Source organism: Martes martes, assembly GCF_963455335.1.
Source record: "Martes martes genome assembly, chromosome: 1".
NCBI classification, from domain to species: domain Eukaryota; kingdom Metazoa; phylum Chordata; class Mammalia; order Carnivora; family Mustelidae; genus Martes; species Martes martes.
The window spans coordinates 13,825,169-13,897,257 of record NC_137888.1 but is presented as its reverse complement, the minus strand read 5'-3'; the positions used below and the strand labels follow the sequence as shown (position 1 = coordinate 13,897,257).

Below are 72,089 nucleotides of genomic sequence, written 5' to 3'. Positions count from 1 at the left end.
TGAGGCCAAAAAAGCCACTGCAGGAGACAAAATCCATAAAGAACACAGATTCCAATAACACAACAGAGTCCTGTCCTGCTTGGAAACAGTAAAAGACAGCAGGGCTTTGAGTATAACAGTGGAAAATTGTGTTATAATGTTGTGTAACAATCCCACTGTGAAGCTGTGAGGCTGGGTAAGAGCAGCGGCAGCTGTGTTGATACACGTTGAGTAAAAAGTGTGAAAAGAACTGCTGGACAGTCTCTCTCCCCTCATGGTTACACAGGATTACAGGTAAGACACCATGGTCAGGAGTTTTGCAAAGCACAGGGACACAGACAGCAAACATGAGCCTAAACTCACACTCAGTGCTTGTACATGTAGAACACCTCCCTATGATGGACGGAAGAGACACTATGACCATTTAAAATGGCAGGCAGGGTAAGTTTCATGTAAAGTGAATTTTCATGTATCTCCCATGCCCAGTTTGGAATGAGAGCTCTGCACAAAAAAATGTATACAAAAGGAGACTCATTACCTAAGTCTCTCCCTTCTCCCCCAAATTAGAATTGCAAATGCAGATGATTCTTAGCAGGTCGGTCTTAGCAAGATGAATATGAAATTTTATCACATTAACCTAGGTTTGGCTCCTCAATTACTTTACAGAAGAGGTGCACCAAGGAATGGAATGAAATATCTAGAAGGTAGAGTCAGCAAGAGGACTACGAGCTGGAAGTCCTTCATCACGTGTAAGACTGTGTGCAAGACTTCTCAGTAGCAGCCAGAGAACCAACATCTTTCATAACAACGTGGGTGGTAGCAGCCATATCCATAGCCTCCATAGCCAGCACCATAGTCACAACCATAGCCACAGCCATAGCCACAACCCAGGCCACCATAGTAATTGCTGTAGTAATAGCTCATGGCATCAAGAGTTGAGGAGTTAGGCAAGAGCAGAGCATCTGCTTATAGAATATGAACTTCTCTGTTTCCATGGGGTCCTTTTATATGCCTTCCATAGTGGGTGTGACAAACCACAAGTGATCATCCTGTGCACTTTATCTACTAATTTGTATGGAAACCATGCCATTAACATTGTGTTAATTTGGAGGAGAAGCCCTTACACCCATTAATTTCAGAATTCCTTTGCTGCAGCTTCCAAATTCTTTAAAGTGTGTAATATACATTTAATAATGAAAAAATTTTACTGCCTTATTTACTCTCTATACCAAGCTTCATGAGTTTGCATAGCTTGAAAACCACACGTAACAAAGAAGCTTGCCATGAAATAATAATGTCACCCCTCTTCAGTCTTAAAGCACAAATGCTTTATTAATGCACATAATCCCCAGGTAGCAATGAGCAAGATTTAGACCAACATCATCTGGATTTTTGTTTTGGGAAAGTCCTAATATCCAGAGAAATACTTGGGTTTTTTTTGTTTTGTTTTGTTTTACATTTTAGTTTTTTGACAAGGTTGATTTTGGTATTTGATCACAAATTATATTTTAGCTTAATTCATAGTACTGTAATTCTCACTGGTTTGTATGTTTTTATGTGGTTATATGGTGTTCAGTTTTATATGCATCAACATTTCTTAAGCATGACATATCGGGGCACGTGGGTGGCTCAGTCAGTTAAACATCAGACTTGATTTTGGCTCAGGTTTGGGAGATCAAACCTTGCGTTGAGCTCCATGCTGGGCATGGAACCTGCTTAAGATTTTCTCTCTCTCTTTCTCCCTTTCCCCTCCTTCCCTGTCCCTCTCCCCCCACCCTGGCCCATGCACACCCTCTCTCTCTCTTAAAAAAAAAAAAGTCTATGATTAAAAACAGTACTATTTTTCTATAGAACCAATTGTTTTTCATTTCACCTATGTCTATTTTTTCTAAACATAATCTCTCCTAAATTTATAGTTGTGTGATATCTAACACCAGTTGTGTGTTGTTGTTTTTTTTAGTTTGCTTATTTTTAATATTTTCCTTCCTTTTATTTCAAGCTGTCTTGTTTGGCTCACAGTTGACAATAGCTGTTATAACTTTATTAGCAATTCCACTCTTATCAATGTGTAATAATATATTTGGATTATGTGATGCTTCTTATTTATACTTCATTTCATAAAACTTTTGCTACACTTGCTTTCATTCTGTTTGGCCTTTTATATTTTTGGCTATCTTTTTATTTTTATTTTTTTATTTTTTTTAAAGTTTTTATTTAAATTCCAGTTAGTTAACATACAATGTAATATTAGTTTCAGGTGTATAATATAGTGATTCAACACTTAAAACACCCTGTGCATATCATAACAAGTGTACTCCTTAATCCCCATCAGCTACTTCTCCCATCCCCCTCCCACCTCTCCTCTGATAACTGTCAGTTTGCTGTCTAGAGTTAACAGTGTGTTCCTGCTTGCCTCTCATTCTCTTTTTTCCCTGATGTTTATGTTTGGTTTCTTAAATTCCCCATATGACTGAAATCCTGTCTGTCTTTCTCTGACTGACTTACTTTGCTTAGTATAATACTCTAGTTCCATCCACATCATTACACATGGTAAGATTTCATTTGTTTTATGGCTAAGTAATATTCCACCATGCACACATACATGTATATATACATATATGTACATATATACCACATCTTCATTTATTCATTCATTTATTCATTCAGTGGACGTTTGGGCTCTTTCTATAATTTGGCTGTTGTTGATAATGCTGCTATAAACATTGGGGTACATGTATCCCTTTGAGTCTGTATTTCTGTACACTTTGGGTAAACACCAGAAGTACAATTGCTGGGTTGTAAGGTGGTTCTATTTATAACTTTCTGAGGAACCTCCATACTCTTCTCCAGAGCTGCTGCAGCACCCGTTTGCATTCCCATCAACAGAGCAAGAGGGTTCCCCATTCTCCACATCCTCACCAGCATCTGTTGTCTCCTGTGTTGTTGATTTTAGCCATTCTGAAGTGTGAGGTGGCATCTCATTGTGGCTTTGATTTGTATTTCTCTGATGATAAATGATGTTGAGCATCTTTTCATGTGTTTGTTGGCCATCTGTATGTCTTCTTGGGAGAAATATGTCTATTCGTGTCTTCTGCCCATTTTTAAAATTGGATTGTTCATTTTTGGGGTGTTGAGTTTGATAAGTTCTTTATATATTTTGAATATTAACCCTTTATCAGATATGTCATTTGCATATGTCTTCTCCCATTCCATAGGTTAACTTTAAATTTTGGTGATTGTTTCCTGCACTGTGCAGAAGATTTTATCTTGATCAAGTCCCAGTAGCTTATTTTTTGCTCTTCTTTTTCTTGACTCAGAAGACATATCTTATAAGAAGTCATAATAGTCAGTGTCAAAGAGGTTACTGACTGTGTTCTCCTCTTTGATTTTGATGGTTTCCTGACTCTTATTTAGGTCTTTAATTCATTTTGAATTTATTTTTGTGCATGATGTAAGATAGTGGTCCAGTTTCATTCTTTTGCATATCGCCTTCCAGTTTTCCCAACACCATGTGTTGAAGAGACGGTCTTTTTTCCATTGGATATTCTATCCTGCTTTGTCAAAGATTAATTGACCACATAGTTGTGGGTTCCTTTCTAGATTTTCTACCCTGTTCTATTGATCTATGTGTCTATTTTTGTGCCAGTACCATACTGTTTTGATCACTCTAGTTTGTAATAGTACTTGAAGTGCAGAACTGTGATGCCTCCAGCTTTGCTTTTCTTTTTCAAGATTGCTTTGTCTATTTGGGTCTTTGTGGATCCATAAACATTTTAGGTTTGTTTTTTCTAGTTCTGTGAAAAATTGTACCTTGATAGGGATTAAATTAAAAATGTAGATTGCTTTGGGTAGTATAGATATTTTTGCAGTATTTGTTCTTCTGATCCATGAGTATGGAATATCTTCTCATTTCTTTGTGTCCTCTTCTATGTCTTTCATCAGTTTTCAGAGTACAGGTCTTTCACCTCTTTGGTTAGGTTCATTCCTAGGTATCTTATGATTTTTGGTGCAATTGTAAATTGGATTGATTCATTAATTTCCCTTTCTGCTGCTTCAGTATTGGTGTATAGACATGCAACAGATTTCTGTATATTGATTTTGTATCCTGGAAATTTACTGAATTTATGTATGAGTTCTAGCAATTTGGGGGGCATCTTCTGGGTTTTCCATACAGAGTATCATGCCATGGGTAAGTAGTGAAATTTTGAATTCTTCTTTGCCAATTTGGATGCCTTTTATTTCTTTTTGTTGTCCACTTGCTATAGCTAGGATTTCCAATATTGTGTTAATTAACTGTGGTGAGAATGGACATCCCTGTCTTGTTCTTGACTGTATTGAAAAGCTCTCATTTTTCCCCCCATCAAAGATGGTATTAGCTGTAGGTTTTTTGTATATGGTGCTTATTATGTTGAGGTATGTTCACTCTAATCTTACTTTTTTGAGGACTTTTATCATGAATGGATGTTGTACATTGTCAAATGCTTTTTCTGCATCTATTGAAAACATCGTATGGTTCTTACACTGTTATTAATGTGTATGCCATGTTGATTGATTTATAAATATTGAGCACTCTTGCAAACCAGGAATAGATCCTGTTTGATCATGGTGAATGACTCTGTTAATGTACTGTTGGGGATTCAGTTTGTTAGTATTTTATTTAGAAGTTTTACATTCATGGTTCATTAGAGATATTAACCTGTACTTCTCTTTTTTAATGGGATCTTTATCTGGTTTCAGTGTCAGGGTAATTCTGGCCTCATAGAATGAATTTGGAAGTTTTTCTTCTTCTACTTTTTGTAATAGTTTGAGAAGACTAGGTATTAGCTCTTCTATAAATGTTTGGTAGAATTCATTTGGCTATCTTTTTAAAATATATGTTCACCTTTTTTATGTTTGAAATTGATGACCACTACCAATACCTTGTGGCAATATACTCCAAATGTTTGAAGTGATTATATTTTTTGCTAGAATTATTACCTAATAGATAAATAGTACACTTGGAGCAATGAAGTAATGGTGTCTCAGGCAGTGTCACAAAGTCCTGAAGGTCATGTATCTTCAATATATCAAGTAATTGAAAACTGTGGATATCATTTTTACAAAGAAAAGTATACACAACATTTTAAATACGATCTAAAAAGGGGCATCTGGGGCACCTGGGTGGCTCAGTGCGTTAAGCCTCTGCTTTCGGCTCAGGTCATGCTCTTGGGGTCCTGGGATTGAGTCCCGCATTGGGCTCTCTGCTTGGCAGGGAGCCTGCTTCCTCCTCTCTCTCTCTCTCTGCCTGCCTCTCTGCCTACTTGTGATCATTGTCAAATAAATAAATAAATAAATCTTTAAAGAGGGGCATCTGGATGGTTCCATTGGTTAAGCATCTGCCCCTTACTTTCAGCTCAGGTCACGATCTCAGTCAGGGTCCTGAGATTAAGCCCTCTATAGGGTTCTGTGCTGAGTGGGATATCTGCTTCCTCTCTCTCTCCCTTTCTCTACCTTTCCCCCTGACTCATGCACCCTTTCCTTTTCCCAATAAATACGATCTGAAGAGATGTATGGGCAGCCAGTAGTTCAAGGCATATGAATTTAGATGATTTCATAAGCCCAGCACCTTGGATCCTAGTGCAGGGCACTCAAATTACTGAAGTTTTGAGATACTGCAGTATTTCTTTTTAAATGATAAAAAGCATTAATCTTGCTATTTCTAATTTCCCTTCACTCATAGACCTAGGAAGATAGTCATTCTCCTACATATTTGTTACAAATTTTTGAATTATGTAATTACTTTCAGAAAGGGCTAACAGATTAACCACTTGAAAACCAAAGTTAGGGTTTTAGAAGGGAAATTTATCTCATTTTTTGAAGAAGTTAGTCCTAGAGTCGTATTCTGGTAATAACTACAGTCAATGAGGAAAATGTTGACTGGAAACCAGGCATAGATTAGAAACAGTTCATCTAGCAGAGTCCAAGTACTCACTGAGAGAAGAGCTATCAAGGCTTTAGGGAGGTTCTTTGGGATGCTGGGTTGTGTTGAGGGAAGAATACAAGTATTCGTCAGGGCAAAAGTGACCTTAATATAAGACTTCAAGTACATCTAGTCACATGAGCATGATCAAATACATTGTGTAACAATTTTATTAAGTTATCCTAGTCTGATATCATTAAACATTCAGTTTATGTAACTCCTTATGTCCTAATCCTTGGCCCAGAGCACAACTTTTTGATTATTATCAGTCCTGCCATTCCTTTCGGGAAGAAAGTAAGCTGATTGTATTGGGTTTAAGCCTTTTGGCCATTCTGACAGCGATTTCTCAGGGTACATTAATAAATTGGCCTCTGATTATGATTTCATTCCCCAAATAAAATAAAGATGATATGGTGATAAAATGGTCTTTGAGTATTTCCATTTCCCTGTAACAGTAATTTGTCTCATAAATTAATAAAATGATCTGATTATAATTTGGATTTCCATGTAAGTTTGCTATAAGGAGAATTCGCAAATCAAGGAAACTAAAGTATTACAGTTCCTGCCACAATTATTTCTTATTGTATATTAATGAGTTGGCATTATGTTTTATAGATGATTCACTTGAACTTGTTAATGTTAGTCAGCCCCTGAGAAATGGATGTGTTCTCAGTGTACTCACTGAACCAAACCCTCTAACTGAGCCTAGAAGCTGAAGAGCTAGGTTTTAGAAAGGTATTAACTTATCAGGGCAATTACTGTTTTCCTAGGGACTTCTGAAGATTTGATTTTTTTCCCTTTCCTCAGGAGACTCTGGATTCTTCTTTCTGTCTTCTGTGAACTAAGAAGTAGGTATTGTGCAATGAAATTATTTTTGTCAACATGTAACTGGGGCTAAACCCTGTGCCCATTGTATTCCATGGTATATATTTACCTAACCCATTTCTTTAAAACATTTATTGAGTGATATTCTGGAATACCCTAGATGGACGAACACAAAGACATGATATGACCAGTTCCTGCCATGGCCCTTGTGCACGCCTCAGCGATGTGCTCAACCACTTGCCTTTCTATGACAACCATAGATTGCTTTATCTCCTGTTGTCACAGGTCTCTTCTTTGGTATATGAGTAGGTTAAATATTGTATTCCCTTTACATTAGATGTATTTGCTTAATTCACGAGTTCATTATATCTTCCTTTACCATTTTTTAACCCCATAAGTTAAGGTAGTCCTGATGGACTACCTGACCTTTTGTTTTATATGTTTGCAATTTCTCCTTTGTATTACTCAGATGCCTTTTACACTGTAAGACCATTACTCCTATGTCTGTATCTTAGCAGCCTAAACCTAACTGTTCAGCAAATACGGAAATGGTTCACATATAAACAATAATGTGAAGTAAAACACAAAATGCATCAACAATGGAGGGGGGGCAGTTGTTATTCTTGAGCTTCCTTTAACTCTGTCCTCTGAGACCAAAAAACAGATTGATGCAAATTCCTCAGTATTGTAGTATTACAAACATAATCCTCATATTCTTAAAACAAACAAACAAAACCAATGACAGACAGAGCGACCTTCATAAAATTCTAGTTAACATAGTTAATTGTTGAAGCACAAACTTCCCATTTAAGCACAATGTAGAATTTCTGAATCCCTGGTACTTCTCCAGAAATTTAACCTAGAATTTTGTGGGATGAGATAGTTGTCTGAACTCAGTGAGGCAAACAAAATTTATACAGGATTCTTAAATATTATGCTCACAATTTCTTATGCAGAGTTTTCTAAAATATACCCTAAGATAAATTCAAAGTAGCAGAGTTAAATATCTGGACGATGACATTTTTCTCTAGCCACAACAGGATTACATGTATCAATTTGTTCTTTGTAGTTATGCCATCTGTTATTGTTGAGCACTCTGATAAGAACAAGTTTTCTGAAGTTTATTCCTGTAATGACAAGAAAAATAAGACTTGACTTTAAGGAGTGTGGCTCCTCACACGACATTCTACCCACTATATAAATATAACATTCAACATTATGTAATATTAAGTATGAACACTCGTAGAAGTATGCTCTCTCAACTCTCGGGACCAGGCCTAGTATCATCTGAGAAGCCGATTTACTTTTATCCTGTGGACACTAAATCCTATAACTAATTTCTGTGATACCTACCCATATTTTCTGAGCTAAAGACAAGGATCATTCCTAGAAAATAAAAAAAAAAGACTTCAAAGTATACAACACATGTCATGATCATGATAATTCATCCTAAGGCTGACATGAAACAATGGTAAAACTACATGCACAAAGATGTCCATTTCAGCTTTTTACAATAATAGTTTTTATACTAAGAAGAACAGGGACACCTGGCTGTTTCAGTAGAGAATGTGACCCTTGATATTGGGGGCTATAAGACTGAGCCCCCTGTTGGGTGTAGAGACTACTGGAAAAGATAAAACAAAATCTTTAAACAACAACAACAAAAAGAACAAAAATGGGAGATAATCTACATGTACAAAAATAGAAGAATAGTAAAATTAAGTACATTGACAACATTGAATACTTTGTTATGATTAAAATCGTGGTTTATAAGGCATTTTAATACCATGGGAATTCCCTAGTGGTATAATGCTAATTAACAAAAGCCGGACACAAAAATCACTACATGGTTTTAATGATCTGAGTTACATAAAATCTCAAATAAGAATATGGGGACGTGGTTAATGATGTAACTTGCAGGACTGTTGTGAAAACAAAAAGAATATGAGAGTAGAGAAGTTTGTATGGTAGTTCTTACAACATAAGCACTCATTAAGTGTTGGCTTTTATTATTGTACAAAATGTAAACAAATGCTCTTCCTAAAACATATAGAACACAGACATCATCAGTAAGGTAGGTGCATATAGAGAACATTTTACCTAAAAGTCTTAATTGACAGAGGGAAAAAAAAAAAAAAGCACTCATTTACCAGAGTCAGCATAATGTTCTCCAGGATAATCCTCTCAGCGGGATGCATATGCAGTGTGAGAGGATGCTACTTAAGCAGCTGGCAAGAGGAGTTGAGACGGAACATTTACTTAAAAGAATTCAAAAATAGATTGAGGGCACATAACTGAAGACAGAAACTACCAGCATTCTGGGTTACCAGGAAACATAACTGAGCAGACCAGGGAGTTGCAGCAGACATGAAGGTGTCAAAATTCTTCTGAGGAGACCCTGAAGTCAACTCTCCAACATGAAATAAACAAAATTAGTAAGTCATGATAGCTTTAAATTCATTCATTCTCGTGTTTATTCACTCAAAAAATATATGTTGTACACGTATTGTAAGCTCTTTTTTGAAGCTTTGGAGATACTCTAATGGGAAAAAAAAAATCAAAAGACAAAAGCCCCAGTCTTTATGAGGTACACATTCTTCTAGGTGAGAATAAATGTATCAGATGGTGTTCAATTATATGGAGGAAAACAGGGTACAGAAGGGAGTTAGGAAGTGCAACAAAGGAGTTGACATTCTCAGCAGAGTGGTCACGGAAGGCTCACAGAGATGGACATTTTGAGACAATTGTTGGAGAAAATGGGGGAGGACACTGTGCTGATGTTTGGAAGAAAGGCACTAGATCAAAGGGGCTTTGAGCACTAGGGCGCTGATGGGGAGAGTGTGCCTGGCATATTCAGAGAGCATCACAGTGGGGGAAGACACTGTAGGGCAGGGAGAGGTGATTTTAGAGGATTCTGGCTTTTATTCCGAATGGGGTGAGCAGCCAGTGGAGTATTTAGAAAGAAATACCATGTTCTTACATGATTTATATCCCTTCCTCCATGTTTCATTTCTCAAGTCTGCCTGTAGGCATAAGAAGAGTGCATAACTTTCCAGGCAGGTCCAGCTCTCCCTGAGGGAAGGCAGCAGTAGGTTCCCGCAGCCTCTAACAAAATGACTGTGGAGAGGTTGAAGCAATCGAGGAGGCATTGCGCACAGCAAATGGCAAAGGGATCCAGGGAGACATGTGCAGAACACTAGAAGCATCCACTCTGTATAGCTTGGACAATGACTCTGGTTATAGCGATGGAGGTGGCCAGAAATGGTTGGATCCTGGAAAGGTTATAAAGTAGCATTGATATAACTTTTTGAGAGATTCTATGTAGACTTCAAGAGAAAGAGAGCAATCAGGGAACTCCAAAACGTTTGGTCTGAAAATATGAATATGTCATTAACATATATGGGAAAGTTACATCAAATTTTCTTTGGAGTGAAGGAAGATGAAAACTCTGTTTTTAGACATGCTCAACTTAAGATAACTGTGAGATATGTAAAATTTATATAAATAGTCAGCGGTATGAGTCTGGTTTTTAAGTGAGGGATCTGGGCTGGAAAGAAAGAAAGATGTCATGGCCATGTAGACGATGTTTAGCTCTCTTAAGGTCAATGAGATCATTGCAATAGGGTGCTTTGAAAAATCAGTGAGATGATTCAGATTAATAAATTCCCCAAAGAAGAGGAAGTGAATTCTGTTTGACGAGATTAAGGAAAAGTTGTTCTGATTGGTTTACGAAAATTAAAAGAAAGTCCTAACTCCTGCTTTTCCTCTCATACCTGCTTTTGCTCAGGCTCCTGGGAACATTTACCTAATAACTTCTCTGTAATGGCAGAGAAGAATTCTTTCCAATTCTATTCCTTCAACTTAGTAAAGAATTATAAATCTTGTAGGTCTCCAGGATTTGGTGAAGAAAGAGAGGGAGGAATTTCTAGCTAACTTGTCATTGAAAACCACCTTTCTCACTAATAACCTTTTGATTTATTGCATTGGTTTCCTTGTGTCTATTTATCAATCAATAAATAATTTATATTTGACGTTCTGAGGTGAGTGACAATTACATGCCCCAAGATCCCCAGTAAAGAACGATTAAACTATTTACAGTAAAAACCAAGTTTTATTTTTGCAAAAGAAAACAACAACAACATCATTTAAACTACCTTCTTTGGGATGCCTGAGTGTCTCAGTTGGTTAAGACTTGGACTCTTGGTTTCTGCTCATGTCATGATCTCAGGGTTGTAAGATCAAGCCCCACATTGTCAGGCTCCCTACTCAGCAGAGAATCTGATTGAAAGATTTTCTCCCGTTGCCCCTCTCCTCACATGTGCTCTATATCTCTCTTTCAAATAAATAAATCAATCTTTTAAAAAAAAATAAACCGTCTTCTTTGTGTATATCTCTTACTATTAAGAGAAAACTTTCACTCACATAATCACAAAACCACAGATGTAAATAAATATCAATGAGATTAATAAACAAAAGTAAAGTCTTATCTTGATGCCCAAACCAGATGACACTTAATGAAATATAAGACTAAAATTTTTCTAAATTAGATATTAAAATACAATTATTTCAATGTATGACAGTTACATAAGAGTAAAAAGTGAAATTCTAAATAAAATGGAAGCTACCTATTTTTCCAATTTTCAAAAAGTAATTTGCTCAATCTAAGGGATGAAGTTGAAATCCTAAAGTTTTTTGTGTTTAGGTGAGGATTTATTGCCAAAATGGACATAAATCAGAAGGCACAAAACAACGTAGGAGTAAAATCATAGGTTCAGAGATAAATGAATCCAGAGGTTTATGTTACGCTAAAAGATTTTAAGTAGAAACCACAGGACCAGTATGGTCCAAATAGCATGGATGTCAGCAGGTGCTCCTATACCCACCACAGCTGAAGTCACATCTACATCCAGAGGCACACCTCAGGCCACCATAGAAGCATATGTGTCCCCCGAGAACCACCTACACAAGTCCTCTTATAGTCACTCAGTAGAGGGGATATAAAGCAAGCACTCTTCACAGTCTAGAGACTAATTTTGTGAGGGATGGAAATGTCATTAATATATTTCTTCAGACAAAATAAGGCTTGCATGCTCATTAGAATCAAGGTTACTTTGCTCTCATATAAGATACTTTCATTTGAAAAATGATTACGTTGTTGCAAAGCTTTCACTTTCTCCCTACCCCAGTTCATAACAAGACACCTCTCATTCATCAATACCAAATATATAACCCTTCTTCATGTGCCAGACACTGTGCTAAGTATTAGGGCAAGGGAGATGCAAGATAGAGTTCCTGACAAGTAGTCTTCAAATCCACTTACCTCATGTATATAATAAAAGCTGTACCCTGCCTAGCTATGTCCTGAAAATAGTAGTTTGCATCTCACTGGGAGATTCAAAGACAGAAGAACATCAAAAATAGAGTCAACTCTTGGCTGACCCAAATTATTTCAGTGTAGGTTACTTTAATAACATTTTTTTATCACTACCCTCACTTGACCCCCAAAATAACTACATGTGACATAGTCTGGATGTATTTAAATGTTTGTTTGAACTTGGTTCCTCTTAAATCTTTTGTCGTATTGTTCTTGTTTTATCGTGGGTTTGCTATGAGACTCCCTTGTATCTAAAATTTCACAGAAAGTCTTTGAAACAGAACTGTAAAACTATTTCTAGTTTTAATCCTCTGGGAAACTGTGAATCTTTGTGACCCCAGATTATTTTACTCTTTTTCTCACTTCCACATATTACCTTCTATTTCCTCCTTCACCTGTATAATTCCCAAGGGCAACACAATGTACAGTGGCTGGAGTGGCGGGCATAAAACATTATATAATGCTTATTATTTGACCCTATGCACAACAAAACTTAAGGCTGTTAACATTAAAACTTCAATCACTTTTACAAAATAGCTAAAATCATTGTAATCAAAGCAACCTACTTCCTGACAAATTTACTGAGTATGAGGTAGAGCTTTGATAACTGTTGACTGGTTATGAGGGTAATATGCTTCATTTTTGCTTCTGCTCATAATCCAAGGTCAAAAAACAAAAACAACCTCATTTACCATTGATGGCACCATTGGAAGTTTCATAGAAGAAACAGTCATTGGTGACCTCTAACATTACCGCTGCCTAAATCCTCTCCTGTACTCCTCCTGTATTCCAGAAGCTGATATATTACACAAATAGATAAATAATATGAAAGACAAAATCAACATCTGTTACATAGGAAATACAAGGACACAAAAATGCTTTCTTACAAGCTCCCAGGTAATAAAATACCTTAACACCAGGAAATCTTAAAATGACTTCAACTTTCTTTGTCTAAGCTACCAAGAACTTTGTATATTCTGGGGCTATGTTTTCTATAACCAATCTCATAGTCAGATGTTATAGAAGGTCCCATGCAACAATGATCTATACATCTAAAAAGAGGTCAAGCTTTTCCTGAAATAGAAGTGTTATAAAAGAAAAAAATACATTCCATTTAGAGTTTGCAGAAAACAAGTGTCTAAAAACAATATGTGGCCATTAGCTTGGAATATGGAGCTAGTATTAATGACAAATGCTAATATATCTTGAGCACTTACTACATTCCAGGCACTGCTAGGTCTTTTAGACACATAATTGCATTTAATTCTCAAAACAAAACTCAGGATGTGTATCTTTTTCATTTTATGGAAGATGATAGTAATTTTCCCCAATGTGCACAAGTAGTTGTATTAGAGCATATGAAGCTTAACATCCTGGTTCTGGATTCCCTCTCCATCCCTCCACTCTATCACCTACTAGGACAAAGAGAAATCAATCCAATAAAGAGGCACTGACTCTAACAATGACATACCATTATTACAATCTTTATTTCTTTACCCTGTTAAACTGTGTTGCTTGACATTCCAGTAGTTTTAATTTTGTAAATCTCCTGTGACTGAATTTCATTCTACTAAAACTCATATGTGTATGATTAAATCAGTAAATTCTATGACAGAAACAGGAGATGAGGCTGGAAAAATCAAACAAAAGGAAAAGGATGGGTGAGTTTGTATGCCCTGCTGGGGCATTTAAGCAATGTCCTACCAGTAAATCTTTCTTGTACACACTGAAGAGTTCATTCATTGTGTCTGGATTACCCTAGACACAGAATAAAAAAGGAGAAAGAAGAGTATCTACCTGAACACAACTTTTACTCAGATCTTTGAATGAACTTTTAAAATCCTAAGTAATTCAAGATATTTATGTATTTTTAGATTGTACATTATTGTATACAAATATAATGCAAAAATCTGAAAAATAAAAAGATGAATATAAAATCTCAAAAATAACTATAAATATCATGCCTGGTATGAGTTGCTTAAGAGAGGATCCCTGCACTGCTGTTGTGATTTCAAACCCTATTTAAGTAATTCACTCAAAAATTACTTGTTGAGCCCCCATTATACTGAAACAGTATTATTTTAGAGTTGGTGATATAGCAAAAACTAAATAAACACCTTGTTATCATGAATCTTACATACTCTGTCCTTAGAAACTCCCTTGTGAAAAAGTTTGAAAAGCTATGGGTGAGGGGCAAGATGGGCTTTAGAAAATATTCTGTAGAGAGGGAGCAGGAGTAATGTGAAGAGATAGACAAGGGTCTATGGCAATCGTCCATGTGGGAAATGATGCATTTTTGGACTAGGAACATGACAGTGAAGATAGAGATACTTTTAAGATAGATTTTCAAAATACAGTCAATAAATATTGACTTTGGATTCAATTTAGGGGTCAGAAAAACATGTCTTTAACAAACTCCTGGGTTGGGCAGGATAAATTTGGAGGATATAGTTCCACTTTCTGAGATCTAAAATATTGGAGGAAGATTAAAGATATTAGAAAAGGATTATGTTTGAAATGTATAAATGTAGTTTTGATAAGATGGTAACTAGATATGCAAGTCCTGTTGAGAGGTCTGGACTAGCAACTAACAAGGGGAATGGGTCCCATGTAGTCCATATGTAAAGTACTGAGGGTGGCCAAGATTACTTAATGGAGATGCTGCTGCTGGTGCATCAGCCAGTCCCCCCTTTACCAGTTGGGGTACCCTTCGATGAGCACTGTGTTGGATACTGAAGGTCCATAGCTGTCCTCTTCCTCAGAGAATTACTCTTAGCTGATAAGAGCTACTCCTCCTTGAGATGCATCCATTTCTCAATGAAGTGTAGCCCATTGCCAGTGGCTAATTGATATGGGAGTACAAAGCCCAGCCCTCATGCCTCAAAGGAAGACAATTCTGGGTTAGCCCCTCATGTTTTATCAATTCCTGTGGTTTCAGGCAGAGGCTATACTCCAGCTTCAAGAACATATTTGCTTAGCTTCTTCCATGTGCTATCCTGTTTCCTTGGGTCTTAGAGAATGTCTGTCCTAGAGAATTCTCCTTAGAGAGTACCCCAATAAAGCACTTGTCTACAAATCCCATTCTCAAGTTCCACTTTGGCAGAACCTATTCTAAGACAACTATGAAGAAAGTACAAAGGAGAGACTGCGCAGGAAAATATCCATAGGGACCCAATAAATAATATAGATGAGTGAAGGGAATGGTAGGTGGATTAAGTTTTGTATCATTTAGGGATGCTTCAGTGGTGGTTGGGACAAAGAAAAAGGAAAACTAGAATGAATTGATATAGGTAGATAGAATTGGCAACAATATGTGCACATGATTATTTTGAGAAACTTGCCTCTGATAGAAAGTAAAGAAATGAGACTTTAGGAAATGCGGTATCTATAGTAGGTATTATTTATTCTTTTCTTTTGGGATTAGGTTATAATTTTATGTTTATTTATTATTGGTGTGTTTGTATGTTACATACTCCACATATTACATTATCTGGATAACACTTGAATTACAGGAGGAAACAGAAGGTAGAGAATGTGAAGGCACTGGAAATTTAACATTAAAGCCATAAGAATAGCAAAGTTCATAGTGAGGTAGGAAGTGATGGTGGAAAGATTAGGTTCTAGTAAGTTTAAGAAGGTATCCTCTTTGGAAAAGGGGTATGTGTAAAAGACCTACAAGATTATGAGAAGCCTGTTAGATGAGACAGTCCATTATTCAGTTTTCCCGAGGTTCAGTGCAATTCCTGACAGAGAGCTCATATTCAATAAAAGTTTGACAAATTAATAGCAGAACTAATTAAATATGACAATAAGAAAAAATGTCCTATTCCGTGGCAGTAGCATTCACCCCAAGGTGAGTCTGGGAAGTCAATGATTTAATCTATTCACCTGTGGTTAATAATTGCAGCCCTGTTTGCAACAAGAGTGATGTTTGTATTCACACTCTTGAAAAAAAAGAAATGGCCGAGAACACATTACAGTAATTCAAAGATTTAAATTTAAATCATTACAGTAATTCAAAGATTTAAAATATGGTCATGTCAATATCAATTTTTTCTCTTTCTCTCATTCTCTCTGAGTCTTTTAGAGTCCATTCACATTGAATATCTTTCAGTTATTTTAATTCATGATGTTTTCTGTTTCTCTCCTGTTACCTCCTTCTAGATCCCACAGTCCTCTTGCCAGCATTTCTTTTGCATGCATATGCATACATACACATGCAGAAGACCCACCTTCTTTATCCACTACTCTTCCCACTCACCTACTTAACTTTCTTCCGGGAAGCCTGCAACTTCCCCACAATCTATGATCCCAGAATATTTTATGCTATTCTAAGAATTACAAGTATCAAGTTATAATATCATTGCCTAATAGATAACAGTACCTTCCCATGTAGAAGGCACATCCAAGAAAAGAGAGACCATATCCATCTTGTACATCTCTGTATGTATGGGGTCTGGATGATTAGTTGTACACAGCAGGCAACCATTATACAAATACCTGTATAATTAGGCCAAATTGACTTGAAAGCACCAATACTATTATTGGTCATGAAAATGCAAAACTGATGCAAGGGGTGCCTGTGTGGCTCAGTCAGTTAAGGTTCCAACTCTGGATTTCAGATCAGGTCATGATCTTAGGATCCTGAGATAGAGCCCTGCATCAGGCTCAGGGAGTAAGGATTTTCTCTCCCTCTCACACTGGCCCTCCCCCAACTGTCTCTCACTTTCTCTCTAGAATGAATAAATAAGTTCTTAATAAAAAAAACAAAAGGGGCTCCTGGGTGGTTCATTACATTAAGCATCTGCCTTCAGCTCAGGTCATGATCCCAGCATCCTGGGATCAAGCCCCACATTGACTCCCCACAGTGAGGAATCTGCTTCTCCCTCTCCATCTGCCCCTCCTCCCAACTCGCACTCCCTGTCTCTCTCTCTGTCTCAAATAAATAAAATATTTAAAAAACAAAAAAACCCCAAACAAAAACCACTGATGTAAGATTATTGCAACAAACAAAAATAAAACCATCCTTGTAAGATCATATAATATTTAATTAAGAAAAAGAAGAATTTATCAGACAAATAAGTTTAATTGGAAGTGTGTGGGATTATTAAAATAATGCAATTTCAAAAGAAACGAAAAAACTTACACTTATTGCTCAACCCATATTCTAGAAATTTGTTCCAAGGTAATTCAAGGATAGGTCTAGATTAGTTATTTATCTTTCGATAACATTGATGGAATGATGAACACTAGAAAAAGAGCTAGCACATCACAGGAAGGATATGAAGCCTATTGGATTCATATCCAATAGGCTGAGCGGTTTTGGAGGCTCCCCAGTAAGATCTGTGTCACCAGCATCTGCCACCACAAGAAGGGTGGCAGCATTGATAAAAATACCCCCCAGACTCATATCAGTAGCCCCCTTAGCCATGACAGACACAGCCAAACCTATAGTAGCTGCTTTAATAACACATGGTATCAAAAGCAGAGGGTTAACTCAAAGAACAGAGTTAGTCTCCCGAGTTTGAGTGTTCTTATCTACACATGACCTTTTATCTGCTCAGATAAAAGAGTATCCACTGATACTCCTGGTTTCCTAATGGTATGGCCCGAATGACCCATCATTTCTAAATTTGTCTGTTTCCCTTCTTCAACTAGTTCAGCAGGTCCACATTGCATCATCCTGACACCCTAAAATGACAACTCTCTTATGACTCTTTTCTTATATTCTTGTCTCACATAAGAAACTATGAGCTTCTTCAGGACACAGACCCTGCATTACCCATCCCTAAACACAAAGTGTCTGGCCTATGGTAGGTACCTCAATATTTGTTGAATGAATTAATGAATGGATGCATGGATGGATGAAATTTCATGAGAAATGCTTTAGTTTCTCTGAATATTGTTAGAGAAAGAAAATTCTTTAGATGAGATAACTCATATTAACTACTTTTTATAGTAAAATTCTGCCAATTAAATTGTTTGCCCACAATGAGATTTTTTTTCCCCCCTCGGTTAAATCCATCACCAGTTCTCAAGCATCACTTGTATCCTGCTCACCCCGTTTTGAGTGGTTTCTTAATAACATCTGAGATTACAGAATCAGTTTACAGCTTACAACACCTATTTTATTGGAGGTACGAGGAGAAGCATGTAAGGCATAGTCTGACAAACCATTTTATTGTCATAGGACCAAAATTGTTCTACACCCAAAAGACCATTCTCTCTTCTTATATTTTAGCAGATATTGATTAGCTGGCATGAACACCACCTATGAGACCTTAATCTTTCCAGACACTTAAGGATTGATTGAGAATTTAGGCAGCCAACATCCTTTAAGAGGTAGGGATATACATATATTTTATATTTAGGAATCGAGGAATGCTGACAACACCATGTTACTCAAAGACATCAATGCTATTGTTATGAGTGAGTTACAGCAATTTTGTATCTGGATAATAGCAAATTTAGATAAAAATATGACCTTGTGCTCCTGGATCTTAGTACCAGAAGGAAAGCAAAAGGCAAGTATTTAAAAGCTATAATCAGGGGCACCTGGGTGGCTCAGTGGGTTAAAGCCTCTGCCTTCAGCTCAGGTAATGATCCCAGGGTCCTGGGATTGAGCCCCGCATCAGGCTCTCTGCTCTGTGGAGAGCCTGCTTTCTCCTCTCTCTCTGCCTGCCTCTCTGCCTACTTGTGATCTCTGTCTGTCAAATAAATAAATAAAATCTTTAAAAAAATAAAAAAAATAAAAGCTATAATTAAACAGCTTAGGCACCTCAGTAAGCTTTACATATATTTACATTAAAGTAATTATCAGAGAAAGATTGTTTAAAAGTTTAAAGTTTTATACAAAATAAGACAAATTCCTTTAAAAATTTATATATATATATTGCTTAGTACCTTAATGTGACTAATAACAGATACCCTCCCCCAAAAAAGTGCCCAGGATCAAGATAAAAAGAACTATTGTCACATTTCATCCAATCATTTTATTCTAGTCTACATTCTATTAATTTCTTAAAGAAATATTCCTTCAGACTCTGAATTCTGATTGGAGCACAGATTCCTTTCCAACTTAGCTACTACATTTACATCCCCAAATTTGGCTAAGAATAGTTCTTTCTTGCAAACAACTTCCCCTCCAGAGGCATTCACACTATAAGGTTTTGCTGGAATTTATTCATAGAGCTGTTACAGTCTGTCATTGTCTTCAACAGTCTCACTGACAAGGCAGCTCCTTCTGGCAAAAAGAAAAATGTTTTAATTTAAGAAGTAGGACGTGTGAGACATCAGACACATATGTGCACTATATTGTTTACAAATATGAAATCTGTAGCATAGTTTCTCATGCATCCCACAAAATTATAGTTCTATCACATTCCCCCACTGGTGATGTATCAAATCTAAACTCATCTATCAGTTGGCACAGAAGTGACGGCGGTAGAGTTCACACGTCAGGTGCAGTGAATCTCACTCCTCTGCTGGTTTTGAACTATTAAAAAACCTTTCTCAATGTCCAGACTATTGGAGAACTAACATTTGTTGGGCACTGTTTTGCATCTTATCTCATTAAATGTCACAGAGTCTTAAGAAATAGCCGTAGACATATCCCCAATTTGGCATATCAACAATTGAGGCACCACCAAAAGGTGGAGTAATTGTCCCAAAATCATGGAAGTGACAAATACAAGAGTGATGGACCAAACTCAAATCTGCGCAGCTCCGATTCTGGCTTTGCTCTCTCTTGTTCTCTTTTGTATTCCTACTACCATCAATATCACTTCCTCTTTCTCGAAAGACTGAGATGAAATATTTGGGTTTTTTTCCCTCCACAGCACACCTCTTTGGACCAGACATGACCGTAACACATTTGGAAACTTATTCGACTCACCAGGTATGAAGACTGAAATTGGAGCAACGTCCAGCTCTTTTTCTAAAGTCATCATGTGGGAGCGCCTGGGTGGCTCAGTCGTTAAGCGTCTGCCTTCAGCTCAGATCATGATCTCAGGGTCCTGGGATTAAGCCCCACATCAGGCTCCCTGTTCCGCGGGGAGCCTGGTTCTCCCTCTCTCACTCCCCCTGCTTGTGTTCTCTCTCTCACTGTGTCTTTCTCTCTCTGTCAAGTAAATACATAAATAAATCTTTAAAAAAAAAGAAAGTCATCATGTGAAGGCACACTAAAAGTCACCTTTAAAAAAGGCAGTACCACTCTAAGCATGAGTAAACAAGCAAGCTGACCAGCCATAAAAACATGAGACCCCTTGCTTGGTTTTTCAAATCTTCTCCAAATGAGCTTAGGAACAATAGCCAAAGAAAGTGAAGTAGAAAATGTAGATTATGGTCATCACAAAGCTCAACATTAAGTAGTACAGCAGAGCTGCAGACTGACAAAAAAGATCCAAAGGCCAAGGACCCAGGTATATGAGGGAGAATGGAGCTTCTGTTTTGGACAATAGCATTGGTTTTGCTATGACTAGATGAGATTGAAAGCTCATCATGATTAGAAATAATTAACGTCAATTATTGCACTGCCATGCAGAACCTGGTTCTTAATGCATCCTCTGTGGAAAACAACTTTTGTGCATTCATTGGTATTTTTAGCTGCATCATCATCGTCATTTACATATATAAAAATAAAAATTATATTTTGTATTTAAAAATATTATGTATAAACTATATATATGTAATATATAATTTTCATTGACTTGTTAATTCACTTATTCATCTGGGAGTCAAATTTCTGTTACAGAAACTCAGCTGAGTGCTGAGAACACGGAAATCAGGAAGGCAAGACAAATTAAAGAATTTGTAATGACTTTGCATCTCTTGAAAAACAGTGTTGTTTAGTAAATATATGCCTTTCTATATGTTATGCCCTCTACCTGGAATAACCTCCTGCCTTGTTATCTGACGACCATCACTGTCATAGAAAACTCAGTCTATGTGTTCCTACTTATTAGATGGTTCACCTGCCCATCAGTCTAATGTCTCTTTTTTAATGTTCCATGATAACCCTCATGGCTACCTCTCTCCGAGTACTTCCCTGTAGTGCATTCACCTGTCTGTCTAACTCAGTTGGCTATAAGCTCCTAAGGGAATATGTCTTGTTTCTCTTTTCATGATAGGTGTTCAGTTTACATTATGTGTGTTCAGTTTACATTATGTGTGTGAATTAATGAATGAATTTATTAATGAATCAATTAATCCTTTGAAGTAGACCTAAAATAAGCAAATCTAATACAAATGTTAAGTTCTGTAGTAAAGAAAGTTTAGGGTTCTGTGGATGATAGCTGAAGAAATTAACTGGGCCTACTGATGTGACTAAGTCAATTATGGGTGAGGCAGACCAAAAAAAACTCCCTCAGATGATGTGATGCTCAAGCTGAGACTTACCAGTTGATTCAGATATCAGCTGACAGACAGATGGGAAGAGGCATTACCCCAGATGGCATGTTATCCATAGACAGGAAGGTCTACGAATGCCATCACGATCAGCAAATTCTAAGTAGGAAAAACAGGATGAAACAGCTATTGGCATATGAAGGAGTAGCTGGAAATGGCATTAGATACTAAACCAGGGGCTGCAACGTAATGGAATTTACGTCTTGCTTATGGGATTGCATTTTGTATATTTAGTGATGGAACCATGGCCCAAGAGTAGACCTCCAGCTGACAGAGGAAGAACAGCAAGTAAGTAGATTGGTAAGAAATATTATAAAAGCAAGAGAATGAAATTAGAAAAAAGCGTAAAAAAGAAGCCAAGGAAAGAAGTGGCCATCAGCACCAAATGCCACAAAACAAAGAGGACAAACAATGAGATGAGTCAAGGAGACAGAGTACTCAATAGGCTGTTGGTGACCTAAGGGAGAACAATGCTTGGGTTATAGAGGGCAGGTGACCGGTGAGAGCAGAGTGAGGATGCAGAGGCATCGGAGGAAACTATTAAAAACCTTGGATAAAAAAGAAGTTGAGGAAAAGCTAGCCGGGGGTGATCTGGCGTTGAGATGGGCTTTTTACTATCAAAAGACTTGAGCATGTTTATAGACTAAAGGGAAGGTGTCAGTGGGAAAAAAGGAGCTGGAAATATAGTAGACAGAGAGGATAATTTATCAAGCAATGCGCTGAAGGAGATGGCATTTAAAGCAAAGTGGAAGAATGATTTTTTGGACAGGAGGGAGGATATGCTTTCCTCTGAGACTAAGATAAAAGGCTAAGAGACAGGTGCAAATGTAGATAAGTGTGTGGGAAGAGAGTTGATAGAGGTTTCCCCTGATAGATTCTCTTTTCTCTGTGAAATATGAACTGAGAGTTACAGACGGAAGAGGGTGGAGGCAGAAGTGAGCGTTGAACAAGAGGCTGTAGGGATAATGGTGAAGGGCAGAAGAGCTGCAGGGGAGGAAATAAAGAAGGAAGCCTGAGAAAAGGTGGAGAGACGATCGAGCAGCACGGCGGACTCAGCCAAAAACAAGAATGCTGTGAAGGCACATGGCGTCACTCCGTGTGGTACTGGGGTTACCTCCAGCAGCAGATGGGAGCCCAAGTTTGGAATAGAGAAGACTTGCATTAGTCCACAGATGAAAGTTGACAAGGCAGGGGAACAGAAGGAGGAAAGAGCTTGCTGAAAGAAGTGTAATTGATGAAACAAACTGTGGGTAGAAGACCATATGACTTATTCTCCAAACTAGCACACTTGAATATGAAAGACAGCATTATTAATAATAATCTCAGGATGATAGGTGTGAACCATAGCACATATAAGACATTATGTGAAAAACATGACATTAAAAAGAGGTGATGCCGGAAAATAATTATACTGATAGTATAGATACAATGGCATGGCCATAAGCCAGGTGTGAAGAATTGGGAAAATAAGAGATTTAGGAATATTGGCCTCACTTCTAGAAAAGGAGCACCTTGAGATATTGCCAAGAGGGTATCTGGGAGTGGTTTGCTAGTAGAGCAAATGCGAGAGGGGATCAAGGAATTTTGAGGCAAGAATGCTTGAATGGGTGTCAGCATAAACATGTAATTTGATGCATTAAATGTAAGAAAAGAACTCAGTGCCAGGTGCTATGGTCTTCTAAGCTTTTGAGTTAGAGATTGTGATGGTGGTGAGTGACACATATCAGAAAGTGTGATAAGATGCTGGATCAAGAAAAGTAAGGAGTCAGGGACCTAGAAGAGAAGTCTGGTGGTACCCAATAGGAGAAAAGTCATCTTGATTATCCTCCAGGAGATGCAGGCAGAGATGCCAGCTATAACCATCTGCTAAGCACAGAGAATGTAAAGGCACCCAGCCAGATAAAATCGTTCTATCTTCTTACTCTCTTCCTTCCCTACCCTTTGATTCAGTATGGAGGGTGAAAAGGCAGCAGGTAGTAAGGGACTAAAGATGTTAGCTTTAAATACTGTAGAGAACAAAACCATCACATTCCATCTCCTTTCCCTACCATGGGTTACTCATCTTTTTCAACTGGACTATTGTTTTGTACACTTGCATCTTGGCTTTTTCTTATCTATAAAATGAAAATGACATTTGAAATTGCTTCATAAGGTTATATAAAGTATGAAATGAATTTATGTATTTCAAACACTTAAAGAGATTTGCAGAGCACTAGTGGGGGTTAACACTCACCATCATCATTATCATCACCATGCCATTAGAAGTTGAATGTGGAGTCTAAAAGCCTTTCCCTCTCACTAAACTAAAATTTTGCATCAAAATTCTGCATGCTACTCACTTAGGGGATTGTATTCAAATGTGCTGTGAAAACTGAAAGTCAACGTAGAAAGGGCTAGAAGAAAAGGCAGCCACAGGAGAATACACATTAGAGGGAAAGAAGCGGAGAACAGACTGACAAGCACTAGGGGCTCACCCAACTGGAAGGTTTCTTGTTTAAGCGGACACTGATGAAGCTTCTACATAAAAGGCTCAGCACATTGCAAGTGCTTTTGGACAAAACTTTCACCAGATATCTGTAACAGCACATAAAGGTACAGTGTTGTCAACTGTATTACTATTCCCATAAAATCTCCCTATTCTTCCTGGTAAAGTGATTATATGTTCCTAATTCCACTAATGCTGGGTTTGACATGTGATAGGTCTGGTTGAGGACTATGAGCCGCTATGATTTGTATCACATATGAACACACCCTTTCAGAAACATCACAAGTTTTGCCAATCATCCCACTTTTCCTCTTTGCAACAAAAGTGTCCTTAAGGGAGCTGTTCCTTCTGCATAGAACCCAGAATGAGAAAGCATGAGGATCAGACCAGTAGCAACTGACCCAAACTTGTAACATGAATGAGAGACATTCTGTTTTGGTAATCTGCTGTGAAGAAATTGCTACCTCCACGACACTGGCTAAAATAGAACTTGTTCTAAGAAGGGAAATGTTAATGTATGAGAAACACGTGTCGGTGTTTACAGGTTTAGGTTTTGGACAAATGGAAAAGCTCTCAACAGAGGATGGAAAAACTAACCCATGTTATGTTGTGCAAAATATTTGGTAAAATTGTTATTTGTGATCACTTGGAAAACAGAAAATAAATCTTTGGCTTCAGATGAAGATGTCGTGAAACAGAATGCATTATTGTGCCTTGTTTTTTTCTGTTTTTTCTTTTTTTCAAATTAATCAACTTCTTTTTAATGTGTCAGAGGTAAATAGCTATAACTGACTTTCTAGAAGTGCCATAAGTAAGAATTATTAAGAATTAAATTTTTTAAAACTTCACATAATTAATTTCATTTTTAGCTCTTCAAATAAAATTCCTTATTTCTCTATTATTTTCTTATGAAATAAGGAAGGAAAAAGAGTAAATAAAATATATATATTTTAGTATCTAAATATTATAGAATTTAAAATTCCAAAGGAACATGATTTTAAGAAAAATAAATAAGTAAAAGCTGACATCCATTTCACTCAGGTTGGATTATACAGGGTTAGAAATAGATGCAAGATCAATATTACCTTATTAAAGTAATAAGACCAAAGTTCTTCTTTCTCATATAGACTGTGTTTTATTTTTAATATAAATAAACATTTAAGGTTGATTTACAATTTACTTGTTTTAAATAGATAAAGTTTAAAATTAATAAAATACTAGATTTTTTTTTTAGAAAAATTCCAAACACAAAGGAAGTAAAACCTTTACACATTTACATCACCTTACAAGAATCAATGCTGGTGTTATGATGTATATCCTTCCTATAATTTTCTATTTTTAACATTGTTTGGAAATTATTTAACATATTTTGAAATATGTTTTGAAAAATGTTACACACATTTTTAGGCTGGCTTTCCACTTGGTATTATTTGGGTAATATTTTCTGATGGCATCAATACTCTCCAAATGTTCATTTAAATGACTGTATAGGATTTCCAAAATATTTCATGATTTTCAGAACAATTCTATGTTGTAGAGTATCTTTATGTCTCAGACCATAGGGAATATCCCTCTGGAAACAAAGACCTCCTATCATCACATTGAACCATGTTTTTCAGCTTCATTTAAATAGATGAACATCTGTGACAATTTTCTGTTGATTAGCATGCTGCTCCAAGATGGGTATGTCCTTCTCCCAGAAGACAGAAAACTTGGGAGAGAGGACAAAGTTAACACTTGTCAATTAACTTTTTTTTTTCTATTAGAGAATATTTAAATGTTTTCTTTTTGTTTTTTTGTTTTTTTTTAGAATGCCACATGAAACAAAAGTGTTGAAATTGGATGTCAACAAGGGCACACAACATCTGTTCTGAGAGAAGTTGTACTGAAGAGGGTCTGACAAATGCCCGTCTATAGGACATGCACTCACTTAACTTGCAAAGACTTACCTACAAGTGGATGATAATTCCTGCTTCTTCTCTAGACACATTTGGAAAAGCCAATCTTAATGCAGAGTTCTGGATATAAAGACAAAACAGGCTGAATATTGATAAGAAATTACATACTACAGAAAAACTTTTTTTGACTTTCCCATTCTTGTTTTAGGAATCACATCTCATTTCCGCTGAAGAAATCAATCATATCATACTTATGTCTCAATAAATGCCACATTTTACATATTTTTCTTGATAAAAATGGTATCATTGGATATATTACTATTCAATTTGCTTTTTCACTTAAAGCGTAATGTGATTTCTTTTCAAAAATATTAGAAGTTTATCTCACTCTTTTGAAATGTGCATTGAAGAGAAACAATTTCTTTCAGTGATGTCAGAGTAGCTAATACTGCACTTGTAATCCCTTCATGTTAAATTGGACAAAATAAATGAAATATATAACTGTTTTCGCAAATTGCCCAACAGGGACCTCAGAACTACAATGCTTTTCCAAAGGGAAACAAACTAAACCCTACTATCACTTTAGCTTTCTGCCTGTAATTCTCTCAGGCCCACATTTCAAGAAGGGGAACCCAAGAAGAGCATGATGTTAATATTGAAGAAAGATCAAATTTCAAGAGTGATTGTAAGTTTTGAATAATCATTGTAAAGAAATGAGAGCTACACAGAGAAAGGAGTCTAGATATTCACATAGGGGCCTCTTCTGCCTGCTCTGTTGAATGCTAAGACATTCAAATGTATGGCTTAATTCCATAAGAAAGGAAAAAAATTAAAAAAAACACACACACTGCATGTCTATTAGCTAACTAATCCTGAGATCATGCAGAACTGAGAAAGACTTGAGATTCATCAGCCAGAGCAAAGAGACTTTACTAAAAAGTAGATACAAAAGAGAGATACCTGAGTACTTGGGCAAACTAGCACTAGAGGTTGCATTAGATCCAACAAATTGTGCAGAGTTTAAGGGATGTGCAAGTAACTTGGCTGTCTGCCAAAACCAACTTCTACAGTATTTAGAGAAAGACAACAATATCCACATTGTAAACAACATATTATTAACATTCTCTGGTATCTTTTTAAAGATTACTAGACAAGCAAAGAAGCAGAAAAAAATTGTCACTATAAAACATAATCATTTACAAAATCAGTTTGGTTTACAACAAACCGAAGAATCAAAGATATAATGAAAACAACACATCATGACCTTAAAAGAGGTGTTATAAATGTGCTCAAGAATATTTTTAAAAAATGAAAATGTGAAGGTAAATGACAGATAAAAAATTGAAAATATACATCTCAAAATAAAATGTCTGAATTAAAAAATTCAATGGATGGTATTCAAATCAAATAAAAGGGACACCTGGGTGGTTCACTTGTTTAAGTGTCCAACTCTTGATTTCAGCTGCATTCATGATCTCAGGGTCATGAGATTGAGCTCTCCTTAGGCTCCATACTCAGTTTGCAGTCAGCTTGCAATTCTCTCTCTCTGCCCTTCCTTCTACTACAGGTCCCTCTCTCACTCTTTCTCGAATAAAAAATAAATAAAATACTTTTCAAAAATTAAATCTAACCATGAGAATGAGGAGGGAAAGCCACTAGTGGGAGAAGATATTTGCAAAAGACACACTTGATGCACTAAATCAGATCTTCTTTGCCTCACCTGGACTCTTGCTTCAGCCACCACTACCGAGGCCATTCTACCTGACTTCATCCAGTCTGCCATCTTGCATGTATAACGTAAGAAAGCTTCAACTTATGTCCCTGCTGTTTGCTTCCCCCTCCCAGCCCAGGTGCTTTCTTGTTGATATTGCAACTCCTGGTGCCCACACAGGTGTACCTGATCTACATGAGAATTAATGCTCCCTGGAATGAAAACCTAAATTAGGTTTAATTACATCCTATAAGACGTGTTCAATGTATAGGTTATGTCTGTTCCCTTATAATTCTCTGGACTAGCTAGGGGAAAATCTTGGGCATGGCCACCTGAAAAAAAAATTGTTGTCCTTAGAATGTTGAGGGTTTTCTGTTTTGTTTTGTTTTGTTTTAATGAAAATTGCTGTGGTAATGAGACCGGTGAGTCTATGTTGTGTGTTTCGCCCACATTGGTAGTATATAATGGTCTCAGGATGGGACATGACATTCAGACTCCAGAAACCTCTACCTGCTTCACTACTGAAATACTGAACCCCAATTTCTAGACACCATGTGTTACAACTACAACAGAAATTCATGTGTAGCTGTTGCAATGGCTGTGGCTATGACTGTGGCTATGGTTCTAGATATGGCTATGGATATGGCTCTGAATACAGTTCTGGATATCACTGTCTTTGTGGTTATGGATATAGGTCTGGCTATGACTGTCTGCTGTGGCTGTCAGCCATTTTTCTATAGAAGATATTATACTCCTGGGTGAAAGAATTTGACCACAGTGCACCATTTCCTCTGACGTGATCATTCCAAGATCATTTCTGTTTCAATGTCTCATAATCACATTAGAGCACACTGAAGAAATAGTAGTCAGAACCAGCATCTTCTTAAAAGTCCCATTTGCTATTGATGGGGCTGGCAGGCAGAAAACATTATTTTGATCATACTCCAAGTATAAACCCTCTACCCTCTTATTCTGTTTTTCTATGTTGTGACAGTTTCCAAATAACTGTTTTATTGGCCCTAACAAACTTGTGTGCCTTTTATCACTGACATGCTATTGACTTCAGAAATAGGCAGGGCTAATGCTCAGCTGTTTATTTTAATTGCGTATGTCTGGCTTTCCTGCTAATTGGCCAACATCCATGTCATATTAATGTTACATATCTTGAATTTTGTCCCTGGAAAAAAAAAGCTTTTTATTGGCTGAGGCTTGTGTTCTTAATTCTTTGTACTCAAGGGTTTGTCTTAAATGTTTGTGTTTTGTGATCCTACATCTATCCATTTCTTTCTTTCTATACTAATAAACACTTAGCCACTCATTAACACATGCACACATATACACACACATGAACAAAGGCCACAGAAAAATCTATTTTGGAAAATGCTTATGATGAAAAGCAAGTTGGAAGAAGAGACACAAAGGCTCAATAATTGGTATATAAATTACCTAGAGATTGACTGAATTTGGATGGTGGCATAGATAAAAAAAAGGGAATAGATGAACATCAGGAACTCTCTGAAGGTAGAACGTTTAAGATTTCAAACGTCAACAATGAAGGAGAAGGAAGAAAAACCTAGAAAAGTTAAGTACTAAAAAAGCATATATTTCTTCTTAGCACTTAGAATTGTAGGGCATTTAGGGTGGTATACACAGATACATATCTGAAAGACTGGTATTGCAAAATTATTAGAACTATTGTTACAGATGTGCTCTGTGTCTTTCTAGAGACACTAAACTGGCTAAGGTGATGATCATGATGATCATGACATACAAATCTCTTGACACAAGAATTTTTTCTAATATGTGACACCATCTGAAACAAGAGGGATTTCTCATTAGGAGCTTTATTGCTGGACAGGTCTAAACCCAGGCAGGATCAATCATTATGACAGTTAATTCAGGAGAAAATTATAAGTTTAGGAAGAGGGATGGAATTAGCTGATCTTACATATCCATTTTCTATCCTCATCCTTCTCTAAGATACTATAAGTTAGGAATGAATTTGAACTTTGAAGACTGATTATGAAAATAGTGATGCTGATACCTGGAAAATACAAAAATAAAACCCTTTATGTCACCATATATAAAAGGAGAAGCCAATTATAATACAGTTTGGCTTTACAAATCCTATCTTTATTTGGGATGTAGAAAGACTGTCAGAATGGGAGTTTGATGCTCATGTTAAATAAATTCAACCACCCATGTTAATTAAATTCAGTGTTCCTAGTTTCCCTTGAAGCCTGAAAGAAATTGCGGGGTTAAGCAGAGGAAAGGCAAAAAATGACAAATGGATAGATTGCTATTCTTGAAAAAATACAAATCTAAATGTTGGAATAAGCTTGTCAATATCTATAAATATATTCTGCTTATATTTTTATTTAGATTGAGTTAGATCTATACATCAGTTTTGAGAGGATGGGAATCGTAACAATACTGAGCCTTCCAATTCATGAACATGGTATATCACTGCATATATTTATGTCTTGTTTGATTTCTTTTGTGGTGAATGATAATGTAATATTGATCAATAATGATTACCTTTGTACTCACAGAGGACATATTCTAGTAAGATAGACAAAAATTTAAAGAACAACCAGCCATCTAAATGACTGAATAAAATTATTAAATTACAGAATTGTAAACAGTTTTTATAGCGATTAGTAAAATAAATAGTGACTTGCTATAAAAAGTATCATATGGCCTGCCAAAACTCATACAAGAAGAAATAGACAATCTCAATAGGCCTATATCTATGAAAGAAATTGAGTCAATAATTATCAGTCTTCTAAAAGAGAAACACTAGACCCAAATGGTTCACTGGAAAATTCTACAAAACATTTAAAGAATAATATATACCAGTTCTCTACAATCACTTCCAGAATACAAAGAGGGAATAGTTGATAACTCATTCTATGGGGCCAATATTATCACCTTAATATCAAAACCAAATAAATACATTATAAGAAAAGAAAACTACAGATCAACACCTAAATGAACATAGATGCAAAGATTTTCAATGAAATATTAGTTTATGAATCTAGCATTGTATAAAAAGAATTATACCCCGTGACCAAGTTGGATTATCTCAATTATGCAAGACAGGTTCAGTACTCAAAAATGAATTAATATAACCCATCACATCAACTGCCCAGAGAAGTGAAATCACATGATCATATCAAAAGATTTAGGAAAAAGCATGTGAGAAAATCCAATAACCATTCATTTTTAGTAACCAGGGATAGAGGAGAACTTCCTTGACTTGATAAAGAACGTCTGAAAATATATATGTATATGCAATAAGCAAGAAAAGAAGATTTATACTGATAAGAAAAGAAAGAAAGAAAAATATGAAAGTGTCTTTTCCACAGATGACATGTTTGTTTAGAAATGATGTAGAAAAATCTAATTGAAATTATTTAAAAAACAAAAAACAAAAAACCTCCTGTAACTAATTTATAGTAAGCTTGCAGCATACAAGGTTAACATACAAAAGTCAATTGTTTTTTACAGATCAACAATGAACAAGTGAAATTTGAAATTAAAAATGTAATACCACTGGGGTGCCTAGGTGGCTCGGTGGGTTAAGCCTCTGCCTTCGGCTCTGGTCGTGGTCCCAGGGTCCTGGGATCGAGCCCCGCCTCGGGCTCTCTGCTCAGCGGGGAGCCTGCTCCCTGCCCCCCCCGCCTGCCACTCTGCCTACTTGTGATCTCTCTCTCTCTCTCTCTCTCTGTCAAATAAATAAAAAAAAAAAAATCTTTAAAAAAAATGTAATATCACTGACATTAGCAGTTTATATATATGTACAAAACTCTGATGAAAGAAATCAAGGTGCAACTAAATTAAAAGAAGAGATATTCCATATTCATGGATAAAGTGTTGCCATTGTCAAGAGGTCAGTTCTTCCCAACTTGACCTACAGATTCAGTGGAACCTCAGTCAAGATCCCAGCATGTTCTTCCATGGATATCAACAAACTGATTATATAGTTTATATGGAAAGGCAAAAGACCCAGAAGAGCCAACACATTATTGCAGAAAAAGAACAAAGTTAGAGGACGGACAATTTCTAACTTTGAGGCTTACTATAAAGCTTCATCAAAACAGGTTGGGGGAACCAGGTGGTGGGTATTAGGGAGGGCACGGATTGCATGGAGCACTGGGTGTGGTGAAAAAACAATGAATACTGTTACGCTGAAAAGAAATAAAAAATTAAAAAAAAACAGTGCACTATTGGTGAAAATTATTAAGACAAATGAAATAGATCAATGAAACAGAATAGAGAGGCCATAAACAGGCTCACATAAATATAGTCAACTGATCTTTGAGAAAAGGAACAGAGGAAATAGAATGAAGAAAAGATAGTCTTTTCAACAAGTAATAGTGGAACAACCATCAGGCACACACACACACAAAAAAAATCTAGAAACAGACCTTGTACTATTCAAAATAATTAACTTAAAATGGATCATAAAACTAAATGTAAAATGCAAGAATATGAAACTTCTAAAAGATAACATAGGAGAAAACCTAGATAAACGTCATATGGTCATGATTTAGATATAGCACCAAAGGCAAAATCCATGAAAGAATTGATAAGCTGGACTACATTAATACTAAAATTAATATTAAAAATTTTGTTCTATGAAAGACAATGTCAAGAGAATGAGAGGACAAGCTACAAACTGGGAAAACATATGTAAATGACATAACTGATAAAGAACAATTATTCAAAATATACAAAGAATTCTTAAAACTCAGTGATAAGGAAAACAATAACCCAACTAAAGATGGGCCAAAGATCTTATCAAAAACCTCACTAAAGATGACATATAAAAGACAAATTGGCATAGGAAAGATGCTTCACATCGTATGTCCTCAGGGAAATGCAAATCAAATAACAATGTGTTACTATTCTACACCTATTAGAATGGCCAAAATCTGGAACACTGACAACATCAATGGCTGACAAGGATGTAAGGCAATACAAACACTCATTCATACCTGGTAGAAGTATAAAATGGTACAGCCAGTTGGGGAAGACATTTTGGTGGTGTCTTACAAAGCTAAACATACTCTTACAAGATTTAATGTATCTACTTATGTACACACAAAAGGCTGCACAGGGATTTTTACAGCAGCTTTATTCATAATTGCCAAAACTTAGAAGCAAACAAGATGTTTTTTAGTAAAAGAATGGGTAAATAAGCTGTGGTGCATCTAGACAGTGCAATATTATTCTATGATAAAATGAAATGAGCTATCATGCCTCTAGAAGACATGGAGGAACCTTAAACACATATTGCTAAGTGAAAGAAAGCAATCTGAAAAAGTCACATTCTGTATGATCCCAAATATATGACGTTCTGAAAAAGACAAAACTGAACACAGTAAAAATATCAGTGGCTGCCAGGAGTTAGTGGTAGCCAAGGGATGGAGGAGGAATGAATAGGCAAAGCACAGAGGAGTTTATAATGGTATAATGAAGGCTATATGTCATTATACATCTGTCTAAACCCATAGAATAGACAATACCAAGAGTGCACCCTCATGTGACCCCAACGTAAACTATGGGCTTTGGATGATTATGGCATGTCCATGTAGCTCCCTTAACTGTAGCAAATGGTAGAGAGTATTGGTAATGGGGGAGGCAATGTATGTCAGGGGACAGAGTATATGGGAAATCTTTATTCACTCCTTTTAAATTTCTATGTGAACTTAAAACTTCTCCAAAAAATTAAGTCTTAAAAAATCAAATATTTCCAAGAAAAGATCAGTGAGTTTGAAGAGAGAACCACAGCAATTACTAAAACCTAAATACAAAGGAAAAAAAAAAAACTTAAAAAAGAAGATGAACAGATGCTTTGTTATCTGTGGTACAGTATTGAGTGATCTGATATACATATACATACACATGTAGAAATGCACATAGCCTGGATATTTCTATATCCAGAGAGGGCTCAGAAAAAGTATTTGAATAATGAATGGATAAAATATCTCAAAAATTGGGGCGCCTGGGTAGCTCAGTGGGTTAAAGCCTCTGCCTTCAGCTCAGGTCATGATCTCAGGGTCCTGGGATACAGCCCCGCATCAGGCTCTCTGCTCTGCAGGGAGCCTGCTTCTCCCCTCTTTCTGCCTGCCTCTCTGCCTACTTGTGATCTCTCTCTCTCTGTCAAATAAATAAATAAAATATTTTTTTAAAAGAAATATTTCTAAAATTAATTTTTAAGAAAAGACAATTTAAACCAAGACTGAAGAACTCAACAAGCACCAAGTAATAAGAACAAAAAGAAAATGAAGACAGATATTATCATAATCAATATTTGGGTAAACTGAAATATTTTTTTATTTTTTTTAATGATGATTAACCTTAAAGTAAACATAATAAACATGATCAGTGAGTTTATGGCATATATAAAATTAAAATTTATAATAACAAAAGGTGGGATGAAGGAAGTAAACTGCTATAAGGTCAGTAGATATGCATAAAATGGTATAATATAACTTTAGCACAGGACACCTGGGTGACTCAGTTAATCACCTGCGTTTGGCTCAGGTTATGAACCCAGGGTCCTGGGATCCATTCTAGCACTGGGCTCCCTGCTCAGCAGAGAGTCTGCTTCTCCCTCTTCCCCTCTGCCTGCTACTTGTACTCATCCTCTCCCTCTGTGGCTCTCTCTTTCTCTCTCTCTCCTCCTCACACACAAAAACAAATAAATAAAATCTTTAAAAAAATATATTACTTCTGGCACAGTATGGCAAATTAAGATACATACTTAATCCTTAGAACAGCCATTAAAATCATAAATATATCAAGAAAATCTATGAAGGAATAAAATGGAACACTAAAAAAGTGCAAAAGAAGGCAAGAAAATAAGGTAAGAACAGGAAATAACAGCTGTAGCAAGCAGTAAACAAATAACAAGATACAGACTCTTGTACAACCATGATAACAATTACATTAATTGAAATTTTCTGAACACTGTCATTAAAAATAAGACCCACATCTATGCTTTAAAAGAAACCTACAACAAATATACAAATGCAGAGGAGTTAAAAAGAAAAGAATGAATAAATAAATATATACTATGCACACAAATTATTAATATATAATAAACACTAGTTTAAGAAATGTAGAATGGTGATATTAATAGCCAAGTAAGCCTCAAAACAAAAAATAATATGAAAACTAAATTCCTCAATTAAACATAAAATCTTTAAAAAGCCTGACAATAGCATTAAGAATGGGATGAGAGAAAAATGTGTGCTGCTCTCAGTTGAATTTATGTGAAGTGGTATAATATTTTTTGAAAAAAACTGATAAATTAAGATTGTAATATTTGTAGCAACCAATAAATAACATTATATCTAATAAGACAGAAGAGAAGATAAAATGGAATTTTTAAAAAATAAAATAAACCAATAAAAAAATAAAAATATGGGGGAAAAGGACAGGTTAGGAACTAGAAAACAAATAATGAGATGATATAGAGTTAAATAAAACTGTGCCAAAAGGACATTGAACTTGAAAGTTAAAATATATGAATTATAAATAAGAATATTTATTTATTGTGGCTTATCCATAATAAACCTACATTAAATGTAAAGACACAGAAAGACTAAGTAATAATAAAACTGGAGTGGATATATCATTATTAATCAAGCAAACCTCAGATTATGGCATAATGCTAAAGCCGAAGAGTAATATTTCATAATGATAGAAAGATCAATTCCTTAATAACAATTCTAAATGTGTCTGCATTTAATGACAGAGTTTCAAAATGAGGTGAAGCATAAACTAAAAAATGCCAAAAGGAAAAATGGAAAAATCCATAATTTTAACTAGAGATTTCATAACAATCTTGACAACTGATAGAACTAAATAGACAGAAAATCACTATATTTATGGAAACAGGAACAGATCAACCCATCTGACCTAATGGGCACAGACAGGGTATTATACCAAATAGTGGTACAATGTACATAGTTGCAACATGCTTCTGGGATCCTCCAAGATCTATCATAAGCTGGTTTATAAAATAAGATCTGATAAATTAAATTCAATAAATTAAAAGGAATGAATTCTACTGACATTAAATGAAACATCAGGATCACAGAAATCTCTGGAAAACCTCCAAAACAACACAATCTAAATCTCATGGATCAAATATGAAACACAATGGAAATTAAAATAAATTTTGAAAGAATTTAAATGACAATAAAAAAGATACTATAAATTGTGGGATTATATGTCAGCAGCAACTACAGAGTAATTGATGGCTTTAAATGCCTATGTTAGAAGAGAAGAAAATTTTAAAATCAACAATTAAGCTTTTACCTTAAAAGCTAGAAAAAAACAACAAACTATCCAACTATGTAGAAGGCAATAAAACATAAAAGCAGAAATCAATAAAATAGAGAAAAAGAATAAGAGCAGTGAAACTAACATGTGCTTTTTCCAAAAGTCTTAATCTAAATTGACAATTTAAAAGGTTTAAAAATTTACATCATCAATAACTGGAATAAAAGAGATGACATCACCACAGATCTGACAGACATGATCAACATATACACGGATGCGTGAATAATTTTGTAACCATAAATTTAATAACTTAGATGAAATAGAAAAATTTCTTGAAAGACTCACATCAAAAATAGTATAAAACAAATATAATACCTGAATACCCTTATATCTTTAAAATATACATGTATTTTTGAGTGTTCACACACACACTCTCTCTCCAAATATTCAGGCCAAGATGGCTTAAATGATATATTATACCAAACACTGAATTTAGAAGTATCTATTTCATATTGAAGGAAGGGGAACATTTTTCCATGAGAAATCCTAAGACCAATATTACCAGAGATGTAAGAAATATTGGTATAATAAATCTTTGTCAAAATAAAGTTAAACTACGAAAGCAAAATTTGTTTACAGCTTGACAATATATTTCACCATACAGAGTAAACAAGGCAAAAGGTATCAACAATCATCCCAACAGATGCAGAAAACACATTTAAAGAAATTAATTCAGGGTTCCCGGGTGGCTCAGTCAGTTAAGCGTCTGCCTTTGGCTCATGACCTGAGCATCAGGTCATGATCCTGGGGTCCTGGGATCAAGCCTGAGTGCAGTTGGGCTCTCTATTCAGTAGGGAGACGGCTTCTCCCTCTCCCTCCGCCCCATCCCCTGTTCATACTCTCTCACTTGCGCTCTCTCTGTCAAATAAATAAATTAAATCTTTTAAAAAATTAATTCATACTCATGTTCCCCTGAGATAATCACTATTCTTTTTTCTATCACCAATAACTAGTTTTTCCTGTTCTTTAACTTCCTATAATTTGATACAAATAATATAGGTCTGTTTATTTGGTACCATCATCCTAGATACAAATATTTTTTTACTAACTTAAAGTCCCTGTGTTCCAAGCTGTCAGAATAAATACCTTGACACCCATTTGCCCAATAAGTTAATAATTAAGAAATGTTACGTAAAACTACAATGGTTTCTATCACGTTCTAGATCACCAACTTGTATCAGGAACCAGACAGGTGGGCAGGAATAAATATATATGATGTTCTGCACAATTTAAACAAAAAATCCTTCAAACTTACCTTTCTGAGAATTGGTTTAATTTGACATAGCTAAAATAGAAATTAAAATGATTAACCTATACATGTGTTGATCCATTAGATGGGATAATTTATGCAAATACCAAGCAGAGGCTCAACATACATTTTAGTAAGAAGAAATCATTTCCTTTTTGTCTTCATATTTCCTCAAAGGAATGATCACCAACTTTATCTAGTCACTGGTTGGGAAAGTAAAGTTACAATTTCATAATAGACGGACTTTTTCACTTTGTGGAAGAAGGATAGAAACCAACAGAAGACCAAGAAGTTCTTGCCTCTGTTTGCTTTTAGAAAGCCCACAGTTAGGGACCAGGGAAGAGAAGACCAGTAGGTTATGTTGATCTACTAAGCATAATCCCTATGTGGACACTTTATCATTGATAGACCTGCTACATTCAAGAGTAGTAAATGAAAAAATAATAACTATTGTTTCTTTATGTCTTATTGCCACTTCTTTATATTATTGGTGACTAATTAAAGCTATCAATAAATAAAGGAAATAAAAGTAAGAATTCATCACCAGGAGTGCCACTGAAAGTCAGTTAAACTACCAAGATTGAGACCATATTATTCAACATACACTTGAGCCACACATGTGTTTTGTATGATGTTATTCTATGCTGGCTACCACCTTCTGGTAGCAGGAACCCTGCCAGGAGATGACCAGCATCTGACACACTCCGAAGACTCACTGAGAGAGACCTCACAATGAGGTGATGTTTGCTGTGGGAATATCAGATTATCAGGCATATCAAGCAGCTACATATACAGTCTTATCTGTGAGTGAAAATAAGAAGTATGGATACACGAGGCAGGGGTGGAATTATACCTGTGCAGAGGCACATGTTTAAATGTAGACTCCCACTACAGAAGAAACTGCAGTAGAAAATACAGTATTTGATGGTGGTGCTACTGTTTTTACCCAATGACCTGGATCGAACGCTGAATTTTCCTCAAATGAAACTTATATTAGATTAATGCAGAGCAGAGCATAGTAGCTCTTGGAGCTGCACATGGAAATACTTTTACACAGACACTCATTGGAAAAATCATCAGCCATGATTTACCCGCTTTGCCACATTAGTTCAATTACTAGAAGGGCAAAAAGTATCTCTCTCTGTTTCTCTCTCTTTCCCCTTTCTCTCCCCCCTCCACCACATATGTACACATACACTCACAAGAAGATGCAAATGCTGGAGAGAAATGAATATTCATGGTAAGCACTACATATTGTGAATGTTATTAGCTTTACTGAAAAACAAAACTAGAAATTTTCCCACACAAATTTTTTAATATTATATGTAAACAAATGAGAGTAACAAAATATCAAAGAATAGTTCCCCTCAGTTGATAGGAAATTCCACCAATCAGTGCAATTATGACCCCTTGTAGTTAAAGATTGGATTTGGTCCAATCAGGGCAGACAATAACCATATTGGTATAACATTTCCAGAGTGAAAATTCTATTTTATGTAGAGCAAAAATTATACTGATATAATCAAAACCTGTCTGCTAATAATGTTTCTACCAAGAAAGACATTAAGTAACATTTTGTCACAATAATTGTTTATATACTTTGCTTACAAAAATATACTCACAAAGACACATACTTAGAAAGGAAACATTTTGAATGAATAAAAAATTATTTCATTTATAAGTTTGATTGTATTAAAATCTAATTCCCTTATTTGAATTTCTTATCAAGGCAGATGAAATCAGTAACATAAAGATTTTGTGTCCTCACCCCTCTGATAATTAGGACAGAGCTGAATGAGAGACAGAGGGTCTCCCAAATTACCTTTATACTGCATTTTAATCTTTATTCTATATTTTAATCTCATCACTGTTACACAAGGCACACAACATTATTTGACTCTGGGCTGGAACTAGAGTTAAAACTATACTACGGAGGGCAGTATAATTTTGGGAGGTCAAGGAGAAAAAAGAATTATGATCAAAAGCAAGTCAATTGAAACCATTGAAAACGTCCCCTGCATTATATGGTATCTGGTTATAGAATATTAAAGTGAAGATTTGTTATGAAAGATAGCTTTGTGTGACTCTACCATCTTATTAAAGTTCTTCAGTCGGTTAAAGTAAGCCTCCTTAATGCCTTCAGGCATTAAGCTCTGGTCTTAAAACAACACGCTAATTAGATGAGTCATAAAAATAGCCACTAACATGAGCACATGTGGTGGGGCCCCCTCATTCTGAGGCATATAAAAGGCCCTCTGCAAGGAGAAATCCACAGTGAAGTAACACTTCTTCTCTCTTTCTCTAACCAAGCACAACCTCAACAACCAACACCATGTGTGGCAGCTACTATGGAGGCTGTGGCTACGGACGCTGTGGCTACGGACGCTGTGGCTATGGAGGCTGTGGCTACGGAGGCTGTGGCTACGGAGGCTGTGGCTACGGAGGCTGTGGCTACGGAGGCCTGGGCTGTGGCTACGGCTCCAGCTATGGCTGTGGCTTCCGCACCCTGGGCTGTGGCTCTGGCTGTGGCTCTGGCTGTGGCTACGGATATCGCTCCCACTCTCTCTGTGGCTATGGATGCGGCTCTGGCTACGGCTCTGGCTTTGGCTGCTACTAATTGAGGTCACCATGGGAGACTCTCAGCCTCCACACCTGGACATGGGATTCACCAGTTCTGAGCCCCAAGCTTCTGAGCCTTTTCCCTTGGGTGATGATATCCTGCATGATGAAAGTCTAGCATGGTCTGTTGTTGCCTACAATCCAATCTACAGATACCCTGAATTTATGCAGGAAGTGGGAGATGGTGAAATTCACCTGTGACCCCCACAGTTCTGCTTTCATCAGGATGATGGTGTCAGAGCAACTGCCTCGATGATATTCATGCTGGAGCTTGTTTCTGTGTTGACCTAATAAACTTGTTCAATCCAAACAGCAACGCTGGTTTTATGTCAGTCGTTTGATGTCCCAAGTGTCTTACTGAAATTTTTAGGTTTCAGTTTATAAGAAAGTTAACAATGATCTCCTTAGGGAGCTAGTTCCTTAATATTTCTAGGTCAGCTTCTTGACCGATTCCTTTGTCAGTTGTCTTAGGAAGGGAATTTATTTTTGGTAAACTTCAGTTTCCTACTCTGGTGCTGAGGGAATAATATTTGATATGTTGGGTAATTCTTAAAACCAAATGTAATATTATTTTATGAATTAGAAATTAAGCTTTGTGAGGTCTATGGTAAATAATTAAGAAAAATATTAAATTCCCCAATTTTATATTCATGTATCTCTTAAAACAAATGGATGTTGTAATATTCTCTACTTCAAATCTTGAAAAAAAATTTTAATAAAAGAAACAACCAAAGGAATATTTTTATAGTCTATTACTTCCTAAGGTAGTAGTAGACTGTAAAACCATTTGATATGTATGGTGGGCCATAATAACTAGATAAAAATAGCATTTCACAAAAAAATTCAGGTCTCACAATGCAGTGACCAAGATGTTTGCCTGGTGTTTGGTCTCATCTTGGACTCAACTGAGAAAGGGATGCCTTCAAGCTCACATACTTAGCAGAATTCAGTTCCTTATATTTAACTGAGAAGCTCAACATTGACTGTCACATAGAGGCCTTTGCATAGAGGCCTGTCACATAGAGGTATCTGCTGGAGACTACCCTCAGCTCCAAAAGCTGCTCATAGCCCCTTGCCATGTGGATTCCCATATGCAGTTGCTAGCTTTGTCAAAGCCAGGCAAGAAGGTGAAAGGTACTCCAAAAAGAAAGGTGCTACAATTCCATACGATTTTATGCAATATAATCACATAGATGTGATGATATATATTTTACTATCTTTGTTATATTTTATTTATTAGAGGTGAATTACAAGTTTTGCTCACACTCAAGAGAAGGAGATCATACAAGGCATTGACATCGAGAGGCAGAAATCATAATTGTCTGTCCACCACCAATATCAATTCTATACATCCTTCCTAATAGGATGTAGGAAGTTTGCCTTCACCTGTGATGCTCTGGAACCATTTATAGCACACCCATAATATTTTGTCTCTAAAGATTTGGTAGAATTTCATGGAGAAAAATATCTGGACCTGGAATTTTTTTGTGGGTCATTTCCTTAATTTTTTGTTTGTTCTACAAAACCTAATCTCTTCATAATTTCTAAATGCAATGGTATTGGTTTTGGTAATCTGTATTTCCCTAAGAATGTAAGTTTTCAAATCTATGTCCATAAAAATCAGCAAAGTATAGTTTCCCAATTTTAAAACTTCTTGTTTCCATGTTTATTTCTTTATTGCTATTTATTTTGTATATGCCTTCTCCCTTTTATCCTTGATGAAATTAGCAAGTGATTTAGAAATGTTAATCTTTTCAAATAGTAGCATTTTGAGCTATTTAAAAATTTTTTTTTGTCTTTTCTCTACTTCATTAATTTCTGCTAATCTGTTTACTCTTACTTATTTAAAGTTTTTCTTGTACTTTCTTTGGTTTACTTATTCTTTATGAAATTTATCTTAACTGGGATGTTAAGTTATTTATGCTATTTCTTTCATTTTCACTGACAAAAGTGCTCAGTACTATGATTTTTTCTCTAATTACTGCTTAAAACTTTTTCATTCTCTTAACTACTATTTTTGTTACTGTTATTTATTTTTAAATGTTATAACCTGGGGCTCCTAGGTAGCTCAGTCAGTTGAGCATCCAACTCTTGGTTTCACCTCAGGTCATGATCTCAGCATCATGAGATCAAGCCTGTGTCAGGCTCCGTGCTCAGTGGGGAGTCTGCTTGAGATTCTCTCTCTTCCTTTACCTCTGTCCCTCCCCCTGTGCACACACTCTCTCTCTCTGTCTCAAATAAATAAATCTTTTTAAAAAATGAAATAGTATAACTTCATATTATATTTTCTTTTTCACTTGAGAGTTGTTTAACCAAAGATTTACTTTCCAGGTGAAGGGAATTTTCTGTTCTTTGTTTTCATTAACAATTTTTAACTTTATTGGATAGAAATCAGAGAGTGTTTGTGCAGTATTTTTACTTCAGGAGCTTGCTAATTTTTTTCTTTATGATTTAGTATATGATTAATTTTTGTGTATTTTCAGTAGAAGATTGAAAAGGTTTATCCTCTATTATCAGTGTAGAGGTGGATATATATCCATAATAGCTACCTTTTATTAATTATATTTCTTCAGTGTTTTCTCTGCTTACTTATTTTTTTCCACTCGATTTTGTTTTATGAGAGTGGTATCTTAAAGTCTTCCATTTTTAGTGTGTTTCTATCTACATCTTCTTGATAGGTAGGTGATATAGATAAAGTTAGAGATGGACATATGTATTCTTCATAAAAACAGTTTTTGTGGTCTGGGCATGAATATAAAATACTAAAAAAAAGAAAGAAAAGAAAAGAAAATACAAGTGTAATATATCTCTGCTCATTATCACTCTTGGCAGAAAAAAGATTGGGGTTCAAGTACCAAGGCTTCTGCCATTTTCTTAAGTTACACATAAGAATGTGATATAAGGAGGACTGGGTGGCTCAGATGGTCAAGTGTCTGCCTTCAGCTCAGGTCATGATCCCAGGGTCCTGGGATTGAGCCCCACATCGAGCCCCACATCGGGTTCCCAGCTCAGTGGGAAGCCTGCTTCTCCCTCTCCACTCCCCCTGCTTGTGTTCCCTCTCTCGCTGTATCTCTCTCTGTCAAATAAATAAGCAAAATCTTTAAAAAAATTAAAAAATTAAAAATAAAAGAATGTGATAAAAGTATTTAATAGAATTTTCCAGTGAAGACACTTGGCCTTAGAATTTTCTTTTTGGAAATGTATGTTTAATTAATACCTTTTCTTTGTTAGATATAGTGCTACTCAGATGGAAGTCAATTTTAGTAATTTGTATATTTAAAGGAAATTTTCCATTTCATCTGTATTGTGGAATTTATTGGCATAACAACCTTCATAATAATGGCATCATTTTTGATGCCTGTCAAGTCTTAAAAGACATTAATTCTTTTATTCTTCTTATTGGTAATTTGTATTCCCTTTCTTACATTCTTGACCAATCTCTCTGGAATTTATCTATTTGGTTGATTTGTTCAAAGTACCAACTTTGGGTATTATCCATATTCCTTTCTTTTTAAGTTTTTATTTAAATTCCAGTTAGTTAATATACAGTGTATCATTAGTTTCAGGTGTACAATATAGTGATTCAACTCTTCCATACAATGCCCAGGGTTCATCACAACAAGTATACTCCCTAATCTCCACCACTTATTTCACCCATCTCCTCACCCACTTTCAGCAATTGTGTTATTAGGCATTTACCCAAAGAATACAAAAATATTAATTCAGAGGGATACATGCACCTTTATGTTTACAGCAACATTACTTATAATAACCAAATTATGGAAAGAGCCCAAGTATCTATTGACTGATGAATGGATAAAGAAGATGTGGTATGTGTGTGTGTGTGTGTGTGTGTGTGTATTTATATAATGAAATGTTACTCAACCATAAAATAAAATGAAATCTTGCCTTTTGCAGTGACATGGATGGAGCTAGAGAGGATTGATTATGCTTAGCAAAGTAAGTCAGAGAAGGAAAAATACCATATTATTAATTTTCATTATAGTTTGTTAATTTTCCATTGAATTGATTATATTCCTGTCTTTATTTTTCTATCATTCTTCTTACTTTATATTTGATCTTTCCTTCATTTCTAGCTTTTTAAGGTAGTTTAGAGCACTGATCTTTAACATGTTCTTTTTTCTAACATAAATAGTTAAAGTTATAAATTTCCTTCTAATCACTTCTTCAGTGGTAAGTCATACATTTGGAATGTTTTATTTCTTTATTAATTCAAAATATCTTCTAACTTCCCATGTGGTTTCTTTTTTCATCTATATGTTTTTTTTAATTGGAGTTGTTTCCTGATCCAGCAAGACTGTGTCCTCATATCTGAGACTCTTCCGTCTCCTATAAGAGACCTCTTGGCAGTGAAGGAGGTAGATGGGGAATCCCACCATGCACTACTACACCAAAAGATACACAGCAGATGGGCTGGCCAAACTCCTTCCACAATTCAGGTAACAATGGCAGGGACCAGTGGGACAGCGAGTGGTGCACGTTAAACCAAACAGACCAAAATAACACAATAACTCTGAAAATTATGAATCATAATCCACAAGACCCATGTGCTAAGGCCAAGCAGGGTGACTACATGCTTTTGAAAAAAAAATTTTAATGAGATCAAGATGCTTCAAATACACAAAATTACTATCATAGCCATCATACCAAAAAACAAGAAAATTACAACTTGAATGAGAAAAGATAATTAGCTGACCCTAACACTAATCAGGTTTTCCATTCACATGATACAAATTTTAAAGTAACTGTCATAAAAATGTTTCAACAATCAAGTGTGTAAACCTGGCAATTCACAGATCTGTACCCCTGGGGCTCGTAATACATTATATGTTAATAAAAAATTAAAAATTTTAAAAAATGTTTCAACAATCAAATGCTCTTGAAACAAATGACTTGGAAGTAAAAGAATGGAAATACATATACATATTATGCAAATAGCAACTATTAAGAAAGCTGGAGTAGCTAAAACAGTATCAGAATAAATATACTTTAAAAACAAAAACATTTAATAGAAACAAAGGTGGACATTTTGTGATGATAAGTTGGGTACTCTTTCAGGAAGATATAAGTTATGTACTGGTGTTAAATCCACTTGGTGCAAACAACAGACCACCAAAGTAAACAAATAAAAAAAAATTGACACAATTGAAAGAAAAAAAGGACTGGAATAATAATGACTGAAGATGTCAAAAATCTCACCTTGATTAATGGACATAGCAACTACATAAAAGATTATAATATACATAAATTTGAAAAAAAAAACACTATAAGCCAACTAGAACTAACACTCTTCTAGACAGCATTTTGTCCAACTGCAAGAAAACACAAATTTCTTTCAAGTACACATATAGAATGTGCTCCAAGATAGATCATATATTGGGCCTAAAACAAGAGCCAGTGAATTTACAATAATTGAAATTGTATATAGTCCTATGTGCTATCTTCAGCTTATAGAAGAAAACTCATCTACCTAATTCTCTCCTCTAGATGGTTTTAGAACATGCATTTGGGGGCAGCCTCATAATTTGATCTCTGTTCAAATTTTGGCTGATTTTGGCCAGCCTCATAATTTGTTCTCTATTCAGAAAGTAATTTTGATGGATCCATTGTCAGCCTTAATTTTGCCAAATTCCAATATTACTTTCTAAAATACTAATAGATACAATTGATTTGTATTTTATAATTGCTGACATTATTGTTATTTAGTAGAAATAACTCAAATGAATTAAGAGAGGTTATTATAAACAGCTTTAATGAAGAGACTACCAAGATCAAGGATACATTCGCTCCTTCTATTTTGGATCAGACTAAAATTCACATAATTTTTGTCTGTATAAGCCACTGCCTTATTATAAAACAGGTATCTTTCCAAGATGCAAGCAGAAATGGACCCTTTGAAAATTTCACTGAAATATACTTCAAATTCTTTATCTTCCTCAGTATTTTTCACAAGACTGAACAAATAATCCTAAAATCTGTATGAACCATGAAAGACCCTGAATAACCAAAGCAAACTTGAAAAAGAAAAACAAAACTGGGGGTATCACAATTCCTGACTCCAAGTTATATACAAAGCTATAATAATCAAAAGAGTATGGTACTGGCAAAAAAGTAGACACCTAAATCAATGGAACAGAATGAAAAGCCCAGAAATAAACCCATAGTTATATGGTCAATAAATATTTGACAAAGGAGGAAAGAATATGCAATGAGAAAAAGTCTCTTTAACAAATGGTCTTAGGAAAACTGATTAGCGACATTCCAAAGAACAAAACTTGGCCACTTTCTTACATCATACACAAAAATAAACTTAAAATGGATTAAGGGCCTAAATATGAGACCTGAAATGATAAAAATCCTAGAAGGGAGCACAGGCAGTAATGCCTTTGACATTAGTCATACAAACATTTTTCTAGATATGTCTCCTGAAGCAAAGGAAATAGAAGCAAAATTGGAACTACATCAAAAAAAAAAAATCTTTTTTGCACAGCAAGGGAAACAATCAAAAAAGTTAAAAGACAACCTACTGAATGGGAGAAGATATTTGCAAATGATATATCCAATAAAGGGCTAGTGAACAAAAATATGTCAAAAATTTATACAAATCAACCAAAGGAACAAATAATTCAGTTTAAAAATGGGCAGAAGACATGAACAGACATTTCTCCAAAGAAGACATAGAAATGACCAACAGACACATGAAGATATGTTCATCACCCATCATCAGAAAAATGAAAATCCAAACCACAATGAGATATCACCTTATACCTATCAGAATGGCTAAAATCCAAAACAGAAGAAACCACAAAAATGTGGAGAAAAAGGAACACCCATGCACTGTTGGTGGGAATACAAACTGGTGCAGCCACTCTGGAAAATAGTATTGAGTTTCCTGAAAAAGTTAACAATTGAACTACCATATGATCCAGTAATTTTACTGAACATTCATCCAAAGAATACAAAAACACTAATTCAAAAAGATAAAGCACCCATGTGTTTATTGCCTCATTACTTACAATAGCCAAATCATGGAAGCACCCCAAGTGTTCATGGACAGATGAATGAATAAAAGAGATGTGGTACAAATATACAATGGGATATTATTCAGTCATTAAAAAAGAATGGAATCTTTCCATTTGCAAAGACATGGATGAAGCTAGAGAGTATAATGATAAGTGAAATAAGTCAGTCAAAGACAAATACCATATGATTTCACTCATACATAGAATTTAAGAAACAAATAAACAAAGAAAAGAAAGAGAGACATAAACCAGGAAACAGACTCTTAATTGTTGAGAACAAACTGATGGTTACCACAGTGGAGGGGGGTAGAGGGATGGATGAAATACATGTAGGGGATTAAGGAGTGCACTTGTGATGAGCACTGGGTGGTATGAAATTGTTAATTCACTGTGTTGTTCACCTAAAACTAATATAACACAGTATGTTAACTATACTGGAATTAAAATAAAATTAAAAAATAAGGCACTGTATGAATGACTACATTCAACCATTCATCTAACTTATGAACTATAGATAACCAAAAGGGTCAAAACCACACACACACACACACACACACACACACACACACACACATGCACACACACACACACACAAAACCTGGATAAATAAATATACACCAAATATATGCAAACACTACTTTTTTTAATTAAAATATATTTATTTGTTTGATAGAGAAAGTGTGTGCATGAGAGAGAAAATGAGCAGAGTGGGGGCAGACAGAGGGAGAGAGAGAAGCAAACTCCCCACTGAGCAGGGCCCCAATGTGGGACTCCATCCCAGGATTCTGGGATCACGACCTAAGCCAAAGGCAGATACGTAACTGACTGAGCCACCCAGGTGCCCCACAAGCACTACTTTTAATGAAAAATGAATTCAGACATTTTTCCCAAATGGAAATGGTGGATATTGTTTGTGTTCAATCATGTAACAGTAAAGATCAAATGAATATTTTTCTCAATTGCTGAAAACTCAGGTGATGTCAATCAAAAACTTTCTGATGTTACATGGTAGTCTAAGATTTGACAGTCATTATTTGAACAGGCAATAACGTGTTTTATTATAAATAATATAGGGAATACATATAGGATCTCATAGGAAATTTTCCTAAACAAATCAGTATTTTAGAATTTCTCAGAAGAAGCCAGAAGACCAAAATCTTCCATAGCAGTATGGACGGTAAGAAGAATATCTGAGCCACCATAGCCACATCCATAGCCACATCCCAGGCCACCATAGTAGTTGTAGAAGCTCATAGTGTAAGAAGAAGACTCAGTCAAAAAGCAGGATTCTAGGGTTTTAAGTTTATAATCAACACAAGACCTTCTATACCAACTGAGTGGTATGTAGGGCAAACCACAAGCACTATTGGATTCGTGCTTCAAACTAATTGGCATTATAACCATCTCAAGAATTCCTCATAACCCAAATATCCAAGACAATTTTGCTGTGTGTCAGGATGCCTGTAATGAAATCATGTGCCTTTAATGAAAGGGTTTTCTCCTACTTTGGTGACTTGTTTATTCCAGATGTGAGATCTAAACTCTACTACTGGCTACCAAGAGATCACATAAGCCATAAGTGTTCCACTTCCTCAAAATCCTTTTTTCCTTTAATAACATCCTCCTTCCTAGCTGCATATATGCACCCTTGGGAGTAAAAGTGTGGTTTCAAAGATGTAGGAAAGGTGGGAAAATTTGGGGAGAAGATAAGGCAGAAGTCACGTAGACTACATAGAGAAAACATGGCAAGGTTCAGTTGTAAATATCTGAATGATTAATGTGTTTTATTGTGTTTTTGGTGGTTTTTGTATGTGCGTGAAGCAGTATTTTCCACTTCGGTTTATACTTCACATGTATATGCATCTATCATTTTGTATATGATCAAAAACCACAGTAGAATCCCTGAAGTTTAAATCCATGGACCAGGGGCGCCTGGGTGGCTCTGTCAGTTAAGCGTCTGCCTTTGGCTCAGGTTACGGTCTCAGAGTCCTGGCATCAAGCCAGCTTCACATAGGGCTCCCTGCTCAGTGGGGAGTCTGTTTCTCCCTCTCCCTCTGCCCCTGCATTGCTTGTGCTCTCTCTATCTCTCTCAAATGAAAAAATAAAATCTTTAAACCAATCAATCAATCAATCAACCAATCAATCCATGGACCATGGCTATATAGAAATGGAAGGATTTACTGTATTAGTCATTTGAGCTTAAAAATCTACTCCAGAAAATTTTAAAGATTTACTGACAACATGTACTTCCTGCTATGACACATGAGATAGGTATACCTCCTTTGATATTCTTGCCCAAAACGTATAACCTCAACTTTGTGATAAGAAAACAAACTCAAATTTTGCAACATACTATAGGACATTTGACTTTTTAAATTGTTAATGCCATAAAAGTTAAAAAAATACAGAAACTGTCACCAGTTTGGGGGAGACTGAAGACATAAGACAATCAAATGCCATGTAGGACCTTGAATTGGGTCCTGGACCAGAAAAAGGGACACTAGAGAAAAAAAAGTGGTAAAACCCAAATAAAATGTTTAAGTTCGTTAAGAATACGGTGCAAGGTTAATTTCTTAGTTTTGATAATTGTACTTGATTATGAAAGGTATTAACATAGTTGTGTAACTGGGTAAAGAGTAAATGAGAAAATTCTATATATTTTTGCAACTTTTGGTAACAAATTATTTCAAAATAAAAGAATATTAAAATTATACTTGATTGCATTGATTTGGTCATTTATTAACCTTTTCATGCATCAAACTTTTAAGAATCAATTATCTGTCAGGCACTACTATGAGCATTGGAAATGGAGGAGTGAACAGGACAGACAAGATTCATATTTTATGGAGTTTAAGTTCTAGGTTGAGTAAGGGCAGGAAATGCAGGCAGATATTTGAAAGCAAATGACAAGCGAAGGAGATCATTTCTGATAGGGATAAATCTATTTACATTACAAATCAAGGCAAGGTAAGGTAAATTTTAAAAGAGCACTAGTGAGAGATTACTTCAGACTAGATGGTCAGGGGAAAGGAAGAAAAGGTCTTTGCTATTTTTGCTATTACTTTCAAGGGATCAGCAACCCCCAAGCAGAAGTTTTAACTTGGAAACAGGTTTGGTACATCTGAAGAACAAAAGGACTACTGATTTCTGTGTATTATAAAGAGAGAAAGAGTGTTCCAAGAGACGCTCATAGATCTAGTCAAGGCTGTAACAGGGCAGCCCATAAAGGCTGTGTTTCTAAGCTTCCAGTTACTTGGTATAGGAAATAAGAATTTGATTTTCAGATAAATAATTTCTATATATAAGCATATCCCATGTAATATTTGGGAAATTCAATATTCTGAATTCAAATTTTGAAATTCAAATTTAACTGGGTGTCATGTATAATCTAGCAACCTTAATGTGGAAATGCAGTAAAGAATAAACCAGGGGGGGAGGAACCCCAAGTGATTTATGTCTTGTATGCTTTAAGATGTAGAAGGAAGGAGGGAGGGAGGGAGGGAGGGAGGGAAGAAAGGTAGGAAAGAAGGAAGGCAGGAAGGAAGGAAACTGAGTCTATGAAGAATCTAGAACTTAGTTTCATTTTATTATATTTTTGATGACATTTAACACTTTTAAGGAGATGTAAAGTGATCATTTGGATATATACCAGAATTGGAAATGTGAATGGAGATTAATTGGCTAAAATAATGTATCCAGAGTAATCCGGAAAGAAAGTTTAAATACTATATTAAATACTACAAAACTAATATAACACAGACTGTGTGTTATCTATGCTGGAGTTAAAAGAAAAAAACACTTAATTAAAAAAAAAAAGTGTTTAAATGTAAACTATAGGCAGGGCGAGCACCTAGCTGGGCACCTTCACATTTGAAAATAAGACCTGAAGAGGAGAAAAGAAAAGGGATACTCTACCAGAAGCACCTGGTGACACTACAATTAAATCCAATGTGTGCAGTAGGATATAGATAAGCGTCAGGGAGTTTTTCAGGAATGAGAAGAGGAGCTGGTGAATCTGAATGCTACTCAGAGTCTTAGTGAAATGAAGACTGGCTCTCTAGCTTTGACAAGGTTGGGGTGTTGGTGGCCCCTGCAGGAGCGGTTTTGGTGGATTGGTGAGGAACAAAGACCAAAGGTGTGAGGAAAGACGTAAAGAGAAAGCTACCATGGAAAAAGACGTGAAGTTTTGCAATGAAATAGAAGAAAATGTGAGAGCAGCTGGAAAGGACCAAGGACACAAGGAGGGTTGTTTCGTTCTGCTTTTGATCATGGAATGTACTTCAGAACTAAATGTGGTTCAGAAAATCACAGCAGAAAACAAATTGTTAATGGAATCTCCTTGGGTGCAAGCTCTCGGTTATGATCAGAGAGACAACTTGGTTGTTCAAAAGAAACAAATTAGCCCCAGGAAGTAAATTCTATAGAGATATAACCCCATAAATAATATTATTAGGGGCACTGTATTGCACAAAATAATAATGTCTTTTATAGCTATATTAATCAAATACCAAAAAAAAGTTAATTATAGTTTTTTTTTTAACTGACTAATATCAATTTCAGGTGATGTTCTAAGAACTTGACCTAAAGGAAGACTGATCAGCATGTTATTTAAATTAGTTTTTACCGAAAACTTATTCTAACTTATTACTTAATTGACCGTGATAGTTGAGACTACTTTTAATTTCTGTATGGAAAATCTGAAAACGATATAGTGAAAATGTTCTCTCCTTCTAAGATGTCGATCCACCAAATGGTGAATAAAATGACACAATAATATGCTCATTTTATAAAAATGAAGCTACCAAAAGACACACATGGAAAGAACATTCAAAAACACACACTTGATGAAAGGTTGAATGTGTTTGATCAGATCCTCAGTATGAAAACATTTATTTTATTAAGAGACATTGTTGACTCCTTAGATATACTTAAAAGACAGATGAATTGGAAAATTTTAAAAATTTTGCATCTTCATTCTTATAATCTATGGAGAAGAGTTAACTAAAATACAGAGAGTGTCCATCATCTTTCACTCCCTGTCTCCACGTATGGTTATGAGGGGATACATAAAAATAATAGTTTGACTCAGAAATATCACTAGAAAAACAAATACACTGACGGATTCCACACGATGTGTGGATGACACCTCCCCACACACGTTCTTGTAAAGACACAAAGGTACATTTTTTTAACTGTCACATGAAACTATTCTCATGTTTCCAGTGCCTTCCAATGGGAAGAATTACCACGTTAATTTAAATAAAGACTAATAATGGTAGGGCTATGCAAGAGAATGCAGTATGATCAGTTACGTAGAGAATAATGACTGGGCATTTTGATAAAGGAACAGGTCTCTGTTTAATACATTGTAAACGCAAATATGCAATGTTAAACCCATTGGACAGTTCCTTAGATTATTATTCTAATATTAATGAGAATATTTATTTGTGTAATTGTATGCTCAATGTAGAGAGAGAAAAACAGAACAATTGGATTCCAAGGAATAACTTATTTTGTAGTTCTTTGGTAGAAATTGAATATAAGTGGGAATTAGACTTAGACTTATATGTACCAATGGGTACATATAGAAAAGGGTAATGCATCTTGCTCAGATTCGGTATTGTGGAAAATTTAATTGAATTATTATCAACATCATGAGAATGAAAGATACATGATGGTTTTAGTATAAAAAGGAACTGAATCCCTGCAGAAAACAATTAACTTGGCTCAAAAGAAGAAAGAGTCAAAAGTAGTAGTATTGTTATGAAATGTTAAAAATGTTAGTGAAACTAACTAGTGCCAAGAGCAAATAAGATTGAGACTGATAAATGTATTCTTTCCTGATACAAAGAATGGTTATAGGAGGCTAAAATGAAATTCTAATTTGAGGCTGGGCTGCGTAGGAGTGAGTGTGTGTCTCCTCTCCTTGAAGCCCTTGATTGGTTGGGAGTCCAAATGGAGAGCCAAACACAGCGAGCCTCCCAAATACCTTTAAGACTTATTTTATGGTTGAGGAACAACAAACTAATTAGATTAGTCATAAGATTAGCCAATGGCATGACTCGTGTGGTGGATCCCACCCACATCGAGGGTATATAAAAGGTCTCTGCAGGGGAATTGTCCACACTGAAGTGACACTTCTCCTCTCCTCCTCTACCCAAGGACAACCTCAACAACCAACACCATGTGTGGCAGCTACTACGGAGGCTGTGGCTACGGAGGCTGTGGCTATGGAGGCTGTGGCTACGGAGGCTGTGGCTACGGAGGCCTGGGCTGTGGCTACGGCTCCAGCTATGGCTGTGGCTTCCGCAGACTGGGCTATGGCTGTGGCTCTGGCTGTGGCTATGGCTATGGCTCCCGCTCCCTCTGTGGCTGTGGCTATGGATACGGCTCTGGCTACGGCTCTGGCTTTGGCTGCTACTAACTGCGGTCGCCATGGGAGACTCTCACCCTCCACACCTGGACATGGGATTCACCAGTTCTGAGCCCCACACGTTCTGAATTTTGCTGAAGACCAGCCTTCAGGAGCCCTTTGGGTCAGATACAGCAATCTTTTTCCTTCCTGTACTTACCTCATGAGAAGTGGGAGCTTGTGAAACTCATCCTGAGAACTGTGTGGTCTCTCATTGGAACGATGCTGCCACAGGTCTTCCCTTTCGATGTTCATGCAGGAACCACTTCTCTAATTTCCTAATAAACTCTTTCAGTGTGGAATAATAAACCTGGCTTTCTTGTCATTTAAAGTCCAGTATTTGTCATTTTGGCTTTTTTTTTTTTTTCCTGGATGAATTAAAGGAAACGACTGCCTTATTGGGGAGACGTCTTGTTTTAATGTTTTTACTTCAGTTATTTTACCAAATCCTTGATTTACAACACTAAGGAAGTATCAAACTTGCAGCCTTCATTTTTCTGCTTTGGTAAGGTACCGATAACCATGTGTTATGCAGGTGTGTTGTGAGGAAGAAAACAGGTAATTCGTCAATTTAGTTAAGCATTGCCTGGAAACACTATATATTCAAAGACTTTTATACCAAAACCTTAATAGCGAAATCCTTTAGAAGATGCAGAAGTTGGCTCGGAATTCTCCAATTCTGGTCTGTTTGGAGGCTTATTTACTTATTTATCTATTAGAGAGAGAGATCATGAGCAGGAGAGGGGCAGAGACAGGGAAAGAGAAAACCCCAAGCAGCCTCTGTGCTGATCTCAGGACACTGAGATCATGACTGAGCTGAAATCAAGAGTCAGAGACTTAACCAACTGAGCCACCCAGGCACCCCAATGTTTTGAGGCACATTCAAAGAAGAAGCATTTCCAGGGTGCCTGGGTGGCTCAGTGGGTTAAGCCTCCGCCCTCCGCCCAGGTCATGATCTCAAGATTATGGGATTGAGCCCTGCATAGGGCTCTCTGCTCAGCGGAAGCCTTCTCTCCCCTTCCCCCACCCCCTGCCTGCCTCTCTGCTTGCTTGTGATCTCTCTCTCTCTCTGTCAAATAAATAAATAGAATCTTAAGAAGAAGAAGAAGAAGAAAAAGAAGTATTTCCTATGCTTACTCAATGTGAGAGGTAGAGAAGTTTAAACCTACTGTTGTACCTAACTTCTATGTGTCTGGAAATATATAGCTTTTTTTAAGTGACACCTTTTCTACCAACTAGTACATATTTAAGCTTAGAGCCACTTGGTGGTTTTCTTGAGATTTCTTGTTCCTATGATATATGTGATTTCACGGTTGTAGCCATAATCATTTCTTTCTCCACTAATTTTCTGCGACTACTGTATCTGTACACTTGGCAATTATCTTCTCTTGATAGAGTATTTCAAGCTTTTGTGTTAGACATGAACGAGTTTAAATAGCGTTTTAGTGTAAGATAATGGATCTGTCCCAATTCATTTTGATTGGTCCGAGATAGTAAAAAAAGTTGAAGACACGGAATCAAGATCTCTGGAAAAATCGTTACTCAGAAGAGAGCCCTTTTTTCCTTTAAAACTATTATTTATGAAGACTTGTCTTTCCTATTTATTCTGGAAGCTTAGAATTTTCTTTTAATATTATGCAGAATTTAGATGGTTTATGCTTGTCCATCTCAAGCAATGGCAGATTTTTTAAAACTCCTTTGGCCTACCTGGTAGGTCATAACAATGAAACACAAAGAAATTGGATATTGACTTGAGTTAGAGAACAGATCCTAAATTAGAGACTCATGAGACCAGCCTGTTACTGATTATAGCTTTCCAAGATCTGCCTCTTACCCTGTCTTAGCATAAGCATATTTGGTTGACATGTTAGCTTCTCTAAGTATTTCGCATCAAGTGAAATGCTACCACTAACAGCCCCAAACAAGCATCTACTTTGTATTCATATTGGCTGGTTCACTTCTTTAAAAGCTTCAAATTATGAATAACTCCAACTAAAACTGCAAAACATAAGATTCTTTTACATTTTACCCCATGCTACAGTTGCTTCTTTCTTACACTGAAAACTCCAGATCCCAACAGGATCACTGTATTAACTCTATTCAAACCTGTGTACAATGTACACTCTCAATTGCATACTGAAAGCAATGCCCCAAACAACCTGCTAAAATTTCTTTGCAGCATTCTTAACATTAGAAGGGATCCCACTGAGAATGGACAGAATATTGTGCTCAACATTTATATGAATTAATTTTCTTCCTGAGTAGTTATGCTATTCATCTTATGGAAAGAGTTCTTTTGTTTCCATTTATATTCGATTTCAAGTGTATTTATTCTGTTTTTAAAATATAGGGAGTGTTTCCATGGTTCAGAGATCAGAACTATATATAAAGATACACTCAGTAATAGTCTCATTCCTGTATTTATTCCTTCTACCCATTCCCGCTCACCCCATCTGTATTTTCATTTTCTTCTGCTTTCTTAGTACAGAAGCAAGCGTACATCTCATAATTATGTGTTCTTATTTCCCCTCTGTGTTACCTAGAGGTCACATGCTTTTTCTTAGAGGTTGCATTCTTTCATTTTTATTTTTTATGTTTTTTTTAATTTTCCCTTTTACTTTTTTTATACTCAAATTCAAGCTTTCAAACAGGAGACACTTACATTTAGGCATTCAAGAAATGACTCACTACAGATCTCAGAACTGCAAAAAATAATGTTTTTCTCTATATCGATTTATTTCTCCCAGCATTTACTTTTGAAAAATTTCAAACCTTCAGTTAAGTTGGGAAAGCAGTATAATGAACAGCTAAGCACTCTTCACCTAGATTTGGCAATTGTTGGTATTTTGCCAGTTCGGTTTCCACTTTCTCCCTATCTGCTCTCTCTCTCTCTGTGTGTCTCTCTGTCTATCTCTTTATAGCTTTTATTTTTGATAGAGAATCCAATGGGTGAAAACTATCATACTTTGCAATTTATTGTCTGTTATAATCTAGAGCACTTCCCAACCTCTTATTATTTCATGAGATTAACACATTAGTACATTTTTAACATTGCAAGATAATCATTTACTAAAATACATCACAATCTATTTTTTCTGACTATAGCAATTAAAATAATCATATATTTCCAAAACCAGTATTTTTAAGACAGAGATTAAGATCATTCAATATGCCAAAAATAAGGAAATTTGTGCCAAAACTAGGTCAAATCAAGCATTGAGTGAATATAAGACAATTTAGTGTTCTTTGGCGGGGGGCAACTTGGTATTCTATGATAAATTCTGAGAACAAAATCCAAGTATTAAGTGTCAAAATTATATCAGTGAGAATCCTGGGTAATAGGTGAATTACTTAAGAACTTCATATTTTTGGGGCACCTGGGTGGCTCAGTGGGTTGAAGCCTCTGCCTTCGGCTCAGGACATGGTCCCAGGGTCCTGGGATCGAGCCCCGCGTCAGGCTCTCTGCTCAGCAGGGAGCCTGCTTCCTCCTCTCTCTCTCTCTCTGCCTGCCTCTCTGCCTGCTTGTGATCTGTCAAATAAATAAATAAAATCTTAAAAAAAAAAAAAGAACTTCATTTTTTTTTTTAATATTTATAACTGGATCACCCCTAACATATGTGAGTTTAAATGTTGTGCTATCACCTTTAGTCCAAATCTTCTGGGATCACTTGGTACAACAACACTCTATTCCTCTTCAGCAATGAAGAAATAACTGTCCAGTTGCTGGGGGTGTTACAGATAGTGTACCTTCAGGTGAAGAGCACCCTCAACACAAGACAGCACCCATTTCCTGCAGCCAGACTCCCATGATTGATCACTGGAGGGTATAAGGACACACCTTCTTGCTCCAACCTCCAACAATTCTTCTGGGAAATCCCAACTTTCGAATCTTCCATATTGTTTCCTGAGCCTTCCAATGAGCTGACTGCCAACTCAGCTCTCCTCCCTACCCCAATCTGCCTCCTCCTCTTCCTTTCTACAATATTTATTCCAAGAATTTAATTGTTGTAATAATGCTCTGATAGAAAAATAATCTAATCCGGGGTCACAAATGTGCCCAGTTGTCACACCGTCTTAAAGTCTCTTCCCTGACTTTAATATTTCTACAGATTATAGGAGATATTTTCTTTTAGTATTCCACAGTTCTGATTTTCCTAATGTTTCCTTGTGATTAGAACAAGGTTATGCATTTTATCAAGCGAATAAAGGAAGGGTTGATGTTTGGTTTTTGTTGGACTCTATTGGGTGGCACTTGAGGTTGATGAGTTCCATTACCGAAAGGGATAATTTTACACTTCATCAATATGGTGAGTACCAGATTCCTCTACCTGAAAGTTACTTTTATTATTCTTTTAGCCATTAAGAAATATTTTGACAGAGATATTTTGTTACTACATGAATATTCCATTCAAATCCCCAAATTTGTCATTAGTCTTAGCACTTATTTTTCTTTCTTGCCTGAATTATTTATTATGATGATGGATTGTGAATGTTGATTTTTCTCATTTTCATCTTTTTTTTTTTTCAAATATATTAGCTGGCATTCTTCAAGGAAGTTTTTCCACTTCATTGTTCAGTTATTTACATCAGTCTAAATTCATGGATTTCTATTATAAATAATCCATTATTATAACAGGGATAGCAACTCCTAGGCTTTCTCATGAGGGAAAATGTATGAATAAATATATCGCATTGTGTGAGATTTAGATTCTTCCACTTAGCTGCCTATAACATTGGTTAAATTATGTAAATTCTTAGGCCTTGTTATTCTTACATAAAAATCACCACCTACAGTTTGGTGTTTTTATGAGAATTAAATGTGTCAAGATATGTAAAGCATTTAAACCATGCCTGGAATTTAATAAATGCTATGTATGTGTTATCAGGTACTATTATACACATGGGTTGTTTTTTTTTTTTTCTGCTTCTTCCTATATATAAGAATATTCTCTGTTTATCTTGCCTGGTGCTCTTCATGGAATTCTTTTGTCAGAACTCTGTGTAACAATTTATAATTATTATTTTAATAATAATAACAATAAGATAGCATTTACAAGCTGTTTACCACAGAGCAGGTCCTGTGTGAAATCCCTTATGTGCATTATCTTACATCATTCTCAGAACAAGTCTGGTATGTGCTAAAACTATGAACATTTTACAATTGCAAATAAGTAGTGACGAAGAAATGTACTCAAGGGGCAGTTCTCATAACTACAGGATTTTTGTCTCTTTGTATATAAATGTAAAATATTTTATTCTGCCTAGGTAATATTTTTCCCAGCAAAAGGCAAGGAAACTCCCAGGACATTTAAATATTAGTATCCTTTAATTATTAATATCTGATATGAAACTAAATATATGTTTATGTTTTAGGAATCCTCTACCTAAAAACGTCTTTCTCTAAATGTTTCCCTGCTCCTCTTTTCTGTTTGTCACATTTTATATGTGTGATTCTTACTCTAAAATATTAGATATCTGGAATATGTTCTACGCATCTCTTCTATTTTGGTATATTTTTTTCTTATTATGCTTTTACTCTAAATTTTAGAAGAATTTCTGAATTTGTCCCCTGTCTTACCTCATTTGTCTGCCTTTAATGAATCTTTACATTTGGAAGTCAACTCTTTCATGACAAATATGTATTTTCTCTTTCCAGACTTCACCATTTGCTTGTATGCTTATTCTACTTTTCTAAATTATGTGGCTTTTAAACATTACTAAGTTTAAAAAAAAATGTCTGAGAGTGTTATTCTTGTCTTATAATAGAATTATTTCAAAATCTGGAGTCATTCTGAGTCCTCAGATTGATGTCCGGATTTGGAATAGCTAGTTCTTTTCATATAGTTCTATCCTTAAAAAGATTTATCTATACCTACCCAGTACTGAGACTAGAGATTTATTCTGTCAGAATTTACATGTATTCATATGTAAACCTCTCAAACACCGATAACTTAAAGAAAAATATTGAGATTTCCCTCATTTTAGTTTGCCCTATTAAAAATATCCATTGTTATCAAGGGAGACAAAACGATAGGCAAATCTAGTTATTTCTAATACCATGTAAAAGACTTTATGCACATGGTCATTGACGTTGTACTTCAGGTTCCTCTGTCTTCTTCTTAAGTGGGATTTTCTTTCTTATACAAAAATTCTAAGCTGTTGTAATGTTCTTTCATCCTAACTTTTTGTAGATAGGTCAGCAAACAACACTCTTCAGATTCTTGTTGGAGATACTTGGTGTCTCATCCCTATCCCTTTGCATTAATCAATATGTTCACACAAAGAAATGGTGGAGATAAACGAATATACATTTTAAAATATGCTTCCAAAGGAGCTTATATTTAACACAGAAATAAATGAGAATTTTTTCCTGAAGAAAAATTGGGTGAATATGTGCAAACAGAGAGTAACACACATTTTATACTTATCAGATGTGTTCTACTGACTCTTAGGAGTTGATTTTTCTGGGAACATAGAGGTTCAGAGAGGTTATTTGACTTTATCATTGAATTCAACAGTGAACTTCATTGTAGTAAAAGTAATAACATAATAATAATGATGATAGCAATGTATTTCTCATATTTTTCAGAGTATGAAATATTTTATCAAAAGCCAGTTTGTTAGAGAAAATCTAGTAGATTCCATGAAAAGGTATCTCTGGCAGTATTATTGTTTTAAATTAAAAACACCATACTCCAGTCAGATCACAGAGTTCAAATTTAAAAAAAAATTTCATAAAAATGTCATTTCACGAATCCAGTGAAACCTCGTCATTTCTTCTTTTTTTCTGACTCTGAATTCAGGGTATAAATTTGAAACCATGAGGGAAATATTTCATGCTTAAAATAGAGTATTAAAAGTTTAAGATATATTAGTGTAAATGAGAAAGTCTGGTTTTCTTAGACCTGGTATTTCAGAATTTTAAATTATTTGCTTTTTATCAAAAACATCATGAAACTAATCAATTCTTGGCTTTTAGTGGTAAAGCATCTCTTGCATGAAAATGAGAAAATTATTTTCCCTCATGGAAAATAATAGGTTTTGGGACAGGAGGTAATAATGGAGAATTCAAGGTTAGGGGAGAATACTATGATCTGCTGGATGTCAATACAATGATGGTAGAATTATTTATCTGGAGCAGGTCAGAGTTTGTCAATAAAAATGTTATTTCTTGCCTTAGAGATTGATTACAAAGGGTAATTAAAGATTTCATGAGTACAGCTTTGAGGATGAGACAACTGATTCTCCTTAATGGCCCAAAGAATGGTTCAGATGTGGTGAAACAAAGCAGATCTCTTCATTGCCTCCAAAGCCATGTTTAAAACCAGAAGTCAACAAATTACTCACAGTGGCCCTGCAAATTAGCCAATGACATGACACATGTTGTAGGTGACACCCACTCTGAGAGCATATAAAAGACCTCTGCAGGGGGAAAATGTCCATAGTCAAGTGACACTTCTCACCTTCTCTACCTAAGGACAACCCCAACAACCAACAACCAACACCATGTGTGGCAGCTACTACGGAGGCTGTGGCTATGGACGCTATGGCTATGGAGGCTGTGGCTACGGAGGCTGTGGCTATGGAGGCTATGGCTATGGAGGCTGTGGCTACAGAGGCTGTGGCTACGGAGGCTGTGGCTATGGAGGCTGTGGCTACGGAGGCTGTGGCTATGGAGGCTATGGCTACGGAGGTCTGGGCTGTGGCTATGGCTCCAGCTATGGCTGTGGCTTCCGCAGACTGGGATGTGGCTATGGCTGTGGCTCTGGCTGTGGCTACGGCTATGGCTCCCGCTCCCTCTGTGGCTGTGGCTATGGATATGGCTCTGGCTATGGCTCTGGCTTTGGCTGCTACTAACTGCGGTCGCCATGGGAGACTCTCACCCTCCACGCCTTCGCTTAATGACTCAGCAGTTCTGAACCACACAAATTTTTGTCTTACCCCCAAGTGATGTTTATTCTATCTTACCCTGCAAACTTCTGATAAGATTTGGTAAATGTCTGATATCTGGAACTGATAACCATTTGATACGTGAAAGAATATGAAACTCAACTTGTGAACTCATGTTCCAACAAGATGATACTGATATAGCTCTTATTTTTGTAATTTTATGTTAAATTTGATTCTCTGTTTTACTAATAAATTTGAATTTCTTCATAAATATGAAAAAGAAAATTTGCTTAATTAATTTATTATGTAGAGTTTGACTGCTTTCCTGGGTCATTAATAGGGTAACAATTAATTTTCTTTGGGAAATAATTTTCCTCGGTATTCATCTCATCTTTGCTGTACTGATTCTAATATTTGTGATTACAGAAAAATCTCTGACCTTTGTAAATCTTAGTTTCTTGTCTGGTAAAGAGAGGGGAACATATTTTTTTTCTTATGATTATTTTAGCTCTATATTTCTTGCCCTATAGATTTCTACAGTTTCTTAACTAATACTTCAGGCTCCTTCCAATCTCAATAGGGACCTGGCATGTTGGGCAGAAGTTGACTTCCCTTAGGTGGCCAGAGATCTATGAGTGCTGATATTGTCAATAATTTTCATTTATAGTGCTTAGATAAGACATATGGGATTTTGTCAGGTGCATGCAAACCTACAATGCAGAAAGCCCTAGATCAATTCTCTCCACTGGAATCCACACAGAGCCTTAGCTTGACTTACTCCTAGTTGCTCACAGCCCTATCAACCATTCAGATCAGGCAAAGAAAATTATATTTAGGAATGGAGAAGAAAATAATATGGTTCAGGTTGCCCCATTGCTCTGTTCAAAAGATTTAGAAGCTGCCATAGATATGGGTTAGTATCAGTATTTCAGCAAGTTATTTGACACTAATTTTTATAGGTTCATAATAGACAGGAGATATTGCAGCCTGAGAACATATTACATGAACATAGCTGAATGTATAAAGTCTTACCTTCTGCCTTCAGGTTTCTTTTTTAGCTTTTATATATAACATACTCAATCACGACTTTGAGAGAGAAGTTGTAGTGGGTTGAAGCTTACCAGGCTAATCTGTTGCTAACAGAAAACAACAATAACAACAAATAACAATCTCTCAAGATTTTTAACATACCACAATATTCAAAATGTCCAAGATAAAATATAAAATCATATGATATACAAAAATCTAGTAATTGTGATCAGTTCTTAAAGGGGAAGAAAACTGAGACATACCCCACTCTGGCAAATATACTAAAATGGCCCACATTTTCCCCACCTACTGATATTCACACCCTTGTGTTACCCCTCCCACTTCTGTATGACAGGACCTGTGGCATCTTCTAATCAATAAAGTGTAAATGGGTAATATGATATTATTTTCATGATTATTTTGCATAAGACCATAATGTCCATCTTTCTTACATATTTTCTTCTTTGCACGCTATGATTAAGAATATAGCTATGTTGTGTGCTGCCTAATGGAGGTTCACTTGAGAAGGAATTAAAAGTGGCCTCTGACCAATAGCTGGCAAGAAACTGAGACCCTAGGGGAATATGGATGGCTCAGCCATTTAAGCACCCCAACTCTTGACTTCAGCTGAGGTCATATTTCAGGGTTGTGAGATCAAGCCTCGTGTCAGGCTCTGCACTGAGTATGGAGCCTTCTTAAGATTTTCTCTCTCCTTCTCCTTCTGTCCCTCCCCTCTTCATGTGCACTCTCTGTCAAAAAAAAGGAAAGAAACTGAGGCCCTCAGACCACAATCCAGGACTCACTGAATTGTGCCAACAACCATGTGGACTTAGAAATGAATCCCTCCCAAGTCAATCCCTCCCAAATCAATCTCTGAGTCAATCCTGGGTTTCAGACCTAGCTGACACCTTGACTACAGCCTTGTGAGAAATCCTTAAGCAGCAGAGCCAGCTATGTTATGTTGAGCAGAGACTAACAAAAATTGTGAAATAATAAACATGTGATTTTTAAGTTGTTAAGTTTGTGGTAACAACAATAGGTAGACTATTATAGATGCAGGGCTCAATCTCACAACCCTGAGATCATGACCTGAACTGAAATCAAGAGTTAGACACTTAACCCTCTAAACCACCCAGGTGCTCCTAAGCAACTTTATACGTATGATCCATAGGGTACAGATAAACACTGAATGAAAAGAAAAGGAAAAAAAGAAGAGATCTTCAACAGAGAAATAGAAATGTAAAAAGTGCCAAATGAAAAGCTTATAACTAAAAAATACAATATCTGAAATGTTGAAAAAAGATCCTTTGGATGAGTTCACTAGCAGAACTGAGATATCAGAGGAAAGAGCCAGAAAATATGATGATAAATCAGGAGAAATTATGGAATGCAAAAACAAAAACAAAAACAAAAGCCAAGGGAATCCAACTATAAACTATGAATAAAAAGTCTCAGGAATTTGTAGGACATACTGAGATTTGTAACATTCATAGCACTAGAATCTCAAATGCGGAGGAATACAGATTGACACAGAAATCATATTTAAAGAAATAATGGTTGATACTTTCTCAAATTTGGTAAAATTCACACATTTAGACAGTCAAAAAGTTGTAAATCCCAGTTAGAATAAACTGAAAAAATTATGTCCATATGCAAATGAACCAAAGTGAGTTTGCTCCTTGATGAGTCAGAAACTGCACGAGGTCGTGTTGTCACACAAAGAAATTTATTTGCAGTAAATAAAGGAATCATGGGGAATGGCTTCCAAAGCCATGACGCCCCAAGAGAAGGTGAATGGATTCTTTTTGTTTAGGGTTATGATGAATATTTAGATAGTGAAGCCTTGTTGTGTATGTAGAGGCGGGCATGAGATTGTTCATACACCTTAAGGAAACATGCCTAAACATACATCGTATGCTATGTAAATTAGCCTGAGTCTTCTCACTGGGCAGAGATATTAGTATTATAATGAGATAAAGGTGATTGTAGGTCACCCATGGTTCATCTGCACAGGTACAATTCAGGTTTAGCTCAAAGAGTCTGGATGATCTGGACAGATGGGAGATTTTGTCAGGGCAGTTGCCATCACCTGGGGTGGTTTGGGGTCTCATTTGTCTGAGTTAAGGGGAAACTTTTAGTGAAAAATGTTTAAGACAAATGTTAGTGAGTACAAGAAGGTGGGCAATAAAGGCCAGGTCTTAGGGTCTCTAGCTGGTGACACAGACATCATAAACAAAAAAAGAGAAAAATTCTTGAAAGCAGCTAGAGATAAATAATATGTTAAATATAGGAAATGATGGATTTTTTGGTCATAAACAGTCCAAAAGACAGTGGAAAATATTCCTAATGTGCTGATAGAAAAGAATACCACATTCTATTCTTAACAGTATGCTTTAGGAGCAAAAGTGAACTAAACACTTTCTCTGTTAAAGGAAAACTAAGAGAATTTGTATCCAGGAGATTTTTTCTAAAAGCTACGTTAAAAGAAATTTTTCACGCTAAAGGAAAATAATACTAAAAAGATAGTTGGAACTTCAGAAATAAAAGAAAAGCAATAGAAAGCTTTATACTTTTGGGTAAATAGATTATTCTTTCCCTCTTAAATTCTTCAAAATATATACAACTATTAAAAGCAAGTGTTAAAATATTGAATGAGGAGGTTTCAAGGTATGTTTACATTATGTGTGTATATATATATATATACACATACACACACACACACATATATATATACACACACATACATACAATTAATGTATTATAAGTAGGCAATGGTAAAGGGATATTTAGGCTTGTAAGGCTTATGCCTTTTACTTAAAGTAGCAAAACATGAACTCTGAGAACACTGTGAAATGTTAGTTGTGTATACTGCAATCCCAAGATTAACCACTAAAAAATGTAGAGATATAGCAAAAAGTCACTAGATAAATTAAAATCTAATATTAAAAAACACTCAAATAATACAAAGTAGGCAGTGAAATGGAACTGAGAAATGGAGAACAGAAACAAATAATATAATGATAGAAGTAATTCCAACCATATCAATAATTAAATAGTGTGTGACTATTTGAATAATCAATGAAAAAAGAGAGATTATCAAATTTGCTAAAATTAGACCCATCTATATATTATTTATGAGAATCATATCAAATATAAGTGTGTGTGTGTTTGTGTCTATGAGAAAAACTAAAGGGATGCTAGAAATATTTTGAATTGAATGAAAATTAAAAGAGAAGTTGCCAAAATTTGTGAGATGTAAATCAAACAGTGCTTGAAGGGAAATTGAATAGGTAATAGTCAGAAAGTTCTCAAATCCAAGTAATCCAAGATTCCTACAAAACAATTAACAGAGAAGTACAAAAAGAGGAAAGGGGAAATAATACAGCTAATAGCTGGAATCAATATAATTTAAAACAGAGGGTGGAGGGGAAAAAAGTGAAGCCAAAAACTGATTCTATGAAATTTTCAATTAAATTGATAAATCTGTAACAAGACTCACAAAGAAATAAAAGAAGACACATTTACCAACAGTAGTAATAAAATAGGGACATCACTACAGACCCTATAATCAATAAGGGAACATAGGGAACAATATGTTCATAAATTTGACCACTTAGATGAAATAGACCTGTTCCTTAAAAGGCAGGACATTGCCAAAAACTTGATCAAAAGGAAACATATCATCTGAATAGCCACATAACTCATGGGAAAATACATTTTGTGATTAAAATCTTTCCAAAAAAAGAAGACTCCTAGTTCATATAATTTCACTGATTAATTCCACCAAACATGAAAGGAAGAAGTAATACTAGTTATATGGAATCTCTCCAGAAAAGAGAGAGAGTAAGAAAAAGAGGAGGGAATGTATCTCCATCTATTTTATGAAATCAGCATTACCCTGATCCCAGATCTAGGAATTTGGATGTCAGAAGTGTTCCCACCATTCTCTAACTGATAAGCAGGACTCACAGTGCCTAGATTGTATAAACAATGTATTTTTAGCCAGACACATGTTTTCATTCTGGAAGAATGAGATTTTGCTGGTACCTTTTTTCACCTGTCCCCAGTTAAAATTTTGGGCATTGAGTCTCTAATGGGCTTCCTTGAGCAGAAATATCACCCATAGAAAACTTTATTTCTGTTGCTGGGGGAAGATCGAGCTCTGTGTAGCCCCTCCTGGAGGGAGAGAACATCACAACATCTTCACATGGATAACTCCAGAATCTGCCTGTTTCTTTTTCCCTTATCTAGCTATGTATCATTACTGCCTTGCTATAATAAACCTTAGCCAAAAGCATAAGTATATGCTGAGTCCCATTAGTCCTTCTAGCAAATTTCCAAAACTGTGAACAGTCTCCAATACAATATGGTCTTTTGGAAAGGGCAAAAGTACAGGTTGATTGAAGAATTAGTTATTTATAAGGTTTAGGAGTAGGAGGAAGGCTTGATTGGGAAGGGGTTTGGGAAAAGCATGAGGAACTTCCATAGTGTTTTCCAGAGTGGCTGCCCCAGTTTGCATTCCCACCAACTGTGTAAGAGGGTTCCCCTTTCGCCACATCCTCATCAATATCTGTTATTTCCTGTGTTGTTAATTTTAGCCATTCTGACAGGTGTGAGGTGATACCTCCTTGTAGTTTTTATTTGTATTTCCCTGATGTGAGCAAGTTGAGCATCTTTTCTTGCTATTTGGAATGGTAAGGATGGAGTTGGGTGTATTATGCTAAGCAAAATAAGTCAGTCAGAGAAAGACAAAACCATATGATGTCACTCATACGTGGAATTCAAGAAATGAAACAGATGAACACAGTGGGGAGGGAAAGTGACAGGCAAACCGTAAAACATACTCTTAACTACAGAGAATAAACTGAGTGTTGCTGGAGGGGAGGTGGACAGGGGATGGGTTAAATGTGTGAGGGGTATTAAGGAGGGCATTTTTCGTGATGAGCACTGGGTGTTATATGTAAGTGATGAATCATGAAATTCTACTCCCGAAACTAATATTATACTATTTGTTAGGTAACTGGAATTTAAATCAAAACTCGAAACTACAAAAACAAAAACAAAAAAAAAAAAAATGAGGGGTTTTGTGGGGAGAATGATGGCACTGTTTTGTATCTTGATTTTGATGGTTGTACCACAACACTATGCATTTTTTGAAGTCACAGAGATATAACCAAGGGAGTGAATTCTTCTGTCTGTAATTTTAAAAATTTAAAAATAAAACATTAAAAAAAAGATTTGGGGAGGCATGGAACTTGGCAGATGGTGGTTTGTGAAGGGAAAAGATATGCAGAATATTTACCATGAGCTAAGCAACAATAAACTAATTGACAAATGCTGTACCATTTAGTCTAAAAACCCCCAGCAACAGAGACATAATAGAACTGTTAGAGCAACTGAAGTAGAAACAGCAAAAGAATATATGTCAAAAACAGATAATCGCAACCTTTCTTGGTATCAAGCAAATACAACATTTTTTTTTTTAATAAAATAAAATAAATTCTGGGGAGCCTGGGTAGCTCAGTTGGTTAAGCCTCCAATTGTTGATTTCAGCTCATGTCATGATCTCAGGGTCCTGGAATAGAGCTGGGAATCTATTCTCTAATATATAATCTAATCTGGGCTCAGCAGGAAATCTGCTCTAAGATTCCTTCTCCTTCTGTCCCTCCTCCCAACTCTCTTGCTTATAAGCACACTCTCTCTCTCTCTCTCAAATAAATCTTTAAAATAAGCAAATAAAATAAACTCTATTACTTGTAATAAATAGAAAGGAAACCAAGATTTTTATTTCAGGTTAGCCAAATTTATTAAGGAACACTGGGAAACAGAATGATGCATGAAAATTATCAAGGCAGGATCAGTGACTGGTAAAAGTAGGTAAGTGAGTTCACAGGATGAATAGCACATTCTGGCTTTTCACGAAGCAAAGGTTGGGAATAAATAATTATGGGTTTTAGATCCAGACAGGGACCACCCCATTCCACAAATCAGAATTATCTCAACCTAGTGTAGGAACACAGGGCATGGGATTCAGGGCAGGTAAATCACGATGTTACATGTGTGGGAGAGAAAAGTCTCCCAGGGCAACCTCAATAGCAGCAGCCAAAGCCAGAGCGGTAGCCAGAGCCGCAGCCATAGCCACAGCCACAGAGGGAGCGGGAGCCATAGCCGTAGCCACAGCCAGAGCCGCAGCCATAGCCACAGCCCAGTCTGCGGAAGCCACAGCCATAGCTGGAGCCATAGCCACAGCCCAGGCCTCCATAGCCATAGCCTCCATAACCACAGCCTCCGTAGCCACAGCCTCCATAGCCACAGCCTCTGTAGCCACAGCCTCCGTAGCCACAGCCTCCATAGCCACAGCCTCCATAGTAGCTGCCACACATGGTGTTGTTTGTTGACGTTGTCCTTGGGTAGAGGAGGAGAGGAGAAGTGTCACGTCAGTGTGGACAATTCCCCTGCAGAGACCTTTTATATACCCTCGATGTGGGTGGGATCCACCACAGGAGTCATGCCACTGGCTAATCTTATGACTAATCTAATTAGTTTGTTGTTTCTTAACCATAAGATAAAACCTCAGAGGATTTAAAGAAATTTGTTTTATTTGGTGACTCGGGACTCCCCCAAAACAATTCAATGTCAGTAATGACAGGAGATAGTCATACACCCAAATACCTGCATTATACCAAATCTCATTTTAATCTCAATAAACATGCATTATTTCAAGAAATAGCATTTGCAGCAGGCCAATTTTGACTTGCTCTTGGCATAAAATAAAACCTATAGTCTTCTTCCTGTCTTTCCAAAAACCAATAGCACACATTTTTGACCAATGAGTCTTGCCTCTACTTTGTTTCAAAATATTTTTTCCTCTTCAGTGTTTCAGCTGTCTCCCCACCTTCGAAAGGATGCGTCACAGAAAATCGCAAAGTCAATTCATCTCTGTAATACAATTCAGAAAGAGCCAGCTTATTCACATGTCTTGAAGAACTACCCTGAGCCAACTGCATTTCTGGTTTTTTACTTATACAAATTGTTTTTTTTTTTTAATTTTTTATGCCTAATTCTTCTTCAGGACACTAAAAATAGTTTATCCTATGAATTGCAATTTCTGATCAGACCCTACCACCAGAGAGAGTGATAATAATGGGTCCCATTTTATTGAGACGTCTATCAATTGACATTTTCAATTGATACCATTTTTAACTTTGAATATTTTATAATTTTTGCCGGTTACATGCTTATGGGCTTTACTCTATCTGAAATGTCAGTGCTTCCCAATTTTTTTTTTTTTTTGTAATGGCTCACTAGTCAACAGGGATATCTGTTCACATTTGGGGATATATAATTATCAGCTGATATTCTGACTGTTTTTTTTTTAACTTCAGATAGTTATTTTTCCCATGATAAAAAGAAAAGTTCATTTGTAAAGGCATACAATGTTAAATAAGTAGTCTATTTTTAATCAGACACAAGGAACTCTCCTAAATAATCATTGATTTTTTTTTTTTTTTACTTCATTCTTTTCACTGGATGGTAATCCAGGCTACTAGGGGTACAGAAAAGCCAAGAGAATCTTGTTATTGTCTGAAAACAGATAAATTTTATGTCTTTGGGAAGAGTCAGGAAGAAAGTATGATTATGCATATAAATCCATAACCAATGACCAAGGTGGTCACAATACAATGATGTTCTGTGTTTTAAGACTTTGAGCAAATATCTCTTCATTAACCTTAAAGTATAACCAAAGAGTGTTAAGGTTGGGTTATCCAATAGTGAAGAGGGTTCAAGATTGGAAATCATTTAAACTTCAGTTTACCTTCCCCTGGAATTCAGTACCCAAGATCTTTGTAATTCATTCTGTTCATCTGCTTTGATAGTAATTCAAATTAGTCAAATGAAAATAGCCTCTAAATAGAACAGAGCAACGTTTTTATATGAATAATCAGGTTAAACACAATCACTTATCCATTTATCATGCATTTTAATGTATTTTCTATTTATTTTTATTGATAAGTATATTTAGACAAACTAGAGACATTATAATGGTTGCAGATCATTTCAGTCCCTCCTTCACTGAGATAATAACTATTAGAAAATCTCACCTACATCAGATACTTGTTTCAAATTATCATACTTTAGATTGCGTCAATCACTTATCATTCAACTGAGAATAATTTTTTAATGAACACTAGTTGAAATAATGTGATTATCATTTTTTTAGACTTAAGTCCTATACATTGAATAAGTTCATGTGCCAGAAAGGTGTATGTCTGAAATCTATTAGTTAACAAAACAATTATTTAGCAAGATTTGCAAATAGTTAAGATGATCATGGAAGGTCCCATCTATCCCATAACTATCAACATCTGGAACCAGAATAGTACATTTATTACAACTGACAGACCTACATTGACACATTATTATCACCCTAACTCTATAGTTTAAATTAGGGTTCACTCTTGTTGTTATACATTCTGTGGTGTTTGACAAATATGTAATGACATGTAGCCACCATTGTGGTATCATATAGAATAGCCTCACGGCCCTAAAAATCTTCCATGCTCTGCCTATGTATATACCATAGCATTCTTTTTTTCTTTTTTTTCTTTTTTTTTTTTTAAGTATTGCTCCCCTAACGCTTTTATGGTTAAATATGGTAAATATGGTTAATGCTAACTATCTCTCATGGAAAACAAAGCAAACATTAAACAAATATTTCCCCAGGATAATTCCCTTGAGTTTCCCAAGGTAACTCCTTAATTCACTATTCCTCTTCATAGAAATTTCAAAAATGTATTTATAAGATTACTGCTTCCATTGTCTCATGTTCTGTTCCCTCAAACATTTAGACTGTTGACCCACCACTCAACTGAGGTGCACTTTTCATGTCTTGACAAATCCAAATATGGTTTTTTTCTTTGTATTCATTTTATCAGAGCTCTGAAAATTCAGGTCAGTTGAATTCTTCTTTCTTGATAGATTCTCTCTCTCTGAATGCAATACACTGTACTTGCTTACTTAACCTCCAACTTCATCTTTCCAGGAATTTTTGTATTATCTTCTCCATAATTTGATTCCAATCTGAGAGCATTGTTTTTGACCTTCCTATGTTCTTTATCTTCACCCTTTAATAGATGTCTAGTCAACTGTCTACCTGATAATTCAATTGTTATCTTAAATAGTCATCAGAAATGTAATATTCTCCACAAACAGTCCATGACACCCTCATAACACCAAATGTATTATCTTCCAATATCTCAATCTCATGGCTCAAGAAAAATTAAATTACATCCTTTCCCTGGAGCATGACTGCATAGGCTTCCCATTACATTTAGAATATCCAGCAATAAACTATCCTCTTTGACATCATCTCCTACCATTTTCTTCCTCATTTTCCATATTCGAAACACAGTGACTCTTCAGCATCTCAGACCAAGTTATATCTCTCCTTAAGACTTTTGCCATTGTACAGCTGACCCCTTTATCTGGAAATTGCAGCAGTGGGAATGGTTGAATCCTTCTCTATATTCAGGTTTCAGTGAAAGTGCCATCTCCTCAAATGTCTTTTCTGACCACTCAAATTAAAAATAACTCCCCCAGGGGCACCTTGGTAGCTAAGTTGGTTAAGCGTCTATCTTCAGCTCAGGTCATGATCTCAGGGTCCTGGGATTGGGCTCCCTGCTCAGTGGGGAGTCTGCTTTTCCCTCTCCCCTCTCTCTCTGGCCCTCCCACTCACATGCTTTTCTTCTTTCTCTCTTTCTCTCTCTCTCAAATAAATAAATAAATAAATAAATCTTTTTAAAAAACAAAATAAATTAAAAATAAATAAACAAAATTTATTCCCCCAAGTAAC

General features: G+C 35.9%; 4 protein-coding genes across 4 annotated transcripts; 3 read left to right on the top strand and 1 right to left on the bottom strand.

Annotated features, from left to right (window-relative positions):
* Positions 1 to 28,188: 28,188 nt before the first annotated feature.
* Positions 28,189 to 39,860, top strand: LOC308344632 (uncharacterized protein; the record flags this gene model as incomplete). The annotated part of the gene is made up of 2 exons (XM_080806355.1): positions 28,189 to 28,394; positions 39,554 to 39,860. 2 exons carry the CDS (start codon positions 28,189 to 28,191, stop codon positions 39,858 to 39,860), a joined length of 513 nt encoding a protein of 170 aa, XP_080662481.1.
* Positions 39,861 to 53,089: 13,229 nt separating this feature from the next.
* LOC308352430 (uncharacterized protein) lies at positions 53,090 to 53,611 on the top strand (the record flags this gene model as incomplete). Its single annotated transcript, XM_080818706.1, has 1 exon — positions 53,090 to 53,611. The coding sequence occupies one exon, from the start codon at positions 53,090 to 53,092 to the stop codon at positions 53,327 to 53,329; it is 240 nt and encodes a 79-aa protein (XP_080674832.1). The 3' UTR covers positions 53,330 to 53,611.
* Positions 53,612 to 60,823: 7,212 nt separating this feature from the next.
* LOC308343924 (uncharacterized protein) lies at positions 60,824 to 61,174 on the top strand (the record flags this gene model as incomplete). The annotated part of the gene is made up of 1 exon (XM_080805162.1): positions 60,824 to 61,174. The coding sequence occupies one exon, from the start codon at positions 60,824 to 60,826 to the stop codon at positions 61,172 to 61,174; it is 351 nt and encodes a 116-aa protein (XP_080661288.1).
* Positions 61,175 to 68,325: 7,151 nt separating this feature from the next.
* On the bottom strand, positions 68,326 to 68,619 carry LOC308352423 (uncharacterized protein; the record flags this gene model as incomplete). Its single annotated transcript, XM_080818690.1, has 1 exon — positions 68,326 to 68,619. The coding sequence occupies one exon, from the start codon at positions 68,617 to 68,619 to the stop codon at positions 68,326 to 68,328; it is 294 nt and encodes a 97-aa protein (XP_080674816.1).
* Between the last annotated feature and the right edge of the window lie 3,470 nt (positions 68,620 to 72,089).